At 38.3% G+C, this 58,561-nt stretch overlaps 7 protein-coding genes and 1 long non-coding RNA gene across 10 annotated transcripts; 5 read left to right on the forward strand and 3 right to left on the reverse strand.

The window, feature by feature from the left end:
- Positions 1-772: 772 nt before the first annotated feature.
- tmem72 (transmembrane protein 72) lies at positions 773-8,296 on the forward strand. Its single transcript, XM_008429733.2, has 5 exons — positions 773-853; positions 4,464-4,530; positions 5,016-5,087; positions 6,718-6,857; positions 7,630-8,296. The coding sequence occupies exons 1-5, from the start codon at positions 778-780 to the stop codon at positions 8,049-8,051; spliced, it is 777 nt and encodes a 258-aa protein (XP_008427955.1). The 5' UTR covers positions 773-777; the 3' UTR covers positions 8,052-8,296.
- A 2,342-nt stretch (positions 8,297-10,638) lies between these two features.
- rassf4a (Ras association domain family member 4a) lies at positions 10,639-35,897 on the forward strand. 2 transcript variants are annotated; one of them, XM_017308856.2, is made up of 12 exons: positions 10,639-10,868; positions 19,769-19,842; positions 21,108-21,165; positions 21,302-21,377; positions 30,056-30,162; positions 31,246-31,325; positions 32,791-32,960; positions 33,414-33,515; positions 33,591-33,642; positions 33,726-33,847; positions 35,004-35,101; positions 35,494-35,897. In XM_017308856.2, exons 1-12 carry the CDS (start codon positions 10,654-10,656, stop codon positions 35,561-35,563), a joined length of 1,224 nt encoding a protein of 407 aa, XP_017164345.2. In that variant the 5' UTR covers positions 10,639-10,653; the 3' UTR covers positions 35,564-35,897. The 2 variants fall into 2 exon arrangements, with proteins under 2 accessions (XP_017164345.2, XP_008427958.1); XM_008429736.3 differs by lacking the exon at positions 19,769-19,842 and having other exon boundaries at positions 10,747-10,868.
- Positions 18,000-19,447, reverse strand: LOC103476961 (growth-regulated alpha protein-like). The gene is made up of 4 exons (XM_008429737.3): positions 19,362-19,447; positions 19,080-19,209; positions 18,898-18,981; positions 18,000-18,541 (listed from the first exon to the last, which is right to left on the reverse strand). Exons 1-4 carry the CDS (start codon positions 19,426-19,428, stop codon positions 18,418-18,420), a joined length of 405 nt encoding a protein of 134 aa, XP_008427959.1. The 5' UTR covers positions 19,429-19,447; the 3' UTR covers positions 18,000-18,417.
- On the reverse strand, positions 27,243-28,311 carry LOC103476959 (uncharacterized). The gene is made up of 2 exons (XR_535568.3): positions 28,042-28,311; positions 27,243-27,858 (listed from the first exon to the last, which is right to left on the reverse strand). It is a non-coding gene; the product is annotated as an uncharacterized LOC103476959 (long non-coding RNA).
- Positions 35,898-37,006: 1,109 nt separating the features above from the next.
- LOC103476962 (peroxisomal N(1)-acetyl-spermine/spermidine oxidase-like) lies at positions 37,007-41,879 on the forward strand. The gene is made up of 10 exons (XM_008429738.3): positions 37,007-37,413; positions 38,190-38,366; positions 38,517-38,647; positions 38,762-38,949; positions 39,169-39,350; positions 39,645-39,814; positions 39,974-40,059; positions 40,168-40,280; positions 40,745-40,896; positions 41,023-41,879. The coding sequence occupies exons 1-10, from the start codon at positions 37,260-37,262 to the stop codon at positions 41,137-41,139; spliced, it is 1,470 nt and encodes a 489-aa protein (XP_008427960.1). The 5' UTR covers positions 37,007-37,259; the 3' UTR covers positions 41,140-41,879.
- Positions 41,880-42,532: 653 nt separating this feature from the next.
- LOC103476963 (peroxisomal N(1)-acetyl-spermine/spermidine oxidase-like) lies at positions 42,533-49,056 on the forward strand. The gene is made up of 10 exons (XM_008429739.3): positions 42,533-42,771; positions 45,350-45,526; positions 45,729-45,859; positions 46,016-46,203; positions 46,970-47,148; positions 47,290-47,459; positions 47,590-47,675; positions 47,765-47,877; positions 48,134-48,288; positions 48,863-49,056. The coding sequence occupies exons 1-10, from the start codon at positions 42,618-42,620 to the stop codon at positions 49,013-49,015; spliced, it is 1,506 nt and encodes a 501-aa protein (XP_008427961.2). The 5' UTR covers positions 42,533-42,617; the 3' UTR covers positions 49,016-49,056.
- A 148-nt stretch (positions 49,057-49,204) lies between these two features.
- Positions 49,205-54,326, forward strand: mtg1 (mitochondrial ribosome-associated GTPase 1). Of its 2 annotated transcripts, none has more exons than XM_081616131.1 (11): positions 49,205-50,446; positions 50,583-50,646; positions 51,075-51,180; positions 51,279-51,365; positions 51,451-51,507; positions 52,534-52,624; positions 52,713-52,774; positions 52,864-52,960; positions 53,041-53,122; positions 53,202-53,314; positions 54,103-54,326. In XM_081616131.1, exons 1-11 carry the CDS (start codon positions 50,344-50,346, stop codon positions 54,198-54,200), a joined length of 960 nt encoding a protein of 319 aa, XP_081472257.1. In that variant the 5' UTR covers positions 49,205-50,343; the 3' UTR covers positions 54,201-54,326. The 2 variants fall into 2 exon arrangements, with proteins under 2 accessions (XP_081472257.1, XP_081472258.1); XM_081616132.1 differs by having other exon boundaries at positions 50,364-50,493.
- A 44-nt stretch (positions 54,327-54,370) lies between these two features.
- Positions 54,371-56,592, reverse strand: sprn (shadow of prion protein). The gene is made up of 2 exons (XM_008429742.3): positions 56,282-56,592; positions 54,371-55,623 (listed from the first exon to the last, which is right to left on the reverse strand). The coding sequence occupies exon 2, from the start codon at positions 55,621-55,623 to the stop codon at positions 55,156-55,158; it is 468 nt and encodes a 155-aa protein (XP_008427964.1). The 5' UTR covers positions 56,282-56,592; the 3' UTR covers positions 54,371-55,155.
- Between the last annotated feature and the right edge of the window lie 1,969 nt (positions 56,593-58,561).

Consider the following 58,561-nt stretch of genomic DNA (forward strand, 5'->3'; position numbering starts at 1 on the left):
TGTGAATATGTCAGAGGCGGTCTGTTTGTTTCTGCGCTGCTTTAGCCCTCATCCATTATACTACTCCTAATACACGGTTTCACTGGTGCGTTAAAGAGAATTTTGTTTATGATATCTCCAAAACTGTAGAAACTGCTTTCATGTATGCTGACGCAAGTTATAGTTTGTATGCCGTCAGAGCACACTCATGCCTAAACAGAGCTGCAATCAGTGGCGCTGATGGATGCCTTTAAGATGGGCAGATTATACTGCTTGGAATTGCTTTAAAATAACCCGAGAAGAAGGGGAATAAAGGACTTCTGGTCATTTATTTCTTTTAGTTTTCAAGGCTTGACTGGAGTTGTTGTTAATGCTGTATGTGTGCATGTAGGGCAGTTTCATATTAGTTCTCTAGAGGTAATTTTTAACCAGCTTAAATGCAAAATGCGACTGGCTGATCAAATGACCCTGAGCTGAACAGTTTCACCTTGGTGCAAGAGCAGAAAGCCTTTGTGAAACTTGTGCTGCGTGCTGCTTGTGTGAGAGTGATTAGCAGTTACTGGAGCAACAGGAGCAGTGAGCCACAAACTTTCTCGAGGTGAACTTGTCCTCTCCGGGGGTCTTCGCATCCCGACACTGATGGATGACACGACTTTCGCTGTTACTGTTCACCCAACTATCAGTCAACCGTCCATGTAGAATGCGTCTTTAGAGACGAGACTCTGAGAGCACAAATAGAGGCTGAATTTGCAAAAAAAAAAAAAAAGAAAAAGGAAAAAAGAACCCACTAAAAATAATATGGGGAACTCAGGGAGCGGATGGTGGACTGTGGTGGAGTGCGCTTGCAGGATCCTGGGTGTTTCTACAGCAACAGGTAGGACTTGTGGGCCTTATTGAAAAGTGTTGCAAAAAAAGAAATGTCTAAAGAGGGATTCAGTTAAAATGTAAGGGATTTATTTACCAATTCACAGTATCCCGGTGAACTTTTGGGGATCAAAGCAGCAAAAGAAGAGCATTAAAAGTTCAGAACATGCAGCAGGGCTTTTGTTTTAACTGCTGCTAACACGAAACGATATCATAAAATTCACAGTGCTTTACAAAACTATTTATACAAATTGATTTTCTTTCTGCTTTTGAAACGTTACAAGACATTTGTCCCGGTGTGAATGTAAAGTAAAATACTGAATGTATTTTACTAGAATTTTATGTTTTGAACAAAACTGGTGCCTAATTATGAAGAGGACGGAGAAGAATAGATTGCTTTAAAAGCACTGAAAAAACTTCTAAAAACTGTGCCATGCATTTGTATGTAGGTCACCCTTTTAGTAAATAGAGTCCACCTGCGTCTAATTTAATCCCAATATAAATGCAGTTTTTCTGTGTAGATCTGAGAGGTTTGCTAGAGAACGTTAGCACTCAAACCACATCATTGAAGACTAAAGAGCACAGAAGACAAATACAGTTGTGAAGAAGTAAAATTCAAAGTTTGGTTGTGAAACAATATTTTGAAAGAGCAATGTTTAAATTATAATCTAAAAAATGAAAAATTTTTACACAACTGTCCACCTGTTGAAGAAATGGTTGTGCCACCTCAATTAATGGGTCAGACAAGGACAGCATTATTTAGAGAAGAAGCTAGGAGTTTCACAGTAAAGTATCTAAAAGATGAAAGACGGGCACAAGGTGCTCTGGTCAGACGAGATGTTTCTGTTTAAATGCAAATCGCTAAATATCGAGGAAAGCCAACTCTGCATATCTCTTCTGACCGCATCTCGTGGTGATGGAAGCACAGCGGGTTGTTATGATGCTTTTTTTAAGCAATAAAAGGAGCGCAAGTGAGGGAAGACTATTGGAAGATGAAGTGGAGTATATGCAGGCCAATCCAAGGCGCGAAGCTCCTCCTAACTTACTTCCTGCTCTGAGAGGTTAACACCTGGCCAGATCTCCATCCAGCAGGTGCTGAGATTCCTAAATCTGCTGAGTATTACCTGTTCTGGATTTGTAGAAAATCTGATTTATCGAAGAAAACTTCCTCAACTTTCTAACATTTATAAATCACATTAAATTCTTTAACACGTTGACCTTTGTGGCTACAGTGCAAGGACAATGTGAAAAGTTCAAGGTGTAAGCATATTTTTGCAAGACATTGTGCTACAATAACAGATCATATTTCAACAAAGGTCAACTGTATTCCTGACCCCAAAGGACACCACTCTGTTGATGTATAGCACACATAAAAGCACACTTGATGGCAAGCTATCATTGTTCCTCCTCCTGTGGTTTCCTCAGACACCCGATTACCCGCAGCACATTAAACCTACGTGGAAAGAGCAGCTCTCAGGTTCCTCCTTGACAAACATGGAACCCCTATTCTTAAATTCAGACAGCTGCAGACAATGAACATTAACTTGGAGACATGTGCCTCACATCATACCAGCTATAAGTCTCATATCCAGCTGGGTTATAGGGCTTAACTGAACAAGCTTTTGTACATTTACGCCCACAACAGGGTTGTGTGCATTGTTTTGGGGGTTTTTTATGTGTAAAAACACATGTATGTATGCTTATGGTGCGTGTGCCTCTGTCTGAGCGGCTGCCTGTTCACGTGTCTCCACGTCTGAGTCACCCCTTTGGCCTCTGTGTGTGTGTTCGCTGCAGACATTAATGCAGGGAGCGCATGTATGTTAATATCCAGCTGAGCGTTAATTCCCCTCTCACTCTCCAAGAACCAGAACATGTTTAAGTCACATTCCCACAGCTTCCCTCCAGCAAAGATTGCATCTCTGGATGTTGGAGTACACCAGCCAAAGAAATTGCTTCCATGTGTTAAGCAGTGATCGTTGCGTTGCCAAGCTTATCTCATAGGGAAAATACAGGTTATTATACAAAGAGGGCTTCACAGTCATTTCAAAGATGTTTTAGTCAGTAATCGAATTTGCGGGATGTCCATTTAGAGTTATGAGTGAAGTGGCCTGAAGAAAATTCACGAGTAACATTTTTTCTTTATTATAAAAAAGCAGCTAAAAAAAAGAAAGGGGTCCTGATTTTTAAAAGCAACAAAAAGTAACATGTAGTGTTTCCTCAATATAGTAATATAATTGAGTTTTTTTTTAATTAGTGTTGGGTCTGGAACAAAATCTTAGTTGCCATTGGACATTGTCAGTGTTCAGAAACAACCCCTTTGGCAAGTATCACAGCTTGTAAACGCTCCTTTAAACCAGGAAGGAATTTCTCGCCTATTCTCTGGGCTTTTTTTCCTGCTTTTTAGATGCACCAACTTTAATTCAAGATTATTTTCGTCTTTCTTGCTTATATTTTCAATAGAAATGAGACATGCACTGCATAAATAGATTTTTAAGTAGACTCAGTTTCACGCTGGGTTTTGATCAGTTAGGATTACAAGTGAATCCTTATCTGCAATTTTTTAAAATATTTTTTAAAACAGTTTGCAACGTCAGTCTGTATACACGCTTACAGAAATGTAGGCATTTTTGTATTGTTTTTGAACGAGCTGCTGCTTGGTGTTACATATGTATTTTCTTCTTATTCTACTTCAAAAGTAATTATACAGAAGTTTTGATACAGAAAACTTTCTAGAGCTCTTACACGAGTTCACCTCTTTGGCAATTCAAGAGCAATGTTCTTCTTCATTTATCTTTTCTTACAAAGTTCATTTTGAAATGTGTGATTCCAGATAGCATTGCTCTAACTTATTTGCAAGAGTGTCGAAATGGATGGTATTGTTGGCATTGCTGAGGAGCTAAACATCTCTTGATGTTTACAAATCAAGATTTTCTGAATCGGTGTGATTACAAACCACTGAATTGTCCAAGACTTTTTTCTAATCATGATTGTGTACAAGCTGGTTTGTATTTCAGACATCTGGATGTTGTTATGAGAGCACAAATCTAATTTAATGCACAGACTTTTGGCATGGTGCAGCATTCCTCTTCTAGAAAATTGGGCAAACTGGCTTAGTGACGCTGGACTTGTCGTTGACTCATTGTGAAGTCATTTGTTGACACCAGCGCTATAATTCCAAGCATGAGCAAGCTATTATCAACGTTTTGTGACAATGAGAGAATAAATGGTAATGATTACAAAAATTACTGGTACTTAACTTAATGGATGATTTTAAGTTGGCTCTGTTCGAGGGGGTTGAAATTAAAAAGTAGGCGTTAAAGCAAAGTTTAGGTTAGTTTTTATGTTATGCTACTTGTACACAAAGTAAAACAAAAAACAAAAGAGCCTCCAGAAAGACTGCGAGAAACACAGAAAAGCAGTGTGGGAAATATATGTAATAAAGCCCCAAAACAGAGAACAACATCCGCTTGTGAAAATATTAAACATATTTATCTTAGTTTGAGGTGTTATCCGAGTCCAGCAGAACCTCCGGCAAATAATGATCTTACCCTGACATCTGGTGGACAGAATCTGCTCATTACTCCGACAGTAAGCAACTCATTTATTCTTTTATTGTTCAGTGTTGTGCTCTGTGGGAGTGGAGACAGTCCAACAGGGGGAATTCAACAGCCTGGGCATCTACCTGATGTAAGTGCTTACATTTTTAAACTACCTCATGCTGGATCATTTCTACAAAACCTTATTGTGTTCTACTTTTGTACCACTTCTTTGCAACATATGAGACATCAAACAATAAAAGTGGTCTGTGGGTTTTTAAAAATGTTTCTTTTTGTTATCATCTGTCTTATAATGATGACACATGCAGGCTTGCAAAAGAAATGGGAAGGAGTCAAAAGGCTAAGCGGAGGTGCGGAGTGCAGAAGGGGGATCCGTCTTCCTCCTCCTCCTAATATTATTCTGTACCAAAGCCAAACTCCCACAAAACTGGAGGAAAATGTCTCTCCTGAGACAGAGACAGTTTATTTTGTTTTTACACAACATAAGCTGTCTCCACACAAAATATAATTTAAAAGTGTCTGCAAAAATGCAAAACCAAGCTATTTATATGCAGTTTGTAGCACATAAAAATTGTTGCATCACTGACATGTTGACATGCTTCTCCCTTTCTGCAGAACATCCTCTGTCGGCATCATGATGTTTGAGTTGGCATACTTTCTGGATTCCCTACTGTCCATGTGTATGCCGTAAGTACACAACTGCCCTAAAAATATTTGTTTGGAGCTTTTGAATAAGGAACATACATAATGATGGAGTAATGCCCAGTTAAATTTGTCCCATAAGTCAGGTTTTGGATAGGTGACAGTCTAGTAGCAAACTGGAAAACTTTTTGAATTCACTAACTTGTCAGCTTGTTTTTTTTTTTTGAACATCATTTGGTTCCCTTCTACATTAAAGTGTTTTATAAATGAATGTGTGAATGAATGAGTAATATTGACAGTAACAGCTAATAACAGCATATCTGCCTCCATTTGGAGAACTGAAACACTAAACAACCATGTTCCCTGCTCTAGGCCATTTTGGTTCTAATTTAGTGACATAAAAACCACCAGAAGCGCAAATATGTAGTTCACACTGGTTAACTTGAATGTGTTTTACATGCAAAGCAGCCATTTTCAATTAAACTCTTGGTTACTTTGAGACCCCAACTGCAGGGTGGTGGTTTGTTTGTTTAAACAGCTTTGAACATTGAAATTGTGAATTTTAAGGACAAATTGAATGCACCATAAACCACACAGCAACAAAATCTAATATGAACCTTCAGGCACTTAAAGTGACCACATTTTTACTATGTATTTTTATAGTGTTCACTTTTGATTGAGGGTTTTTATCATTTTTGTTCCCAATTAAATGCCTTAATTCTAATGTTTTGAGTTCACATCTAACACTTCTTTTTATGACCCGTCTTACAAATTATCATTTATCTCCCCTCAAAAGGACTAGTTTCACATTCTCAGTTTAACCACGACCGTTGTTGCTGCGGATTTAGACCATCTGTTTGCAAGACAAGGCTGGTCAATGCAGCTGCAAATTACTCAAAACTAACTGGATGTGGCAAATATAGCAACGTTAACAAGTGCAGAAGCAACAGGGGAAATTGCCTACTAATTAAACATAACATTTTCTCAAACTGCTTGTGTCATTTAAGGTTATATTCTTTTAGTTTGAGAAAATTTGCTACTAGGATTCGTCCCAAGAAGAAATAAGAATGTCACACTGATTCTCCAAGTAGGTGCTGTTTATTCTTACTGCATGTAAGATACTGTCTGCTAAACCGCTTCACATAATCTCAGCTGAAAGCATCCAAGCATCCCTGGCACCAGTGGCGCAAAAAGTGGGTATGCAGGGTATGCAACGCATAGGGGCGCAGCACCAGAGGGGGCGCCAAAACCCCGTCTGGAGGGGGCGGCGCGCCGATGATGTTTTCCCGTACACTAATGCGCGCCTTACGCTCCTTCACCTCGCACACATGACGAGGTAAATGTAGGGAGTTTTACCCTTCACGTATCGTTGCCTCGGGGGGGGGGGGGGCTGAGTGAGCGTCGCTCCTTCACCCTGACGTTCCGTCCCTCGGTCGGTGGGGGGGGGGGGGGGGCGCCGATCTATGTTTTTGCATCCACCTGAATAATGTGTAGTTGCGCCACTGCCTGGCACACACATGCTAGTTTAACTTGAATGTCCATGAAGAGGGCAGACTTGTCTTTCTTTACATGTTCTAATTGTCTCAGATTTTTAAGACAGAACGCTGTATGTAAAACTCCTTGTAGGCTGTACTTTCCAGCTGCTGTTCTTATGATTTCCCCTTTTAATCTGCAGCTGTCCTCCAAACTGGCAAGTGTTTGTCTTGTGGGGGAAGATGGCTCGTGTTGGAGGCTTTCATAAATTTCTCTACTACTCCATCATGTCAGTGGTCTGCTTCTTGCACCCTGTGTTGGTTTGGCACGCAATCATCCCAGGTAAAAATAGCATGAGCAGCATTAACAGCTGTAAATACTTTTGCTCTAAAACCTGACGGCTCTGTATTTAAGTAAGTGTGGGATGCCGGAATCTGATGCAGTAAGATACATTTGCACACTTTTAAAAGCGTTATTTATTTTCATCATGGAAACAAAAGTGCCTTGCAAATGCATTTACACTCCTTGAACTTTTTCCACATTTTGCTTCAACCACAAGCAACATTATCTTCTCTTGATAGTTTAGATAATAGACAAATTAAGGTGTAAATGTGAAACGAAATTTAAAAACATATTTTTTATATTTTTTTATTCAAATCTCAATAAGGTGTCCCATTGCTGATCTTTTAGGAAATGTTACATTCCAACAGATCTAAGTACAGGAATTGTTACTCAATTGTACAAACTGAGTTAGGTTGAGCCATTATGTCACATGAATACACTTCTAATTTCACCGTGGGTCTGGATGAATGTTTAATTTTTTTTGTCTTGCTGGAATTTGAAGCTCCTTCCCAGTCTCGGATGTCTTTCAGCTTCTAACAGGTTTTTTTTAGGACTGCTCTGTATTTTTGCTCCTTCCATCTAACCTTTTGAAAACTTGTCTTTTTGCATTATTAAGGAATTCTGAGCTTTATGTTGTACCAAAAAATACATTAAGGTTTGTGGTTGTAATGTGACAAAATATGGAAATGTTTAGGGGTGTGAATACTTTTTGCAAGTCACCCAATATTCTGTTGGGAACCCATAAATAAAGGCATGTAATTTTTGACTGCAGGATCAATGCTTTTGGTAACAGCCTTTTTCAACTTCATACTAAGCAAGAAAGCAAAGAGCAAGTCTCCCAAGAGTCCACCAGAGAGCAACAGTGACCAAAGCCTAACAACTGTCTGCGTAACAGAAAGATCTGGCTCCAACGGCGCGTCCTCGTTCTTCCAAGCATTGACGGGAAGAAAGGGAGGGGAAATGGCCCTCACAGACCCAGATCACTGCTTCGAGCCACAGGAGAGAGGAGAGAGCGTCCAGGCCATGCTGGAGCAGGGGCAAACAGTAGCACCTGCCCATACAGAAAGGAGGAGGAGGTGGAAAGAGATGGTCTGGTTCAGAGAAAGGGAGGAGCCTGTGGAAAGGGAGATGGAGGAGATGCATGAGTCTGAACCAGACACCACCTCAGACACTGCACCTATGATCACCGACTGAACAAGTGATACTCCTTTTTGCAAACTGCGAAGCATGCATGATGTATTCAGACTTGGTGCAATAGTGGAAAATAGCCAAACGAGCATGGTGTTGTTCTTTCCTTTTGCTCTGATCATATGGCTAAAATACTGATTGCTGTCATTCGCAATAAATGTACAAATTTGTTTGTTTTTGCCCTTCAAAAATGTCTAAAATATCACTGCAAAAGCAATAAAAAACGTAATAAAAACCATTCGTTTCTCAACAAGCATGTGGTAGCTTCTAGTCTGATTGCCTGTTTTTGCTAAGCCAGCGTTGATTGAAGAGCAGATGTTAAGGTGGACGAATGCAGTTACTGAAGCATGCATTATTCATAAGCTCATAAATTAGATCAGCTGATTTCTTCATTCAGAGGAAAAAGGAAATATGCAGAAGTGTGTCAAAGAAGGAGCAGACGTGTGTTAGTCACATTCAAGCCTCCTCATTGTGTGTATGTCATGTGTGAGCGGTGACCATGGAGACGGAGCTCTGAGAGGGGAGCCCATGTTATTATGGTGATTAGAGAAACGTAAGATAGCCTGCACAACCACTACCACAGGCCTGTGTCTCACCACAATATGGATTAATAGTAGCTCATGCTATTGTGGCTACTGTTGTGGTCTAGGGATTGTAACGTAGCGTCATAAATCATAAAATTAGCATATTTGTGTGGGGCTGGGTGATAAGAAAAAGATTTGTTTTCTTCTGGGTTTTTATCAGGGTATGAAAGATGCACGTTCCCCTTTTGTTCAAGTTGTAAATCAATAGTGCTATTCTGCCAAAGAATGCACCCCAAACCTCTTGGTCCTTTGTTCACTCAGCTGCAGGTGTGAAACATGTACGGCTGAAAACAGCAATCTCTCAGCAGAGGGAATCAATAAAAACAGAGCACCTCATTCATCAAAAAAAAAAAAAAAAGCTCTTCACAGATATATCTGGTGTCAAACACGTGAAAACACACAGAAATATCCCAAAGCTTAAACAAGTGAAACAAATCACATCCCCCTGCAGCTACTTCCCTCCGTTGCTTTGTTTGATTGCTTTGTGTCTTAACATGTGAATCGAGTCAGGCGAGATGAGACGTTCTGGTGTGTTATGGAAAAAGACAGAGAGTCTTTGTTTGGAGCATGCTGAATTCACTCACTGGCCCACATCCTGAGTTGTGTTATTGCCCTCACAAAGATTTCTGGTAAATTAGCAGCAGAGTGACCCTATAATAATCAGGCTGCATATTTTCATAAGCACTCCACCATCTTTTCCTCTTTTTTTTCTTCTTTTTTTTTTACAGAGCTGTTCTCTAAGAGGGAAGTTGGTCAGCTGTTGGGACAGCTCACTTCCTCTGTGCATGGTAAATCATAGCTCCCATTCAGACACAGGGTTAGAGAGACTTCCTTCAGCTCTTGTTTCCACCCTGACATAGTTCCCGAGATGGCAGATCCAGACTCAAAAACAGGATGGGTGAAATAAATCTTCCCAGGCTGCAGGAACTTCAGCTCTGCTGAGTAGAGAGAGAATAATAATATGCACCAGCTCAGGTTGTGTGGGGGTTTTGTTTGTTTACTTATCAGTTCAATGTGAGGGTTTTTATAAATTATAACAAAAACCTGTGCACTGGGACAAGTGGAAAGCGTATACCCTTAGAATATTCTATCTATAGAGTGTTATTGAGAAGTTAATTTATGTAAGTAAATCAATTTGAAAACTGAAACTCATACAGTACATTCATTATCTAAAGAGGAATGCACTTAAAGGTATTGATTATATTGTTTTGTTGGGGTTTTTTTCAGTTTTTTGACTAGTTTACTTATAAACAGCTTGTCAGGAAGTAGGGCAGAGAGCAAAGAAGAGAACATGCCTCTGGCCCAGCCTGCTGAGACTGTACCCTCTGCATATGGCGCAAATGCTCCTCCACTGAGCCACCTGGTGCTCCTTAATTCTATTCATTTTAATGATCTTGGCATGCTGCAAGGCTCTTAAAATTATCATTGACTGTGGAAGCTTCATACTGAATCTTTAGCAACTTGGATTCTGACCATCCTTCCTCAGGACCTTCAGACTCTGGAATCTTCCAAATAAAAATAAAAATAAAAACTTGCTCATAAAAAAAAGGATTTTGGACCTGTAAGAATAAGTTCTGTCATTTTTACTTCATAAACCATTGTCTGAAAATGTGACATACTATACATCTGTATGTGATGGGTCTTGATGTACTGAGCAATCCACGTCACAAGAAACTTCAAAACACTGTTTTCCTTCCACTTAACTTTCCCATAATATGCTCTGATACGCCACTTTGTGTAGAGACAGTTTCTTTAGCGACATATCTTCATTGAGGAGGGTGTCACTGAATAGACACCTTTTAAGTGAACAACTGTGTGAACATAACATTTCTGCATCAAACCTTTTTGATGATATGTATTTTTCTTATTTTTATTTTTAGTATTTTTTTAAGTCTAAACTCTGTTCATCCAAATTGTGTTTAATGAATCTATATAATATTTCACTTTTTGAAAAGAATAACCAAATTAAGTTCTCAGTGATATTTGACTGAGACAACGATCAGATACTGACGCTTTTTCGCTGCATGGTTTTTAGAGAGTACTGTAAACAAGGTCCCGCCCACACTGAACGGCGATTGGCTGAGGAGTGGCGATGCCTGCTTCTATTGGCTTTGTCCCTCGTCCGTTTTGTATCTCTTCTCAGAATACCGCTCCGGCAAAAAGGCTTAACACTAGAAAAGATAAGGAGAATACATCGCTGGCAGACTCACGGAAGAAGACGGGGTCGCACTCTGTTATGGTAGGAGACAGTATCATTCATTTTATTGCAGGAGGGGGTTGGGGGGGGGACTTGTACAGCAAGATGAAGAGGCGGGGAAGTTTACTGAGGTTATAAAAAAAAATTATATTACTTCGGAAGTTGGATTGCGGTAAATTTCCACATTTTGTGCTAAAATATGAATACAGAAGGGAGTGGTTTTAATGTAACTTTAGTGAGCTCCTGCTCGCTTTGCTCTCGTGTTAATTGTGCAGTGATAGCCGCAAGGCTAGAGATGACCACACCAAGTAATCTGAAGGTGCATCTCCTCACCCACATTTGTTCTGATGTGGGTTTTTATGCTCAAATCGTTATTTTTCCACAATGTTTGGATGCGATCTGGAGCTCTTTTTTTTTGGACATTTCTTGTCTTCGGGCGCTGCTGGCCACTGTAGGTGCGATAATTAGATGCGGATTTCGGGATGATCAAACCAATCACAGGCTGCAATGAGGGTTCTTTGTCCACCGGGAGAGATCACACACATTGGGACAGAGACGGATCACAGAGAAGATCCTTTTTTGTACAGCTGAGCATTACTTTATTACAGAAAGAACAATAAATGGCATGGGCAAGACTAATTCTGATTATGTTACGTTTTAGTCATAAGCTTCGATGCATTTTATTGAGATTGAATGCGACAGAGTAACACAACAGATAACTGTGAGGTTGATTGAAAAACATACTTTTTAGAAAAACAAATTTGAAGTTACTATGTATTTGTATTCATCCCCCATAAATTTAAACCATACCCCCAAGCACTTGAAACGAGAGCATCTGAGCAATTTTGAAGCTGTAGCCTACCACAAAGTCTCAATTTTGTGGACTTTAACTGGACCATCCTGACACACAAGCTTTGATCTGAGTCTATAAAACAGTGATAGAAGTGCCACCAGTTGACTTTAGACCTTAGGAAATACTAACATCAACCATTAACTTTAATTTTGAACAAATTGCCAAACAGATGACTTGTTTGTGTAAATTTATTTTTGAGTCAAATTGAAAGTAAGAAAAAGAGAAGTACAGATGAAAAAATTTAGAGAACTTACATTTAGATCTAAATGGACAGTAGATAACTAAGTACAAGAGGATGTGGCTGCTTATTTAGTTCAACAGTTAAAAGAGCATCTATCTATGATATCACATGTGAAAATCAGACAATGGATAATATTCACATGGGGAAAATAGATCAAATAAACAGAAAGTACTTCAGGCTGCAATAAAACCACAGCATGTAAAACCTTTCAGCTACAAAATACACCACAAAACGGTGCAAAGGACTACAAAAAATACATTTGCAAGTTTTTTGTTAGAAATACACATAATTAAATAAATAAACTGAATAAAAGATTTACATATATGCACTAAAATTATTCAGAAAAACAATAGCAGCTGGATCAAATCTATCTCTGCCCTGCTTAGGGAGGTCAAACCTCGACTGAAAAAGGTAGAAATTCTCCACATCATGTTTTCTGAGTCTTCTCTTAACACAGCTGGTCATTATCTATAACTGTTTGACATGCAGAGACTTTGCATTAAGATAAATTTTATCAAACATGTTCTCTGGCCACTTTATGGAGTTGCTTAAGTTTGTCGCCATCATTCAGAACCAAGACATGGACGAAAAGTATAAAACCTACTCAATAAAATATCTGTACTAATGTAATGCTGGTCTTCTCAATATGAAAGGGCGAACGTTTCTACAGGAAAGACAAACTGTGATGCCCTTTTTTGTGTGCTGCTTCACAGTTCACATCAAATTTTATTCCTGAATCAATGATTGTCCCAAACTGTCAAACTGGACACATTACACAGTTTGGCAGTTCTCCTCCTGCAGCAGTGCCAGAAAAAAAGACAACTAAATTGCAATAAAAGCTGCCTAATAAAGGCAAAAATATTCATAGTTTTTCCTATGTGAAGGCACTGTCTTGTGGCCTACCTTAAAAACCTATAGATTAATGTTAGGCTTGAAGCGAAATGTTTAGCTTCAAGTCGTATAAATACTTTTGTGAAGTCAAGCTTAGTCCATCTTCTGTGCAGACACGTGTGAAGGTTAAATAATTTATCATAATGGCGACAGACTGGATTCCTTTAAGTTATGGAAAATTGATGCATCTCTTAGTGTGTATAAATATGTATTAGAAACAGTCTGGACATCCTTTTATGGATATCCTCTTTCTGTTCTCCGGCTGGTTGATAGTGGAAAGGAACAGCTGATGTGTCCTCTGTTTGGGATTTTTACACAAAATGTCCATGGTGTATTTTGTTTTGGTAAAAAGTAAAACAGCAGTGTGACAAGTAAGAATCTCTCCTTTTTTCATGCTTTCTATGATTTAGGTGAGTTACCACCAGACTTTCCACTCATCACTTCTCAAACCCAGACAGTATTATCTGTTTCCTGATTTTTGTGGCAGCTGCTCACTGCTAATGTAAGCAGTTTTTTCTTCTGTTTTTTTTTTTTTTTGTCTCCCTTTACCAATCTGTACTCTGGCTCATACGTTTGTCTCTAGAATCATCTCTGTCATTTATTTTGAAGGAGCTTTTAATGGCCCACACTGGAACATGTAGAAATATTCAATATTAGCACTTCTATTAAAAAATAACTAGACACCATTAAATTAACAGAACTTCCTCTTACTTTTACTGTATTCCGATACCACACAGAAATTCTATGAATTAGTCACAGAGGGTTAAATAAGTCATATTCTTCCAACTGGTTTTGCCTTTTAAATCTTGAGATCAGACTTTATGCCTAGTGGATCATGTGACCAAAGGGTGTAATTCTTGCTGTAAACACTAGGTGACACCATTAGATCATCAGCGTCGCAGTGTTAACTCATTCATCCATTTTCTTTCACCCTTGTCCCTCAGTGGGGTCGGGAGGGTTGCTGGTGCCTATCTCCAGCTAACGCTCCGGGCGAGAGGTGGGGTTCACCCTGGACAGGTCGCCAGTCTGTTGCAGGGCAACACAGAGACACACAGGACACACAACTATGCACACACACTCACACCTAGGGGCGATTTGGAGAGGCCAATTAACCTAACAGTTTTTGGACTGTGGGAGGAAACCGGAGTACCCGGAGAAAACCCACGCATGCACAGGGAGAACATGCAAACTCTATGCAGAAAGACCGGGGCTGGGAATCGAACCCATAACCTTCGTGCTGCAGGGCAACAGCTCTACCAACTGCGCCACTGTGCAGCCCCAGTATTAACTCCTTAACTACAAACGCTTATGTGAGTCAGTGGTCCATGTCCAAATCCATATCTGCTCTAATCATAACAGATATTGGTTTATTAAAGTAAATGCTCACATTTAGAAACTCAACATTGGAAAAGTGTAAGATTTAAAGATTTACCACTAACCATGGTAAAATCAGTGAAACTTTCAGAAAATGTGTTACTGTTACAAAACATACTAATAGCAATGTCTGCAGCTACATTTCTAAACTTTTGAATGTTTAATTAAGAGCAGTTGAGGCCATAATCTGAAAATGAAAAGATCATTTCACCAGGCTTGGTCAGGTGCCCCTCCTAGAACAAAGAATAATAAAAAATTCACTCTCTCTCTCACAGTGACGTTCACAAAGGTCTTTAGGTAGCAGGTGCAGTTTTTCTAATGAAAGCAACAAGTAATGCGCTCAACAGCAGTCGCCTCTATGCACACTTGCTGCAATTAGAAACAATTAAGAAAGTGCTTGTTGAAACTTGTTTAGAGTTTGTTGCACAATACTAAAACAAGTTAGGAAAAGACTTGAGGAGCATTGCCTGGTCAGATGAAGACAAAGCTGAACTATTTTAGTGTCATCGCAACAACCATTTTTGGAGGAAGAATGGTGACACACATCACTCCATCAAAACAAAACAAGCCACAGTGAAGTGGGAACATCATTGTGTGGACTGTCGTACAGCATACTGACTGACTGACTTCAAATCAATAACAGAAGGATTTATGAAGAAATGTGTTAGGACACTCTGGATTGGGCTGGACAATCTTAGGAAAACATGTTAAAGACAGGGGTGTTGTGTATTTTCCAGGCACATCATATATTATAGCACAATCAAGTAACTACGTCTCCTTTAGTTGTTATAAAATATGTTGTGTATATCAAAGATAACTTAAAAGTAATTTGGCTCCTCAATTAAACACCTTGAAATTGGGTATGTCTCTTTAAGAAGCTCCTACTCTTTCTGATACTCCGCCATCATCAATAGATGCATCAGCTGAGAAGTAGTTTGAATTTTTCTCAGCAGACACGTTGTTCCACCAGGTGTTTGCTCGTGTCTGCTGCTGCTAGCCTGGAGGAGTTGTGACGGTGAGACGTTGCTCTATGAGGGGATTCTGAGTTGGAGACTGCAGCTCCACTGAGGAACTTTTAGGAAATATGTGTCACTTTGTGAGAGCAAACATCTTGGCACCTCCGAATGGCTGCCATGGGAGATTCAAGTATCACTCAGCACTCCTGGTATGTTTTCGATTAGGAAATAACATTATAAGATGAAATGGCAAGTTTAGACAATACCCCCGTTTTAACAGTGAAATTGCACAGGCACAGAGAGCCTGACTTCATGGTATTTATATAATTAGCTTCCATTTATTGCTCTCCAGGCAGTTCTTTACAATATGAATATTGCGTATAGTGATAATAACAATAAACTCTGAAACATTGTGCATTACAGTATGCACATCTATCTTTTGCTCTGGCTGCTGTTTCTTATTGTTGCCGCCCTGCAGCAGAGGGTTTTCTACCAACCGTTCCTGCATGTGGGAGCAAGTTTCTCAGTTAGAAATTTATCTTTGTCAATATTTTTTGAAAAGCTGATTGGTTGCATGTTCTCTCCTGTTTTGAACAGCGTGTATATTCTGGAAATGATGCTGAAGACCTTTTCAGCACCACACCCTGTCTCTTTGCCGCAGCTCATCAATAGGACACTTTTCTTGCTCTGAAAGGCTCACGTTGGTGGTGAGACGGTTTGTCTAAAGATTGTGTGTTATTAAAGGTTGATCACAGGCCAAGTGGCAAATACACTTATGCTCATCTTTACGATTGTGTGGGATTAAATGTTCGCAATAGTCTGTGCAGGATGTTCTCTTTCAAATGCGGATTATGAGATACGCAACATTTTAAAGTTCAAATCCAATTTTGCGTGATTTCATTTGTTTCATTGAGTTAGAAATAGAAATAGAATGCTTTTATTGTAAGATTATTCATTGCCTTGTGGAGGTGATGGTGGTGAGGGTCAGAGAGAATGGGGGATGGGCAGGACAGTGATGTTGTGGCTTATGGGAAGAAACTGTCCCAGAGTCTGTCTGTCCTGGTTCTAATGGGCCGGTAGCGCCTGCCAGGGGGCAGCAGGTCTAACAGGTGGTAGGCGGGGTGAGTCAATTGTTCTTCTCGCTTCTCCTGCAGTATCTCTATTAATGTTTGATAGGGTGAGTGGCTTCTGATGATTGTTCAGTGCAGCCCGAACAATGTGGAATGTGTTTTCAAAAGCAGCCTTGTGAGAAGAAAATGAAATTAGAAATCATAGTACCAAAAATATTTGCAGACAAAATCGTTTTCTTATAGTAGATTGTTAAGTAATTTTAATCAGAAATGCAAGTGAGTCAGTGAGAAGGTCCATCTGAAATAAGACTGGGCAACAAATAAATGTTGTCACGTAATCAAATTTGCTGTTTGTAAAGAATTAGTATGGAAAAAGTCACTAGTAACATTGTAAACAGGAAGGGAGTTTTGCTTTTCATTGGATTAAGAAGATGCTGCCCAAGAATGAAGCGTCTGTCCCAAAATCAACAGCTGCAAGATGGATGGAAACTTGGATTTGCTCTCTATACAAGCCAAATGTCGGGGGAAAGTTTTTACCATCCGATTGCGACAGCAATTGAGCTGTTTGTCCACAAAAACGAGAATATCTTTTGGAGGAGTCAAAGTAAAGCTTTCAATCCTAGGAACAGTGTACTAGCTGTCAAACATGTTCTTAATGATCCCAAAGCTGTTCTGGAGTAAATAAAGCAGGATAATATCAAGTCGCTGGAATGGCACTAACCTTAAGCTGGCAGCAGCATCCTTAAAGCATCTTTAAAAGCTGGGTGCAGGCCAGGAAACCAATGAATTAAAATCACTCTGCATGTGATCAAATTTTCTGCCAGAAGTTTGCCAGAATATTGCTTTTGGCTACAAAAACCATGCTGATCCTTTGTGACTTGCTGTGGAACATTTAGCCAACATTTGTATTTTTAGATTTTAACTTATATGTATATTTGTAACTTTCTACCGTTAATTTGCAATTTTTGCAGGTTAATGTTTAATCAGACCACCTCACTCCATAATATTTGACTTTCACTCAGTGCTCTCACTGTGGTGATTACGGAGCAGTTACGGAAAATCCCTCTTGCATTCCCTTACCCTTTAACAATGCCGATCCTGTTGTAAAATTTACTTTCGCTTTCCATATCACACCCATGTTCTGTCAGCCGTTTGGTGGGAAAGCGATCACATGATAATTTCGCAAGAGTTTATATGAAAGCCGTTTGGATTTCTTCTTATTTTCTAGGACTGGAGCGGAGCAGGTTGGAGCGTGCATCTGTTATTAAATGGTGGGCTGAAGGATAACTGTGTTATTTACACAGGCCCTTTCTTGCGGCTCTTACTGGGTGTAGCTTATGAAATACTTTTACAAGACCTCTCAGGCAGCATATTTATGAGTTAACACAACATCCAGTGGCTCCTTCAAACAGGAATGTCTGTTGTGCGCAACCAGTAATAAAAGTATAAAACATTATTACTGTACTCTGATCTGTGCTGTAAAACTCTTGCTTTACATCTTTAGATGAATCTGACAGTGCTGCTTTACTCTAATTCTACTGTGAATTGACTTAATGTAGTTCCTTTTGTTATAGCTTAAATACACATTATTGTACAGCTATTTTAAGAAAGATTAGTTTGTTTTTCTTGCAGCTGCTGACTCACATCCTGGAGTTTTTTTAACTAAAGCAGAGGCTAGGGTCTCGCTGACCCCTCACGTCCTGCTAAGGAAGGACTTATCCTCCCCTTCCTTTAATTATGATCTACTATCAAAGCTTGAGCCTAAAAAAAATCACACGATAACAGATCTGTTCTTTTATATTTATTTATAAAACAACTTAAAAAAGTTAATATATATATATAAAAATAAATACATGGAAAAATTTTCCCAGCTGATTGTAGGTACACATAAACAGTCCCTTGACTATTTTTTAATGCTTCAAAGTGAAACCTGTCACTTTGTTCGTAGAAATAAAATCAGTCTTCTTGGGGGGTTTGGGGGGGCAAAGCCCCCTGCTGCCAACTAATACAGATTTTCAGCTTAGATAAAAACTAAAGGGAGCACATTGATGAGCTTTACTATAACAGATTTAAAAAAAAAAAGTGTTTAAAACAGGCACTGTTGTACTGCAGTCACAAAAAACAGCCCCAATGCAGCAACCATCAGTCCGTACACTCTTCGCTCCACACAGTAGCTTTACGCTGTTTGCGAACTGCTGAACAATTTTTATTGTGAGGATGATGTTCTTCTGGTGTGCCTCCTTGCCTTCTGCTGGGGCTTCGGCCGGCGCCCGCCTCGCCGTCTCCTCCTTCGCAGGCACACCTTCATGTCACTGCCCAACTTCTGAGTTCTGAGAAGAAAATAAAAAGCACTTAGAAGTAATATCACACATTTAAATGGGAAGATAAACACTTAAACATGATCTGCAGAAAAGATCTACAAAGTGCTAAACCGGGCGCTCTGTATTTACAAAGACCAGCTTGACGAAAATCAAATACAGGTAGGAGTGATTTATGTGAAACAGGATCCCACATTGTTCCAGATTAGTTTCAATTCACCTCTAAGCTGAAGCATTATATGGTTCACTTACTGCATTTAAAAGCTGTCTTTCATTCTGATTTCCTTAATAAACCCTTAAAGATGCAATATTTTCAACTATTACTGCCAGGGACTCTCTGGAAATAAGTGTTTCTTTAAGATTCTCACCTTTCCCAGCATCGGATCAGCTGTTTCCCCATTGGTGCTTCGGGATTTATGCAAACATTTGAGTTGTTACTCTTCAGCGTCACTCTGAAAAGCACGTAGAAAAGTAAAATACATTTACTACAACTTTCAATATATTTTTAAGGTTGACTGATGTATGGCTGCCTGCAGCGTCAGGAACTCACATGACTGTAATGTTGCTGCAGGTGGCACTTGTAGGGTAAATCTTAAGGTCTGTTAGTTGCCCCCTGACCCGCTTTGTAGTCTCTGGACACAAACATCTTCCGGGGACGTATGTGCCGTCTGCCTCTCGCACTGCACAGACACAAAAACAAGATTAAAGGTTAATCCGCAAAGGCACAGCAAGAGTGAGAGACCTTGTTCACCCAGCTTTCTTTTCTTTTTGCAGGAGAAAGCTATAATGCACTTTGGCTTTATTAATAACTGTTTTATAAGCATGTTCTTACCTGCAGTGAGTAGACAGCAGAGGCTCAGGAGAGCGAGCTGACAGACAGCCTGAAGATTAAGCGCCATGCTGGAGACAAGACGAACGTTTGCACTGAGCTCCGTTTTGGAGTTTTATACCAGCATGCTCCTCCCCCCGACCCACTCCACTCAGGAGATGGGTTTTCCAAACTAGGAAATTCCCTCGTTTTGTTCCTCAAACTAGGATACATGGATAAAGCACAGCTTTCCTCAGGATGTGTCATGTGATATTTTTAATACATCAGTAATTAATGGACTTTGCTTATTTTCTACTGTACAACAGAAAGAAAATTAAACTCAAGTTCTCTGAGATTTTATTTATTTATGTATATTTGTTAAAATTCCAGAGAACTAAAGTCTACTTTACATTTCATTATTATTTTGGCAGCAGAGGCAGATGTTTGTCCCTGAATGTGACAAAGACATTCCTCCTCAGGCTCTCTGTAACCCCAGCAGCACAAGGTAATACTTTTTTTTTTCCCTCTGTTGGCTCCGTGTCAACAACCCCATGTGATTTCTCCTAATTCGGTCTCCCTACATGAAACCCTAAAGCAAGAGCTTCCAAAGGTTTTGTTTATAAGGAAAATTTCCATTAAAAAAAAAAGTAATATCCTTTAACTTGTTACTGTTTTGTCACTTTGTGTGGGTTGATTTTTTTTTTTTATTGATTTTTTTTTGCGATAGACCAGCACAAAGTGCTGCATTAATGTGAAGTGGAAAGGGGATATGTTATGGTTTAGTTTTCTTTTTCAATGAATAAAAATCAAACAATGTTGCCTTGCATATGTATTCATCATTCTGAGTCTATAGAAATACTTTTTGTTGCTTTTACAGCCGCAGGTGTTTTGGGGATCTCTCTGTAGCAGCTTTGTACATACAGGGTTGGAAATGTTTGCTCATTCGTTGCAATTACAGCTCAGGCAGGACAGAAACGAGAAGAAAGGTTGTCTGTGAACAGAAGTCTTGGCAAGTTTCCAACCGGAAATAGGTCTGGACTTTGACTTGGCCATTCTGACTCATGAAAATGCTTTGATCTAAACCAATCTATATTGAGGTCCGTTCAGCTGTTTCTCTGAAAAGATGAATGAATTTCCTGTGGTAGAATAAGATTCCCACAGCATAGTGCTGCCGCTACTCCGTTTCACTGATCAGAGAAGTCCCATTTTAAACTTTTCCGCGGCTTCCCTCGCCTTGCTTCTGTGTTGCTTGGTCTTCAAAATACTTTTTTTGTTTTCTAATCTTCTCTCACAAAAACTCCCAGGCCTCACAAAGCAGCTTTTATTGAGGTTAAATGGTGGATCAAACACTGAGAGTTTGCTTCTTAATTTGTTGACCTGAAGAATAAAATGGTTGCATTGGGATTTAACTGGATGAATTTCAAGGTGTCTGGATGCGAATCCGCCCCACACTTTTACTTTTTTTCTCTTTAAAGAATGTAGTAACGCATCATTTTCATTCCTATTCATAAGTGCTAGCTTGCTTTTGGTTCATAATATAAACTCCCAGAGACAAATATAAGTATTTAAGATTGTAATGTGATAAAGTATGAAAAGGTGTAGTAGGTGTGAAGACATTTATTAATAACTATATTGATTTTCTTTGCTGCCATTATAAAAGACCTGCATAAGATGACATTGTGCCTTTCTCTCTTCAAGTCTTTATTTTTAAATTGCTATTTGGGATTATGAGCAGAGACTACATAAACTGTTTTGTCTCGTTTTCTCCAGTGAGAATGTGTGAACGTCAGACCTTTGTAAAGCTCAGCGAAGAGAAGCTCATACCAAAGTAAGTGCTTAGTGAACACAGACAATAAGCCAAAGTCGCTGTGTTGATTAGACGTGATACGTTTCATTTATCGCCGGCAGTACCTGCATTGTGGGTGAATTGTTAGCACTAATCCAGCCTTTGTGTTCATATTCAGGTCTGACATCCTGTCGCTGCTGAGAACCTACAACTGCTACCATGAGGGAAAAAACTTTCAGCTGCGGACTCGCGAGGTAAGAATCGGATGCCGCGTTGCTGCTGGAAATGAAGGGAAGGACGGAGTAGCTGATGCAACCTGCTGTGCCTTATTGTGAAATGCCTCACGCACGTTGAAGCATAGCAATTTGATTGTCTGACAGATATGAAAACCAAAGAAGCATCACACTGTGACTGTGGATGTGAATGTTGAAACAAAGCCCTTCAAGATTCCTGACTTGTTTTCCAACATGGCAAGTTGGTAAGAAACCAAAAAAAAAAGCCCCTGTGTCCCTCAAAATTAAGACAGAATGAGAAGGGCAGGCTCCTCTTTCAGTAGAAAACTCATAGAGAAATAATTTCCACAGTAAGCTCTTTTTGTGTAAAGCGGTTCGGTCATTTATTTGATAATTATCCTACGGGTTTTGTGGTTTGGAGTTCCCCTTTGTGTTCACCAGCAGGTTTTCCAGCGACAGCATGCATATTTTTCAGTGTCTATACAGTACAAGGGCAGGGCAGAGTGGTCAAGATGTGTCCCTCATTTTTATTCCCAAGTCAGACCCACAACCTTACAGAAAAATAAACAGAAAAAGTAGCATTGTCACTTTCTGGGGAAATCCCACACAGCTGCACACGATGGGCAGAGGAAACCGCTGCTGCCAAAATATTTCTGTGATATCAGCCACAAAGGAAACAACAAGTTTAGCCACCTTCAAAAACTATAGCATGTATGATAAAACGTGACCAAATTTCTCCTCATTTCAAGTGAACAGAAAATGATCTGGCACAGGATGACTCAGCCCTGTAAGCCCTGCTTTGATGTCAGAAAGCAGCACCGTGTCATCTTTCAGCTATGCAGACAAAAAAAAAATGAAAGGAAAAGTGTGTTTATGTAACTTTACCCAACTGTACTGTAAGACTAATGGATACTTTCAGTTCTAAAACTTAGGTTCTTCAGAAATTTAGCCGTGAAATACTTTTTTTTTATAAAGTATTCGCTCAAGACATACTGGGGCAGATGATGAGACAGCATTTTTCATCTTCTTTTCATGAAAAACAGTTTTTACATTAAGAAAGATAACATTATGTTTTCCCAGACGGCAAAAAAAGTAAACAAATATGCTTTATATATAGATATAATACTTATGTAAATAGATAAATACAGATGCTACTTGAGCCCTAGAGACGCCTGCGTTTGTTCTGTTGTGGGTTCATGTAAGGGCCCAGAATACAGAGTGTTTCAGTGATTTTAATGTGTGTTAAGTAGCAGGTCAATAAGTAGGTAATATCAATATTTTTGTGCTGGTAGACATAACTAATGAGCATTCAAAATTCCTCTTAAAAACAAGGTGTAACTTTAAGCTAATAATCCTAATGAGAGCAGGACAATAACTTATTTGACAAAATGTTCCCCGTCAGCAGGATTTTCTGCATCTGCCAGGTTTCTATGTAAAAACATTTTTTTTTAAATAAATAAAAAAATAATTACATCCCTAAAGCTCTCCTGGCTGCAGGAGGTTGTACTTTCCAGACAAAAGGTGGGAAATCTTTTAGTTAGAGTAATGTTTGTTTGTTTTTTTTACATAGGTTTTGCTTATATTTGAATTTTTTAAGCATTTATCTTTAGTTGTACAAAAAATTAAAACTGGTCAGAAATGTGGATCATTTACAGAGTTTAAAGTTGAAAACAATGGATTATGATGCTGCATGTTGTGTGTGTGGCAGAGTTAAAAACTGTGTTTATACCAATCACAATTATAATACATTACAGTTAAAGTCAATTGATCATATATTGCAAATGTAGTTATCTACCTAAGCACCTTATCACTAATCTTAGGAAAAATCATTATTGGGTAAGTGTGAGTCATAGAGTGTCAGCAGAAGGTCAACCAGTTGCAGCTTTATGGCTGAAAAGCATAACTTTCTATAGTCATTATAGTCCTAAAAAAGATGGATAGAGATGAAACATCTCAGAATCAGTAGATCTGAGTTACATATATAACTGAAAAGAGACAGATTAAGGGCTCAAGGTAAAAAGAAAAACTTATATGAGATAAAGTTTGGACTAGACAAGCACTGTTAGTTTGAAAATTATTATTTAAATAACTCATCTTAATATGATTCATACACTAACTCTTTTTTGTATCACAGTTCCAGTATTTGTTTTATTCATGCAATCTTACTTTTTTCAGTATTTTTTGTTTGTTTGTTTTAAACAGAATATATTGGTCACAAGTTTAACTGAAGGTAATCTGTAAATATGCATGAGTCAAGTAATCAGTCATCGTTAGATTCCTGAACTTGCATCTCTTAGTTATGACTGTACAGACTTGTCCACTCTGATTCTACAGATTATGTCTATTTAGCTCTTTCAGACGGTGCTGACCTACTTGGCGTGTACAGCCCTGCTAGGAATCACAAGACAAAGAAAATCATTTCTTGTCTTTGGTGTCCAGAGATGCACGTGTTTGTGTGTTTTCAGTCAAGTCCACAGTCTGCAAAGTCGTTTTAAGCCATCCTAATTTCTGTTGACTTTGCTGTTGAGTTCTTACTGACTTACGGAAGTTTTTTTTTCTAAGATTTTCTCCAACTGTTCGTCCAGTTTTTGTGCAGTATCCAATCATATCATGGCATACTGTGCACAAAGTGCATGAAAAGTTGAAGAACTTCTAGAACGCATGTTTTTGAAAAATTCAAAAGAAAAAAATCTTATTCATGTGGTAAAATACTTGTATATGTTGTATGTTTTCCTTCTTTTCTAACTAACTTAAATACAGAAATTTGAGCAATTTGTGGCAACAGAGTGCCTAAAGCTTCAATGAAGGGTAGGTTCTCTGCTAAATTGTCTGTTGTATGTCAACACAGATGTATTCTTTGGGTTTAAGAGGCTTTTTCCTGCCTGAATGAGTCACAAGTAAACTATAGAGACTGGAATGAAAATGAGTGGAAAAAGCAATTAAAGTATAAAGAAAAACTTCCTCAGAAATCTCTTAAAACAGGCTTGCTTCTAGGGGAAAAACTGAGGAAGGAGGGATAGCTCAACCATTTGAAACACACTGAACCTAGTGTCCCTTAGGTTAGTAAATTTACTCTTTATGAGGAAAAAAGTTAATGCAAAATATCACCTGGCCATTCCAGTGTGGCAAAAATACTGGAATTACAAGACTGTAAACATCTAATTGGATTATAATTTTTATATGATTTCTATGAACAAGAGAACAAGTTTGTTATTGTTTGTTCAGAAAGTAGTGCTGACTATTTAATACTCACAAAGAAAGCATGCAAGCTACTGCATGTCTTATTTGATCAGAATTTACAAACTTTTAATTTTTAATCAACCCGTGCAGCTCATTCTAAGTTGGTAATATTGAAGAGGGAGAAAACACACTTAACCAATTTTTAATTTTAACAAAGGTCTTTATATTTTCTTTAAAAAGTTCACAGTAAAATTTGATTCTTGACTGCTTGTAGAATAGCACAGCAATGCAGGTATATTTTAAGGAATTAGTGTATCATCAAGTAGCTTAACTTATTTCAGTAGTTTAATTAAAAGAATAGATTTCTTACACATGGAGTGATATTTGTGAAGTATTTATTTCTCTTAATTTTAATGATTGTGACCAATACCTATTTAAAATATGAAAATGTTCCTCAAAAAATGTGAATATTAAGACCAACAAAAATTACATTAATACCTGTTGGCATTCTAAAAAGTATTTCCATGTACTCTAAAATATATAGTATTAGTTTGGGACTACTTTTGCATAAACTTCTGCATCAGTGCAGCATGGCATGGAGGAGATCTCTGTGGGGCTCTGTGAGGTGCTAAGGAAGTCCAAGCTGCTTTTTTCTATGAATCTTCTAATAATTTTATGGTAGACGACTGCACTAACTTTGGACTTAGTAAATGGCAGGTTACCATGCCATGTTGATGATGACGTGCCTCTTCACTCTTCCTTCAGATTCTGGGAAATGACTTCCCCAAATGAAATACACAATTTACAGAAGACATTGGGGTCTGCAGCTGTCCCTACGGCTCAATCGGACTTTTTCTGTCCACTCAACTTTCCATTAATGTGCTTAAACACAACATGCTGCTTAAGAAGCTGGTTGTTCACATTGATACATTGTTGCGACTCCACAACATAACATGTAAGTAACTAAAGATAAATTTTTTATATGCAAATTTTCAAATTTTGGAGTTTTATGACCTGTAGAGTATAAACATAAAACAAAAATCCATTTGAAATACTAAAATAAAATAAAACTTATTGGGTTCTGTTGTATGCTTTGATTTAAAAGAAAGAAAGAAAGAAAATGACATGTATGATCCCTAAAATACTTTGCTGATGTCTAGACTAGATAATTAGAGCAGATTCTGTACATTTATGTGGGGCATCTCAGCTGCAGACTCAGGGCTACTGGGGACTTAGTCACTGGATATTTTGTGGTTATAAAGGTCAAACCATTGCTCAGCAGTAGCATTCTTTGGTTATGCATGTATGTTGCCCAAAAGCCAAAGTTTGGAAACTCATTTTGGAAATTTCTAGTAAACATATAGACCACATGAATGGGCTTAGATGTAGCAAACATGCAGGGTCATTCCTCTTTGCCAAACAGAGCTGTCTGATGTAAACAAGTTGTGTGTGGAAATTAGAGGCAGATTGACACAGGAAGATTTGTAGGTTACAGTCAAGATTAGCTCATAATCAGGTCAGGTGATGTGCGTTAGTCATTTCAGAGTGGGCATGTGAGTATGACTGACTTTAAGGCTGTCATGTAAAGCAAATGAACAAAATCTCTTTGAGAAGGGAGCGAGCTCCAACTTTTCAGTGTTTCTCAGTCCTGGAGACCCTGTTTGACCAGTTAGCCCACACAGTTTCACAGTCAGGATTTATTACACATTCAGGCTTTTGACAACATTTGATTTTAATTTAATTTCACGTTCCAAAATTATTTGATTGTTGACGACGGATATGTAAGCTTAATGAAAGGAAAACTGATTCTTAATTTTTTTAATTGTAAGACAACGTTGTGCAGAATCTCTCAGATTGAAAGCTAATCACCTTAAATAATTTTAGCTGACATGAAGCAGCGTATCTTAAAGCTGTTTAAATAAATGTAGAATATGTGCTTCCTTCCTTTGTATCTTGTATTATACTGATGTTTACAACCTCTTTCTGAAAGAAGATAATTCACCGTTTCTCTGACTCACCGCTCAATAAAACACAGAACTGACTGTTTACCTTGGACTCTTACTGTAGTGGCCCAAAACCAAATTATCATGTGCGCAACCATGAAGCGCCCCCTTGTGGCTATATGGCTATATAGAATATATGGCTTTAAGTTTGAACTCCACCACTAGATGGCGGTAAAGTCGTTGCTAAAAATGTGAAAAAAAATATCAACTTAAAGCTGAAAACGTAATCATAACAATAATCGTGTACATGTAGGAGTAGAAGCAAATGTCATTAAAAAATACTAAAGACGTTTACATTTAATTGAAGTCTAGAAATCTTTCATTTTAAAACGTATCAGCATCAAATGGTTAATGTAAACATAAGAATTTTGCATTTTAGGCACTGAAATGTTGACTTTAGGTCGTAGTATACTATATTTTAATGCAATTACTTGTTAAGAACCCACAGAAAACATGTCTAGAAACACAGTTTTTTGAAAACTACAAAAATAAAATTGGGTAGAACTTATGTAAAGATTGTTTAACTTGCAGTTTTAATAGTTATGCTTTAAATAGTTTAACTATATGTACCTCAAACTATATATATATATATATATATAAATGTGTTGTTTTGTTCATTAACTCCTCTTGATAATTTTTTTATGCGGGTCAAAAAAGTCCCAGAATGATAAAAATTGCTTAAAGGAAAAAAACAGAAAGAAAGTTGTGATATTTCATCATTTTATTAGAAACCACATCTTATGTCTTAACAAAATTTTAAACTCTGTAAACACATAGACCACATAGAGTCTTTACTAAATAAAAAATATAAATATATAAGTTACATCTGCACTATTATCGATTCACACAGATGGCGGAGCAGTTCATCCTGAGGTTCCTCCGAACTTATTTCCTCGCTCCAGCAAAGTACCCACATGATGTCCGACAATAGCAGCATCTCTCTTCAAGTCCTTATTTGTCCAAAGAGCCAGTCCACTGGGTCTTTGCCCCTGCTGTCTCGTTCTCTGCTCATCCTGAGGGAAAACTCCTCTGTGCTGTGCGAGGGCAGACTGGCTGCTCTGGAAGTCCTTGGTGTGCGTGAAGACACACGGGCGGTTTTAGAGAGCTGATGCTGCCGGGGGGACCGCTGGAGTCTGACGGGGCCGTAACTCGTGCCCTCGACAGGCCGCGCAAGGGCTTGGATGCTCGACATGTAGTCGTCCAGAGAGTGGGGCCCCTGGGGTTGTTGCAAGGAGCAGGGATGGACAGGCAGGTCCTCCAGTGTCTCAGTAATTGTGGGTAGTAGAGGCAGAGACATTAGCAGCCTCTTGTTTTTCATGCTGCAGGAATAAGAAGAAAAATAAACTTGTTAGAGACTACTAAAATTGTGTTTGTTATTCTAATTTATCATTAAAAACTTCAATATTATGGTCTTCAATATTATGCTTGGCTATTTTTTTTAATTGTAAAATTTTGATAGCATCGTATAAAAACAAAGAGAAAAAAAGAAGAATCCTGCTCACCTTCAGTGTTTGAGTTTGGGCTCTTTGAATGCTGGGATAAACTGAGTGCCGTCTAATCCATGCAGCAGAGTATGAGAGGACTTGAGCATGCGTCCAGGCTTTATAGGCTGGCTGCAACACAGTGATTAACCGCCTTATCCAAAAATAGCTTCGCTGACCTTACTCACATCTGTGTGAGTCGGTGCGAGTGTGTACATTCGAGGGTGTGTCTGTGCATGCTCAGGAAACTCAGGAGTGGTGGGTTAGCAGAGTCCAGTGCTGCAGCTGTGCTCTGTGTTTACATAGCAGAAACAATGAAGCCCTGGAGTAACCGCACGCACACACACACACACACACACACACACACACACACACACACACACACACAGAAATGTTTCTGTCCAGTGTTTTGCCTGGAGGGGAGGTAACTTTCCTCATGCTGTTCAGTCTAAAATGAAGTCAAAAACAATGTTTACATGTTGAATTTAATATTTTCCACTAGGCAACTACAAATATAATATTCTTATAAAACTATGACAGACCAGTAGGAGTTTAAATGGAAAAAAATGTGTCAATCATGAGGCAAAAACAAAATGTTTCTTGTTTATTTAGAAATATGAAAGATGTGCTTTTATGTACTTGGACTTTATGTACTGACTGGTAGAGGAAACTAAAATCCTTGTACAGTGTGTTGAAAGCTTGAGGGGTAGTTTACATCAACCTTTTTTCTTTTGGGGGGGATTCTAAGTGGCATTTAATGAATAAGGAAAGTTCATAATTTTCAAATAAAACTGAGACACAGAAGGAAAATCACAGGAGAACAAGGAACAACAGGCAGCAGAAGAAACCAGCTGAAAAGGCAGAAACCTAAATGCTCCAACACTGAGTGGGGCTGATTCTTGGAATGCCTCAGTGAAACATTTAGCAGAATATTTTATATGACATGGACTGCCATATCCCTAGGGTTTTACTTGTAAAAATAAAAAAAAGTCAAGAACCCTGTCTAATTATCTTTCCATTTCGCAATTACTTTGTGTGGGTTTGTCACATTAAAGTCAAATAAAATACATGGAAGTTTGTAATGGTAATGTAACAAAAATTTGAAAGAAGTATGAGAAAGTTTGCAGTTGTAAAGTTTACCCAGTGTTTGCCTTTATTTCTGTATGTTAACTATTTAAAGTAAATGATTAAAGCAAACGCTTTATTGCATTTTGACTGAACTTTTTGAACATTTCTTGAATTATTTCTCCTGTTTGCTGTTTTCTTGATGTTTCCAGTGGTTTATTTTCTGTAGAGTAGAATTTAACCCAGAGGCAAAACAGAAACTCAGACCTTACATCACCTGACCAGGCTGACCTTAACTTATAAAAAACACATTTTTGTCTTATCCTTTTTAACTTTGGTAAGATCTCTGTGACAATCTGATTGAAACCAGTAAAGCCTATGTTGAAAGACCCATGTTGTGTTGCGGGTAATGACTTAGAAATGGTGGTTATATAACAAATATTTTCAAACTGGGGGAACAGAGAGCCTTCTTAGTCTGTAATTATAATATTCACAGCTGCGGTGTTATTTATTTCCTGTTTTTATGAAAATAACCGTAATTAGCTGCTGACCTATGCCAAACTATTCAGGTCAAAAGATTTTCATTACAATTACTATTCCTCCTACATAAGTCATAGACGTAAATTATAACAGTTTTCCCTAAAGTAAAGGTTATTCAGAACTATTTTTGTTCTCTAAAGTTATTCTCATTTATGTTAAATTAAAAGCATCACCCTGCGTCTACGTGACCTACAGCACTTGCTCTTTTCTGATGCCGCCTCAGACATCACTGTACTCCTCCACTGTGGAAAAAGGGGACAGCCCAACCTGACTGACTCTCTGCAGTTTTCAAGGCTTCCCCGTGCAGCTGAACGCGACTGTTCCAGCACGTACACCTGAAACTGAGCCGCTGTGGCCGTCGGCCAAGCAGGATTTCCTCCCTGAACATTTCTGTTGATTATTATTGTTCTGCATGGTTCTCTTTGTGCAGGAGGATGGGCAGCTCATTCTAGAGGGGCTGCTAAACATTTACTGGGGACTGCGCCGACCAATAAGACTTCAGATGTTTGATGACAACGAAAGATTTCGTCTGAACAGGTTAAGCTGTCTGATTCGTACTTCATACAGAGGCCTTGATGGGCTCAAATGAGAAGAGAAGGTCACGTGAGAGCAATACTCTTGTGAAAATCTGAAAAAAGCCATTGTTAGCACAATGAAGTGGCTAAGTTATATCAGTGTATTGCTCTTTTTCTTTTGCCTAATTGTAGCTTTTCACTTCCTTGAAAAAATAGCCTGGCAGATGAAATTGCACTGCTGTCAAACTAAAAGCTTTGATAACCATAGTCTGGTGTCAGCACTGTAGCATGAACAAGACTCATTTTGACCTTTTTGGCAAGGAAAATGTAATCTTAAAGCATCCTTTTAGTTTTGGATTTTTGACCAATATTTGAAAGCAAAATGTGGGGAAAGAAAAAGAAACGTAAAAAACACAGATGTTTGCATTGGACGACGAGTTCATCACACAGAGTTTAAATTTAGTCTGAAAAAATTGATATATTGATATATATGGAACTAAAACCAACTGCAGCTCAATAAAAGCTGCATATTGAAGAAGTGCTGCACATAACATTATAATCACCATCAAAATGAAATTTGGATTGGATTATTGATATGGAGGATGGAAAGAAGTGGTGAATAAGACTGATCTTTGTGGGACACCATAGGCTACAATATGTGAGTTGGAAGTGAAGCAAACTTCTTAGTGATCCATTTGAACACTTTACGTATTTGAATTAAAAATCTTTTCCTCAAAAAGTATAGCAAATAAACACAAGTTTAAAAAAAATCTTAGCATATAACATTTAAATTGTTGGTCTTTTCAAAAAATATTGTAATTTGATTTGAAAATATATGTGGGTGTTTAGTTGGACATAATGAAATAAGAGCAGTTTTAATATGTGTTTTAGACTCAGTGAACAGCTATATAGTTGAGGGGCTAAGAACATTTCCTTTCAGTGTTTACTCAAGAAAGCAGGCAAGTCATTTTAAGTGCTGAAAAAACATATTAAACCAATATTCATGCAATGGCTTGTCATTCACTGTTATTTGTCCACTCCAGGAAAAGCCAAGCAGTCATAAAATTAAGAGAAAATAATAAATGAACGTTCTTTTTTCTTTCAGGAATGAAATATCCACCGTGGCAAAGCAGGCATCTGCAGAGTCCAACAATAACTTACTGAACGGAGAACCTAGACCAGCTGGTGAGCGCAAACACGTGCAGTCATTCCTTCCTCCCTACCAACATAAACGCACACACACACACACACACACACACACACACACACACACACACACACACACACACACACACACACACACACGCGTGCACACACACACACACACACACACACACCGAAACCTCCTGGATTAATGCAGATTACACGTTGTGAGAGATTAAACCCTCACAGGTGCTTTATTCAGCAGGTCTTTGTGGAAAGCTTGTCTCACGTGTTATAGTTTCCTCATATACCAGCTACACCAGATCAGATCAGCAAAGCTATAAATAAACAAAATTACACTCCTTATGTCCATCACGTTGGCTTTTGAGGCCTGTTTGGTCAGTTGCTCCAATCTGCTGCGACAGATAAGCAACAACGCAAACTTTCGTTTTGCGTATTTTATTTATAAGTGTTGACACAGTGTTGCATTTTAAAAACAAAGTTCTTGAATTGTGACACCTTTAACAAATTTTATTTAGTCCTCATGTAAAATGCAACTCGACTCTGCAATAGCACGTCTAAGAAGCTTAGTGGATCACAAAAATACAGTAACCGAGGAATGTAGTAGTGTTTATAGTAGCATCAAGCTGATTGTCTAAGAATGAAAATTTAAGGGGTTTTGTCATTCAGAATCTAGTGGTACATATTTAGTTGTATACACAAGCTTGTTTTGATTTCATTTTGTGTCCCAACAGAAAATGTGTGGAAGAAAGTCCTATTTAAAGCACACCGCATACCCAGCATTCATAGATTCCAATAACATAAACAGATGGAGATATTTTTGCTTTGGCAGTTTTGGAAGTCAGTAGAGAATGTTTTTCTATTGCTGCAACACTTTTTCTCAAACAACCTTAATCGCAAACCATTTCTATATATTGGTACTGAATTAGTAGTGTTTGTTGAACCTGTTTTAACAGGGTATCGCTCATGACTAAAGCAGCTAAAACAGTCTGTAATTTAGGGTTAAAATTCTTGGCCGCTTGCTGTTAATCTTCCAAGCACGCTAGCAAGTTTAACTTTGACATTAGTGCTGTCTTTTACGCTTACGAAAGCTGGAAACAAACTCTTGCTCCAAAGCAGAAACTTTCTCAACACAAACCTCGTGACCATTTCTAACTTAAGTTGATACAGTTAAGTCCCAGCGTGGTTCATATTTCTGACAGATTTAGTCTCAAAAGGATTTAATTCAGTCCATACGTTTGTCTCTGGAAACTGGAAATGAGACAGGGAATAAAACAAAGCAAAGGGACTATCTTTCCTACAAAAAATTTTAATGTTGTTTGTGTTTAACCATTATTGAATATTTTAAGTCTAAATCATTTCACTTGCTAATATTTATTTGAGAAATCCCCTTTCCTTTTTCATACAGTGTCATGCAGAGTGCGGAGGGGACGCAGGAACAGCATTTTATTAAAAATGTGTAAGCATAATTTATTTCTTGCTATAGACGGTGATATTGGGGGCCAAGAGGAAGAGGACTCCCCCCAGCTGCTGAGGACCAGGAGTGATGCTTCCTTCATGCGAGTTCAGAGGAGGTCAAACACACACACTGCCGGAGACCTGCAGCGCCTGCGCGCACACAGGTTCTCCATCAACGGCCACTTCTACAACCACAAGGTGCAGCAAACGGAACAATCAGCTATGTGGTCGCTTTAACAAATCCCCCTGTTGAGATATCCCCAGGTGCAGAGGGGCGGTGGTTTCCTTTGACTGTACTTCTGCTGAGTTTCACAATGGCCTGCTGTGGGCTGATTTCATTATGTGCCACAGAAAACAAACTTAAGGCAAAGTTACCCGCATTAGTTTCTGCCTGATTCAGCATGAGTTGATGTTGATGTTGAACAGAGTCCAGCTGCAGATGAAAGGATTTCCTTTCTCCCGTCTCTTTCCTGGCCAAAATGTCCGACGCGTTCATGTTCAGGAACACGCACTCAACTTTTCAGGCCAAAATGTCCGACGCGTTCATGTTCAGGAACACGCACTCAACTTTTCAAGTGTACGAGAGGTTCTGTACTAAAACAAAATGTGCGTTACACAAACATACTGATTTATCTGTTCTTCTTCATTTAGACGTCTGTTTTCACTCCAGCTTATGGTTCGGTCACGAATGTTCGCGTAAACAGCTCAATGACAACTGGACAAGTCCTCAACCTGCTGCTACACAAGTTTAGGGTGAGCACAAGATGCTGGCTTCAGTTTTTTTCTGATAAGCTAAACTTGAAATAATGAGTATTTGTTTTATTTAAGGTTGAAAACAACTCTGAAGACTTTGTCCTTTACATGGTACACGAGTCTGGGGGTAAGTTTGCGATGGTTTTGTAGCTATATAGGTATTTCTTTATGTTTACAAGCAGCTTATTTTCTTTTGTGCCGATCTGGTAGAAAGGACACGACTGAAGAATGACGAACACCCTCTGGTCACTCGCGTGCTCTACGGGCCGTGTGAGAAAATCTCCAAAATCTTTATCACAGAAGCCGACCTGGGAGAGGAAGTGACATACGATGTGAGTCTTAGTCTCGCTCACCATGTGGCTTTGTTTTCTGAAACTGTTCAACATAAGTGATGCTTTTTATAATGTTTTGATAGTTCTCAATGGGCCAATGAAGGATAGTTGGGCTAAATTTAGGAAGCTGATATATCATATCCTGTTTTGGGACAAATTCAACAATAGACTAAGATGACTGAATATCTATTGTGATGCTGCTTGATATATTTAGTGCGTTCCAAATCTTTCTTATCCTTAAACTTTTCCATATTTTGCCAAGATAAAACCTCAAGCCTCCATGTTTTTATTCTCATTTCATCTAACAGACAAACACAAAGTAGCTTATAATTATTAAACAGAAGAAAGTGATATTTTTTTTCGTATTTTTAAATGCCTAAATTAAATACAGTATTCATACGGCAGACTTAGAAAATAGAGAAAACTTATGTGCAATTTAATGGGAAATGTTTTATAAATCAACATAAATTTGCACATAATTGTGAAGTGGTAGAAAAAGAATTCATGATTTCCAAGGTCTTTTCTTAAACAATACCCCCAGAAAAACATCCCTCAAGTCCTAAAATTCAATGTAAAAAGTCAATGTGAAAAGTCACATAATTAGTAAACAGTCACAAACAAATCCATATGAAACCTCTATAGTTTACCTAATGCCACAGCAAACACATGAAAGAGGTTTCTTTCAAATATTTCGCCTACTTGCCAAATATGATGTGTTGTGGAAAAAAACTGCGCACCATTCCCAGTGTGAAACATGTTGCATCATGCTGTCAGGATGTGTTCTTCCAGCAGGGACAAGAGCAGGAAACCTGGTCAAAGTAGATTGGAAAATAGAGGCGGAAAAAAACTGGGAAATAGTGGAAGAAAAACTGTTAGAGGCTACAAAATACTGGGATTGAGGTTCAGTATTTAGTAGGACAATGACAGGACAAAAATAATGCATGGCGCTAAATAGAGGGCGATGCTCAAAAACAAAGATTTGTTTGAGAGTGCAAAAGAAATGAAACTGTAATGGAGATTTACATTTTCTCAGGACAACTCTAAGCATACAGTGAAAGAAATGTACAAACAAAAGCTTTAGATCATTGCATTTTCATGTGCTAAAATGAATTACATTTTTTCTTTGCTTTTTTTCTTTTTTTCTTTCCCCTTATAGGTTGCTCAGTACATCAAATTTGAAATTCCGGTTTTAGACAGCTTTGTAGAGAAACTCAAAGAGGAAGAGGAACGTGAAATAGTTAAACTGACAAAGAAGTAAGTAAATAGTTACTCAGCAGGAAAAAAATAAAACTCTCCACTCCAAGTATTACGTTTCATTATGCGAAGCTAATGAAACTTTAGCATTTTGAAATTGTTTTCTGCAGAAGAGAATCTTTCCTGTAACATATGCAGTTAGCATTTTAAATGCTGCATAGAAACGAAAAGCTCTTATTGACAGAGGTTAGTTTATTGCATGACAAAATAACTTCTTAATATTTCAGATCAGACTTAATGTTTAATGTGGCCAGCAATGTGACACATTATGAAGAGACTTTTAGCTTTTCTCCAACTATACCCTCAAATTTTAATAATGTATTAAACCTATTTCATGAATCCATTAATATGTCTTTGTATGTGACATTATTTGTGCTTTTTCTCTCCTGCAGGTACAGCGCTCTGAGATCTATGATATTGCATCAGCTCGAAGGCAGAGGTCACAGCAGTGACCGAGTATGACTGTTTCTGTTTGCATGACCTAATGTAATTGGGTCTGTGGGTGGGTGGGTGTGTGTATACAAGGATTGGGCGATACACTAATGACTGTTGATTTACTATGGGGCCATTTCCCAATACTGTAAAGAATGTAAAGTTGAACAAGTGCTTTTATTGAAAACTACACTTGTCATTTTGTCTGATCTAGTTTGTATCATTTTTTCTTGATGCATTATCACACCTTGTTTATGTAATTTTAATATTGCCACATTTTTGGATAGAATTCCTTCTGCACATATTTATACCCTGTTTTTGTAATGATTAAAATTGTAATAAATCGTCCAAGTTGTTGTGCTGATCCCTGGATCGCTACTGGCACCAATAATCACAGCAAGTTTCAAACCAAAAGAATGTATGAACAAAGACCAAACCCTTTTTTTATTATTTCCCTGACTCCCACTAAGAGATTAGCATTGTTTTTCTGAGTAACCTTTGCTTGCCAGCTAGTTCCCATGGGATGTATATGTGTGTCTATCAACATTACACAATGGAAGTATTCTGAGAGGAGGCCAGTTCCTTTTTCCCACAGTTTCACATGTGGAAATGTTATTTATTATTCAGTGATGTCACAATCAGGTGACTTTTGTTGAAACTAGATTATTGTTATGCTGACATTAACGCAGTTTTACTGAATCGCTCGTGAAAAAAAATAAAGATGCCCTCTAGCTAAAACTTTACAAAATATCGGAACAAGGTGAAAGAAATGAGACAAAAAAGTAATTCATTTGAAAACATGCAAATAAAAAGCAGAAGAACTTTGGGCTTGGTTTGGATATAAGTTTTTTCTTCCCATTTAGCATTTTCTTTTCCTCTCCACTGTTGCCCTCTGCTTGTTCGGGATGGGAGATGAAGTGTAAGAACTGGCATAATCTAGTGACTTCTTTAGAGAAATAAGTTGAATTGCAGTGAAGTGGTATTTCTCCCTATAATGTAAAACCTGTGAATTACTCACAAAATTAATTTCAAAAATTGAAAATGATTAATCTTTAAAGTATTTGACATATCACTTATAACATTCTGCTTTTTTAGTTAGTGTCCACTAGATGTCAGTATAACTCAATGAACCTAACAGGATCAGACAAAACAGTGCTTTGACGTTTCAGTCTTTTAGCTGCTAATTTGTTAGCACAAGTTAATGATAATGATCTAATTTATATCAAATTATGTTATTGATGTTTTCTGTAAATACATGAAGATAGAGCCTATTTGAAATAATTGCATTTACAATAAGAGTTTTTTTTTCTTCTTCTTCTTTTTCTTCTTCATCTTCTGCCAGAGAAATAATATTACAAAAACAAACACAAAAAAAACCCCAGTAATTCTGGGTTCCATTATAGCATAATTGTTCTCAATCTCCAGGATTTGGGGATTCAAGAAGTCACGTGTGGTGCGTGTCTTCTTGATACGTGTGGAATGCATTCATAGTGTTTTTCTATTGAAAACAGGGACGGTTTTGTGGATGAACAACCAGTTGAGCCTCAGGTCAACAAAGGCGCAGCTCAGGTGTGTTCTTCATCTCCTCCCTTCTGAATCACTTTCCAAGAAAGCCGAATCACTTTCCAAGAAAGCCGTCGGTCTTTGCGAACAGGGAAGCGGAAGTGTGGAAGGCGAATAAAAGGAGAAAACTCTGCAGAAGTTCATCTGACGCACTGAACCAGACATGGCTGAGAATGTGGACGCAAAAATAGTGATAATAGGCTGCGGGATAGCGGGGATCGCAGCGGCTCACAGGCTGGTTAAATCTGGGTTCACTAATGTCCGGATACTTGAAGCGACTGGAAGAAGCGGAGGACGAGTTAAAACTGGCAGACTGGGTAAGAAACCAAACTCAAGACCTTTCCTTATGTCTGCAATTTGGTTTCTAGGAGACTTGCAAACAGTAAAACCAGATAACCTATTAGAAATAAAAAAAAATTTAAAGATTTTTTTAGATTTTGTACGTTTAACTAAGAAAAAGTAGACTAGCCTATTTGTAATTTTTGAGTAGTCTCGTTCTATCCTCTGACATTATTAATTATTATTATTACGTAATTAGTAAATGTTGTAAACAACAATTACTCTAATTACATAATAATAATACGAATTATAATCATATACATACGATTATAATTCATTTTTCACTTAGGGAATAATCCTTTTGAATCTATCCATCCATCCATTTTCTTTACACCCTTGTCCCTCAGTGGGGTCGGGAGAGATGCTGGTGCCTATCTCCAGCTAACGTTCCGGGCGAGAGGCAGGGTTCACCCTGGACAGGTCACCAGTCTGTCACAGGGCAACACAGAGACACACAACCATGCACACACACACATCTAGGGGCAATTTGGAGAGGCCAATTAACCTGACAGTCATGTTTTTTTTGACTGTGGGAGGAAACCGGAGTACCCGGAGAAAACCCAAGCATGCACAGGGAGAACATGTAAACTCCATGCAGAAAGACCGGGGCGGGGAATCAAACCCAGAACCTTCTTGCTGCAAGGCAACAGCTCTACCAACTGCACCACTGTGCAGCCTCCTTTTGAATAATTTGAAACAACATTGTTTAAGACTTTAAGTTGAATCCATTTGCATCTTTTGTGTTCCCCCACAGGTAATACCATGATAGAAATTGGCGCAGCTTTTATCCACGGTCCATCTGAAGAGAACCCAGTGTTTTGTTTGGCCCGTGACTATAACCTCCTGGATCCTAAAGCCCTCACGCCAGAGAATCAAGCCGTGGACGTTGGTGAAAGTCCTCCTCTGGTTCCCAACTGGTTTACCAGTTCAGGTGAAAGGATTAGCAAACACGTTGCATTCCAAATCAAATTAAAATTGAAAGAAAAAAAATATATATATTTCATTCAGGAAGAAAAATCATTATATATATATATATATATATATATATATATATATATATATATATATATTTATTATTCAGGTCAGAAGGTGAATCCTGACGACATGGATCCTGCGCTGGACTTGATTGATGTAGTCTTGGAAAATACTCCACAGTCCAAGAGTCACAAACAACGATCCTGGCCGAGTGTTGGAGATTTTGTGAGATCTGAGGTACATTTTCATTCAGGAAGAAAAATCAAGAAATATCTAATTTTTTTCACCAAAGCAAGAAAAAAAGAGATATGTAGGTGCTCAGATGTTTTTTTTCTTTTGCCCTTTATGCAGGTTCGAAGGCGAACAGCAAAGAGGTGGAAAGATAAAGATAAACACACCAGGCAGCTGCTGCTGGGTGCCATCAGTACTATGCTGAAGGAGGAATGTTGTTCAAGTGCTACTCACTCACTGGAGGACTTAGATCTGGTTGGATTTTCTATGTACCTGAGTATAAAAGGAGTGGACTGCACATTCCCAAGGTTTGCACACATGTTAAACCAGAAATAGCTGTCACCAGAGTGAGGGAGGGACTGTCGCTGAATTTACACTCCAGGATGTTTTGCTGAAATGTAGAAATAAAATATAGCTAACAAAACTCAGTGCAATCTCCAAATATCTACAGCTCAAACAGTTTTTATGTTGTTTCTACCGACCCATAAAGTAGTCTGACTTACCATATTTATGCTCTTGTCTGACAGTGGTTCTCAGGGCTTAATCAGCAACTTGATGTCAGAGCTCCCCGCCGACTTGGTGTCGTACAGTCGGCCTGTACGCTGCGTTCACTGGGGCTCCAGTGAGAGTGAAGTGAACGCTGTGACGGTGGAGTGTGAGGACGGGGAAAAGATTAATGCTGATCATGTCATCGTCACCGTGTCTCTAGGTGGGCTTTTAGGCTATTTTGATCTTTGCGGCTTAAAGGCTTTATCTGCAAGGACATTTTTGGGTGCTTTTTACCTAAAAAAGCACCTAAAAATCCAGCTGAATGAAAATGTGATGCTGCAAATGAGTGTTGCTACAACACATAAATGACAAATAGAGGAAGTGAGTTTTACATAGACAGCCTCTTGTAGTTTGCAGATTTTAAATGTTTTGACTATTAAGCTGATTTTTTTTCCCACCATAAAGCTCATAAAAACATGAATTTATTTATTGTTTTTGATTTGCTTTCACCCAGGATACCTGAAGAAACACCACTCTACACTGTTCTCCCCTCCTCTTCCTGCCCAGAAGCTGACGTCCATTGAGAAAATAGGATTTGGAACATGTGACAAAATCCATGTTGAGTTTGAATCCCGCTGGTGGGATGCTGACTGTGAGATCATTTATCTGCTGTGGGATGATGAGGTTTGTAAAACGGCTCTTCGCAATAGTAGAGGTTTTTCTAAAGAGCCTAAATCAAGATGAATTCTGCAGCATAAAAAGTTCTTACTGATTATTCTGACACTTCTGAACCAAAAATCAGGTCTTAAGTCAATCCTGTTGATATTTTTTTTTCTTTTGCAGGAGGATATTTCAGACCATGTGTCAGATATAAGCAAAAACTGGGTTAGGAAGATCTCATCATTTAATGTGTTGGAATCCTCTGAAAGGTCAGCAACATCACAGTGTTTTTCTCAAAAAGATTTTGATTGAAATTTAACAAGCTAGCACACGAAGCAGTGAAAAATCTAACTTCATGTCGACTGTGAACCCCGAAGGGGAAGCCATGTTCTCTGCGGTTGGATTTCTGGACATGAGGCGGAGCACATGGAAACGCTTCCTGAGCAGGAAGTTAGGCGTTCGATTACAGAGCTCATCCATAGATTCACAGGTGATCCTTACATCAGAAAAGAATAAGAATAGATGTTGTTTTCATAACAAGAATTTAACAAACTTTTTTCTGTAAAGCAACTTAGACAGTCTAATTATGATTACCCTGTAGATTTATGCATACATGGTATCCTCAAATAATTAGAAATGACTTTTTTTATAGAGCTATGATCAATTGTTTTCTGTAACTGTACTATTTTGATAGACATTAATATTTACAGGGTAAACCATTTGCACCCATGAGTATAATGACAGCTAGTCATGACTGAGCCAAAGCTGACTTTCAAGTATTTCACGATACTCAAAAATAATAAGGGAGTTCATTATTTATTTGAAAAGCATGTATTTTTCCCACACTCTCCTATTTTATGTTTTTTCATAGAGATCAGTGTCAGTATTTTTTTATCAAAAGTACAAATCTATATTTGTAAATAGTCTGTTTTTACCATATTTGCCTGTGTTTAGGAGACCTTACCATCACACCTAAGAGAATTGAGTGTACCCGGTGGTTTCATGATCCCTGGACGTTGGGATCCTACTGCCACCCAGCAATCGGTTGCTCAGCGCAGAATTTTAAGAACATGATGGAGCCCTTGCCAACGAGAGGAAAGCAGCAGGTTCACAAATTACATTTTTTTTATTTAGACACAAGCTTATATTTGTCTTGACTGTGCATACACACACACAAAAAAAGATAATCTGTAAAGCCTTTGTTATTTATGGCCTTTATGGTTATGCTTCAGCCCCTGCAGGTGATGTTTGCCGGAGAGGCCACTCATCCGTGCTACTACTCAACCCTCCATGGAGCACTTCTTTCTGGCTGGAGGGAAGCCGACAGACTCATCTCTCACTACTCTTAATCCAGTCCCCTTTCATCCAGACCAGAAAAGTTAAAAATTAAACCCTCCTCAGCGTGAAAATATAATTGCTGTCCTTCTAATCAGGTGACACCAGCTATGGAACATCTTTATGGTTGAACAAAGAATGTGTAAGCTGTTTCTCAGAACACATTAAACTCCTGAGTCGTCATAAATGTATGCTTTTATAAGTGACCGTTAAGATAGCTGGAAACTCTGGCGCAAGGTACACAAACTGTAGATACAGAAAGGGGATCAGCAGAGGCAAAGTCAAAAACAGGCAGTTAATTAACCTGAAATATATGCAGCAAGTAATAAATACTCTAATTGTGGATTCAGTGGATGAATTTGGGGTTTGTGGGTCAAATGATATGAGACTATTGTAGTTATTTTTTAGTTTCTGTACCCATTTTTCTCTGGCAGGGAAAGAGTACAATGTATCCGAGGTGGAAGGTAAAAAAAAAAAAAAAAATAGATAGAGCTCCAGATAGGTTTTCACTGTGTCCAAGTTTGCAAACACCAAGGTTGGACTTGAGAGAAGAGCCTGACGTCATCCATGCTTGCTACGGGGAAAACAACAAGCGACATCACAATCTGGACGTGGTTGAACATAAAAAGAACCCAAATGTTTTCTTCATACCTACATCTAATGTTATGGGAAAATTGACAAAATTGGGGTCATTGTTAATGCCATGCTTTTGGAACCATTCAGTTAAATAAATTTGCAGACTGACTAACCTGGATATACTATCTGAGCAGTTTATGTAATTCTGTCATAGCATCATTTTTGGGAATGCTTCAAAGAGCAAATGTAATGTAGGTGTTATTGTACATGCATACCTACATAAAGTCACAGTAAAACAAATCATTAGTTGAGCTGAATTCATTAAAACACATAAAAATAAAAAGCTAATTATTAATATAGAAAGTTAAAAGCAGAAAGTTAGTATTGTTTTTTGTTTACCTTTGCAGATTTTATGCATATATGTCATAAATATAAATTGTAGTTAGATAAATATTTTAAACCTATTAATTAAAAATAAGATTTTTACTTTTATACTGTATATGGTATATTCATATTAAGTATTAGAATATAATTGAAAATGTATTTATTTCAGTAACCCAATTCACTAAGTTAAGAGTACTTATATGCAGGCTAATGTTTTCAAGCATTATTGAAGATAAGGATTTTTCACATACAAGAAAAAAGGAAAAAGATTATTCGTAAAAAATTTTATTAGCTTGTATAAGCTAATAAAACATTCACTTATTAGTGTAAGAGTATATATATATATATATATATATATATATATATATATATATATATATATATATATATATTATGAGTATAATTTATTTACTTACGGAAGAATTTTAAAAAGCTTTTATTTTGAAATTCTGGACCAGAAGATATTTCCGTCGCCAGTCCTGCCATGAGGAAATAGCAGGAGAACATTGTCCAGAGCAAGTGTGCTGCAGCTATGGCTGGAAACAAGAACATAAACATTGTTATCGTAGGCAGCGGGATAGCGGGGATCGCTGCGGCTCACAGGCTGGTTACTTCTGGGTTCACTAATGTCCACATACTTGAAGCAACTGAAAGAAGTGGAGGACGAGTTAAAACTGGCAGATTTGGTGAGTCTGGTGGGCGCAGAAACAACTTTCTAACTGATCAACCACATCCTAATTATTACACTATTTGATTCTGACGATTCCTTTTAAATCAGATGAACATCTTTCAGTAGGGAAATTTAAATGTCTTAACCATAGAGGCAGGTTAGGAGTCTTTGTCAAACTCTGGCGGCTGGAAGTAGCCTGCCATGCAGATGTTAAATTTAAAACCACAGGTTGGAGTCATTGGTACAAATATGCTTAGATGTTTTAATGATCCACTCAGGTTCAAAATTGAGATGTCGCGACATACTTTTGCAACAGTTGTTTTTTTTTTGTTTTTTGTTTAATGAACAAAGTACACGCAAGGTGCAATACATCGGGGATCGATTCGGTTTTACAAAACCAGTAGCACACAAGTTACCATGGCAATTTATCCTGCGCAACTAGCCTGCTCCAGAGCAGGCTAACAGCCAGGCTTAGTTAACCCTGGCGCCTTATCTGTTTAGTCAGCGGACACGTTGATCAGAAACCAATGTGTTATGTCAGTGATTCTTTTTTATTATTTATTTAATTTTTTTATATGCCTGTGTTGGCCTTTATTACCCTTCATTTAAGTCTTACTGATTCATCTTGGCGTTCAGTCAAGTCCCTGTATTATTTGAACATGGTAGCCTATGCAATTATTATCCATGAGAGCATTGCTGCTGTTCAGCTGTGTTTCTGGGGCCTTTTGTTGAACTAGGTTTGACAGGAAAGTCTTTAATAGACAATTACATAAATGGCTGATAAAGCAAAGGAGATGTAATCAAGTCAAGCCATATAAGTTGTAGAATACGCCCACAAATGAAGGCCTGCACTTCACTGGTACTGCAACACAACGTTAACTCAAAATACGCTTAGAACTTAAAATAACTTTAGTTTTGGCATAAAGATAAACAAATGCACAGTTTATGTCACACAGTATACCTATTTACATCATAAACAGACATTGTCCCTCTATCAGCTGTTGATAGGGGCATATGAAATGTATCTTGTTGCGTATAACGAGATACATTGCTGTTCTCCCTTCAAAATAAAAGCATCTGAAGTCAAACAAGAAATTAACCATAGCTAGCATGTGTCCTGTGTAGGTGATAAAACCAAATAAAGACGATTTAGGAGAGATCTTCTAAGTTATTAGAATTGTATAGTTTAGGCTAACTGGCGACCCGTCCAGGGTGTACCCCGCCTCTCGCCTGTTGACAGCTGGAGAAAGGCATCAGCACCCCTCCCGAACCCAATGGGATAAGAGTGTAGGAAAATGGATGGATGGATGGATGGATGGATGGATGGATGGATGGATGGATGGATGGATGGATGACCCGCGGTTGTTTCCTATTGTATCTGGAGTGTTTGCTTTCTTGAGTATAAAAGTGCTTCAATTCCCCATAATCATCCATCAGAAATGTTGCTTGTTTGGTGTGAGATATGGCACACACATTTCATCCACAGCATCAGTAAATCTGTGATTGACCTCATGGTCTCTTGAAGAAATTTGTGGACAAGTATTTACCTAAATTTCTTAAGCCTGGCTTGAATAGTTACAGGCATAGCCCTGAGCCTGGTTTGGCTATAGTGAAACATATTCATCCCATGTTTAACACCGAACCCACCTGCATTGTTTAAATAATAGGCGTGGCAGGCACACCTCTTATTTAAGGCGTGCCTGCCACACCTTAAATAACAGGCGTGGGTTCGGACGGACTGCATTATCTGAGATTATTATTTTTTGGTTCTGTTTTGTTGCTGTGTGGAGGTGAGACAACGATGTGTGGAGAAGTGGAAAGTGAGAAATCAATGATTGATTTCTCACTTAGAAATCAATCATTTCTAAGTGAGAAATCAATCAATCATTTCTAAGTGAGAAATGATTGATTAATTCATTTCTCACTTAGTTGGCTATTATTCCAGCTCTAGTGAAGACGTTCTGTGCATTTGAATGCCTGAGTCAGATCTGAAAGAGGGCAAGTTAGCCAACATAAAAGTGATTCAGATCCACCTGCTTCCTGTTTTTTCTGTTTCCTCGTGTCCCGTACTGTTTATCTGTAAAACATGAAGATCGTTCCTAGTTTTGATAAGCCATAACCTTTGCATTTACATCACTGTGCTGTGCTTGGCACTGAAAAAGACAGAAATCTTATCTATAACCCTTGTTACTGCTTTGTGGAAGGAGGTCAAGCGTTTTAATCTAACACTTAGAACTTGAAACACAGTGGTCTGCCCAGAAGAATTTACATAGCAGCTGTGCAAACATTTCAGAAATGAAAACGAGCATACAACTAATTAAAACATAATTACTAAAATGTGTGCTAAAGCTTACTGTCGCAAAGAGGAGAGTGTAGTTTAGGTGTTATTTATGAAATTATGAGTAGAAAAATAATATTTTCTGTTATGGAAAAACAAAAAAAAATATGGTCAAAGCAAGCAACAGTATGATTTATCTGATCAGTCTAATATATTCAGGACAAATTTAACTGGTATAACTCTTTTTGTTGAAGTAAAGTTACAGGGAAGAAAATATTCCCGTTTTGTAATGATTGTTGAAATGTGTCCTGTGTAGGTGATAAAGTCATTGAGATTGGGGCCAACTGGATCCATGGACCCTCTGAGGAAAACCCAGTATTTTGTCTGGCTCGTCATTATGGGCTCTTGGACCCAGAGGCTCTGACCCCAGAAAACCAGGCCTACGACCTGGGAGGAGAAACACCCTGGGTTACCAACATCTTCAGCAGTTCAGGTAGTCGACACTCTGAGTCTCACACAGCTCACTTATTAGATCTGTTATGTTAGTTTGAAAAATGAAACAAACCTATCTCTAAATCAAAAAAGTATGTGTTTTTATCACTGTATGAAAAAGCAGATCCATGATTATATACTGTGGCTATGCATGTAATCAACTGGAGAATTGTATATTTCTTTGCTTTCTGTCATGTGTGCAGGTCGGAAGCTGAGCGAGAAGGACATCTACCCGGCTCTGGAGATGTTTACCATGCTGCTGAATGAAAGTTCAGAGTTTCAGAATCAACAGGGAGAACCCTATGCCAGTGTGGGAGACTTCATACGCTCAGAGGTTTGTTTCTTACATCATCAACCAAAAACTAATGTTAGCTGTTCATCTATGAAATTCGCTTTTCCGAGATCGGTTTCCAACCACCGTGACGGACTGCATTATCTGAGATGATTTTTTTTTGTGTTTTTTTTTGTTTTGTTTTGTTGCTGTGTGGAGGTGAGACAACGATGTGTGGAGAAGTGGAAAGATATTGACTCAGCCAACAGATCCCTTCAGCTGTGTGTGATCAGCGGCATGCTGAAAAGAGAATGCTGTGTTAATGGGTCACACAGCTTAGATGAGGTTGGTCTGGGGGCCTTCGGCCAATACAAGACCTTTCCTGGATTGGACTGTACATTCCCAGGGTATGTACTTTGACTTTGTGTAGTTGTGGTGGAACAATCTCACATACAGTGCTGTCCACATTTGTTTTCCTTTCTCTTAGAAATAATAATAATAAAAAAAATTATTACTTCTGGAAGTGGCATAGTCTCACAGAGGAAAATTTGTACAAAGTTCCCATGGTTTTTATTTTAAAAAAAGCCCACAGCATCTCAAGTCCTTTAACTAATAGCAGAAATGATGTGCTTCTCAACATTTGTTTTGACCCAAACCCACCCAAGTGTTTGCTGAAAAGCTCGTTCTTGGTCTTTTCTGACTGAAGTGCATAACTCCACTTAAAATTAGAATAGCGTTTAATGAACTCCACATGTTTATATATGTAATGGTAAAACAGAAAGGCTTATCCTTTGCATTCCTCCCTGTGTCTGGTGGTCATACTAAAGACTTGCCAACCTTAAACTACCACTTTTTTGCTACAGTTCTCCAATACTGAGCTTCTGGCTCCTTGGAAAGATGTTTCCTGTTCTTTATTCCATGCTATTTTTAACTTTTTAGCTTCACAGGGTATAATTAGGGTAGAATTAAAGGTATTGCTCCGGCCCCATCTATTTATGCTCCTTCTTTACCAGTCAGGCCTACAACGTTGGCCAGCACTGCTGGGCTTTCAGCAAAAGTCAATTTAATAATTTATGTAATTTTATTGCTTATTAATCAGAAACATGTTGATTCAGGACTGAATTTATACATTCTGCTTTTATTTTTTTTATTTGTCTTCCTTTTTTTGTATAGTGGCTATGAAGGTCTGATTGCAAACTTGATGTCAGAGCTCCCTGATGACATAGTAAGGTACAATCGACCTGTGCAGAGTGTCTTCTGGAGTAACACCGACAAACAAAGCTCAGTAATAGTGGAGTGTGAGGACGGGGAAAGGATGAACGCAGATCATGTCATCGTAACGGTGCCTTTAGGTAATTTCTCTCAAGCATATTTGTCCTAAAAACATTTATTATTGTATTCTCTGCAGTCCCACGCAGATCAGTTTACCAGTCCTAACTGGAAATAAACCACTGAATACGCTAAAAAAATGCCTTAAACGTCTGTTTTGTCAGGATACTTGAAGAGACACCATACAAGTCTGTTCCGCCCTCCTCTCCCTCTTCACAAGCTGCACTCCATCCAGAGGCTCGGCTTTGGAACCAACAACAAAATATTTGTGGAGTTCGACGAGCCGTGGTGGGATGCTGACTGTGATGTCATTCAGCTGGTGTGGGAGGATGAGGTGAGACAAAAAAAAAATCTGCAACAGTTGTCCTGCAGACATTTTATTCGTCAGAGGGATTACATGTCAATTAAAACTTTAGCTCATGACTTAACGTTCCATGTTTGTTTTCTCTTCTGCTTTGAATCAGGACACGTTGGTGGATCAGGTCTCAGATTTGAAGAGCTCCTGGATAAAGAAGCTATTTGGCTTCACTGTGCTCAAACCCGCTGAAAGGTCTTCAGATACAAGCATCTCTGACACTGTCCAGCTTATGCTGAATTTCATGTTTGGTAATGCATGTGTTTTCTTGCTATGTCCTTCAGGTATGGTCATCTTATCTGTGGGTGGATCGCAGGACATGAATCTGAGTACATGGAGACGCTGCCTGAGGAGGAGGTCACACATGTTGTCACACAACTTGTCCGCAGATTCACAGGTGAGTTTTGAAGAATAAAGAATGCTAAGAGGGACCTCATTTGAAACTGAGTTGTTTTTTTTATTATTATATTTTAGCTCCTATTAGTGAGTCTTTCTTTATTCTTTCTGTTGTGTGATGAAAAAAGTCTTCCAAACATTTCCTGTATGGCGTCACGTGGATGCCGTCTTAGCAAAACCGCTCAGTGTTATGTCACTATTTACAGTTTCAGTTATCAGGACCCTTCAGTATGTTTGGATCTAATGTTTGTCTTCAGGGAATCCTTCCATCACTCCACGGAGGATCCTGCGCTCCCAGTGGTTCCAGGACCCCTGGACAAACGGATCTTACAGCTACTTGGCAACGGGCTGCTCACAGCAGGATCTGGAGAACATGATGGAGCCTCTGCCATCCAATGCATCGAAAGCCCGAGTATGTGCATGTAGATTGAAGACATAGACAGTTGCATATCATCCATTCATCCTTCCATCCGTCCAGTCGTCTTTTTTTTCTGCAGGTTCACCAAGAAAAGCCTCACCAATGTAGAAATATGCCAAATAAGTTAATCATGATCATTTCTATTTAAAAATTGGCACACAAAAAAAGGACCTGAGAGAAAAAGAAGAAGTAGTTGAAATAAAAACAAAGTATCGTTTGGCCTGTTCAACGTCCAGACCTTAATTGATCAGAGGCAGGTCTTTAGGAGAGATTTGCATAAATCCAATTTCTATCAAATGACACAGTGTTTCACAGAGGACAGAATTAAAACATCTCAACAACAGTCCAGCACACTGATGAGGCAAACATGACCTTAATTTATTATTATCATGTCAATAAAGTGATAATACAGTCTAAGATGTCAATTACATGCCTGTGCTCTTGTCCACCTAAGGTCGATCAAGTGTTTTTATATTATGTTCTCACAGATAGAATCTTTACAGTGTTTTAACTAGACTGTCTGATTATATTTTTGAGTCTTTTTTCTAACTTTTAAAATTCTTTCCAGCCCCTGCAGGTGTTGTTTGCTGGAGAAGCCACTCATCTCTACTACTTTTCCACCGTCCACGGAGCGCTTCTCACTGGCTGGAGAGAAGCTGACAGGCTCATCTCCCACTACTGCTCCACTATTTCCTCCAGGCGCCGAATATCAAAGCTTTAAAAGCTTTGACATTGCTGAAATAAAAAGATTTTGCAAATGTATGCAATGTAAGGCTTACTTCTATGAAAAAGTGTTATATGTAAATTACAAAACATGGTGTTTTGTAGATAATTTAGACTCTAATTTATTTAAAATTGGTTACTTAAAATTTGGAAAAGCTTGAATGAGCTAATGGCTTGTATGGTAGAAAATGTATCAATCCAAAGCTTTAAAGATGCCACTTACATACAGGTGCATCTCAGTAAATTTTTATATATTGAAAAGTTAATGTTTTTCAGTAACTCAGTTCACTAAGTGAAACACAATATATTACTTAATTGTCTACCAACTAATGTTTTCAAGTAGTTCTGATGATTTTCCACTTAATGAAAGGACAACATTTGAGATTATAATAATTAATCGGACCAATAAAAACATCTTCAATGCACAAATGTGGGTTTTATGAAAAGTGTGACTACTATCTGCTTAAAGGTTGTTGTTTTTTTAAGTTTTAATCTGAGAAATTAGCTTCATGGGAACACATATTCCAATTAACTGAAATGTTCTGGCACACTTATAGCCATATGGACCTTTTTGTAAATTTTTAATAAGAGTACATGTGCCATATTAATTATGAACTACTTTTTAAAAAAAAATGCATATTAATTTCTAAATAATTTTCTTGTCACTGTATCAATCAAATTGCTATTTATGAATTGATTAACTGTGAATAAATTTGACATTTGTCATTATTTTATGTGAAGTATTGTATGGCTTAAAAGCTGAAGTTGCCAAATCCATACTGTAAAAACAGTTTGATTATTTCTGTCATGTGTATTGTCATTATTATTAAAATCAGTGTGATTTATTTAGCATATCAATAATCTTACCCTTCCAAAGAAAATATGAATTTCTAACACATCTGACTTGTCCATATTAATTTTTTTTTTATTCTTTCAACTCTATTCTGCCTTTTTTGGGATCCCCTGGGAAAGATCTCATTTGACATAATTGTGTAATTATTTTTTTTTTGTTTACTTGTTTTGAAAAGGCATAAGTAGAGACATTTCCTCACGTTTGTTAAATGTAGGAAAACAAATAATGTTTAGATCATAAATGTTTCCTATTCTGCCTTTTTTTCCACTCAAGAAGTTCCGTGGTTGTCAGCCTGTAGAGGGCGGTATTGCTTCCTTGAAGCGCTGCGGAACGTAGTTGCATGGAAAATATTCGAGTCGGTATGTAAACAGTGTAGCACATTGGACATTGAAAGTGTTTTTCTTAATAGAGAAATTTATGTATAACAAGTGGCTAGTCTAACCTACATAAGTTAGCTTAGACTATCTGTGGTGATGAAACTGTGCCAGACTCTCAGAAATGTCGACAGATTCAGGACAGTGTTTGACTTTGGAGGCCGGGAGGTGGCTCACTGGTTCCCAGGACACATGGCGAAAGGTGACACACTCATCTACAGTTATCTCCAGGCTGATACAAATAGCATGGTAGTTGTTTAAATGTCCTTTGTTAAGTAAATATTTATTTATTTTTTGCTCGAGCAGTTATTTGTTGTAAAACGGTGTGATGGTTGCAGGGTTGAAGCAGATGAAAGCCAACCTCAAGAATGTGGACTGCATCCTAGAAATCCATGATGCCAGAATATCCTTTTAAAACATCTCATTCTGAATTAGGCTTTTACTTTGATTTAAATAAGTCCACATTATGTCTTTGAGCCATTAGTGATATCAGACATCCTCCAGTTTTTGTATGATTGATTGAACAGAACTCTATAAAATACTCAAAAGTTTGGGGTATTGTTTCAGAACCTAACCTTGGGTTGAACATTCGGTGTTCATGGAGGGATTCATAGAGCTTTGGGTTATAGTGATTGCATTTCATGCACACGTTTATCATTAAGACATTGAGGAATATTTGTTAATTCCTGAGTCAAAGTTTGTGATATACCTCTGGATTTCTACTATGTGTAAATGTCTTTTGTTGTTGTTTTTTGTTTGTTTTTACGGTCTGTCATTGGTTTGGTCATAGGTTTACTTGAACATGTACCTATTTTTCTTAATAATGACCAAATCCCCTTGTCTGGAAGAAACCCCATATTTCAGGACTCACTGAACGTAAGGCCACATCTCCTTGTTCTGAACAAGATGGACCTCGCTGATCTATCCAACAAGCAGGTGAAAGGACTGACTTACATTTAGAAAAGTATATATTTTTAAACCACTAACAAGATCTCTAACAAGATCTTTATATTGTATTCACATTCAAACTGCAGAAAATCTTGAAGAAACTAGAAAATGATGGAGTGAGGAATGTGCTCTTTACGGACTGTTTAAAGCAAAGAGATGACAACGTCAAAAAGGTAAAGATGAACTTGAGTGTAAACAAGTAGCTTGCTGAAGTTGAATATAATTAGTGTAATTCTTTCCCTTTTTATTTTTCTGTAGTTGGTGCCACTGGTGATGGAATTAATTAAGACCGGTGACCGTTTTAACAGAGAGGAGGTTGGCATACTCCATTAATACATGTTTTCATTTGAGTTCCAATTTGATGCACAACACTTTATTTCCACAGTTCAGTACAGATATTTCAGCCGTTATCACTCTTTACCAAATACAATGCTGTGCAAAAGTACTTACATCTGATGGAAGATTTTCTCTGCTTCGTAGCAGCCACTAACTGCAGTCTATTTTTGTCACATTTTTTTAAATGAGATATAACTTCACTAAGCAATGCAAAATTGTGAAGCAGAAGGAGAAGGAACATGGTTTTCAAAAATGAAGATCTGAAAGCCCCCTATACTCCCGATACCCTCAAAGTAAAATCCGCTGCAACTAATTAGTCCTGCATTCCACAAATCTGGTCTGTGTGGAAGAGAGGCAAGAAGAATGCTGTCGTTGAAGGAAAACTGTAAAAGTCTCGTTTGCAATCTGACACAAGCCGTGTATGGAACGTGGCTTTGTATCGCATTTATTTGTTAGAGTGGCCCAATCAATAGACCAAATTCAATTGAGAATCTATGGCACAACTTAAAAATTGATGTTGGTGAGCACTCTCTCACCAACCTGAGTGAGCTTGAGCTGTTTTACAAAGAAGAGTGTTTATGGTTGGGGAGGCTAAATCCAAACTCACAAGTTTAGATCTTTTTTTTTTCTTGTACAAAGTTTTGAAAAAAAACAACATATTTTCCTTCCACTTCACATTTATACACTACTTTGTGATGATTTCTCATGTACAAAATAAGTTTTTATTTCAGGCAAAATGTGGGAAAGTTTGAGAGGTATGAATACATATGCAAGGCACAATAAACTCTGACTCTGTTTTTCTCTAGTGCCAAGTTCATGTATATTGTGACAGCAATTCTCTCACAGAATGCATAAATAAATGCAAATCTAAGCAGTAGCAGCATGATTTCATAAATTTTACATTATATCAACATAATTTGACAATAGTGTATATAATTTTGCCTGTTTTTTTTCAGTTACTAACCATTCAAGTCATCTTTCACTCTCTTCATGCAATGTTTTCAGAATAGAAATTACTGTCTCATGGTGATCGGAGTGCCCAATGTGGGGAAGTCATCACTTATTAATGCACTGAGAAGAACAAATGTTAAAAAAGGTAAGAAAAATAATTAACATCTTATAAGATTAAATTATATTTTTGGCTTCTTGGCAGTGAATGTTTGGGATTTTTATGTAAATTTCAGGCCGTGCATCGCGAGTGGGTGGGGAGCCAGGGATAACTAAAGCCGTCCTGACTAAAATACAGGTGTGAGTGGAAAACGTGTCTCATTCTGTGACTTTATTGTCTTTGTGCACTGATAGCCGTGCAATGTTTAAACAAGTCCTGGTTCTCAGGTTTCTGAGAGACCGTTGATGTACCTGCTGGACACACCCGGCGTGTTACCCCCTAAGATCGAGAGCGTGGAGACGGGCATGAAGTTGGCTTTATGTGGTGAGCTGAACACAGTTCACATGATTTAGGTTCAACTAGAGAGTCGGTATTCCAAACAAATGTTTTATCTTCTACCTCAGGAACTATCCTGGACCATTTGGTGGGTGAAGATGTTATTGCAGACTACCTGCTCTTTTCTTTGAACCGACTCGGGAAGTTTGGGTATGAATTTGAATTTCTCGAGTGTTGTCTTTATGTCATGCCTGCCGTATTCCTCACTGTTTGGGTGTTTTGTGTGCAGATATGTAGAGAAATATGACCTCCAAGAGCCAAGTGACGACATCCAGCACGTCCTCAAACGTATCGCTGTGAAACTCGGAAAGACTCAGCGAGTCAAAGCCATCACTGGAGTAGGTGAGGAAGAGCAAGTCCTTACACTTTCACGCGGCACATCCAGTTGTTATTTAATATATATTCAGTTGTGGAAGTTGTTTGCTTTCATGCTGAGTCTAATATTGAAATAATGTTGTTGTCTGCACAGTAAAGATGAAGCCAGGGCCAACAGCTTTCTAACTTTAAAGCTTTAAGATAATAAAATCTACTGATCAGCATCAATAGAGTACAAAGCTAACATTTGAGTCTCTGTAGCTTTACGCCGCAGGTTTTCTACCGGCTACATGTTTGGGGACTGAACATGGAAAAATATTGATTTTGTGTCGGGTGAACTATTTCGGTCTTGTTTTGGATCATTAATATGCTGATAGACTTAGTAATGACCCCCTTTTTTTGTTTGTTTGGTTTTTTTGCCATCTGCTAGATTTCCCTTTGCAGTAGTTCATTATGCCATTCCACAGCGTTAAGTAAGTGAAACAGGCCCACAGCATCACAGATTCTCCACTGTGCTTAACAGTTGCCTTCTTGTACGTTTTCATGTAGTTGTTCCTCGTTTTATACTAAAGAATGAGTGTTTAGTTCTAACAAAGCTTAGCTTTAGACTCATCTGACCAAAACAAATGGTACCAATTAAAGTCCCAGTATTGTTTCTACATTTAAATTAAAAAATAAACAGTATTTTACAAGGGAACATTAATTTCCCACTAAATAAAATGATTTTCCAGAGTGATGTGCTACTTTCCACACATTTTTCCATTTAAAAAAATGCTATTTTATGACTTCATATAATATTTTTTTGTCTGCTTTAGGAAACATCACTGTCACCATCCCAAACTACACAGCAGCAGCTTACAATTTCATCAGAGCATTCAGGAAAGGAGAGCTGGGACAAGTACTCCTGGACTGACCAGAGACATTTTTAGATGTATTCACCTCTTAAATGTCAACAAAAGAGGACTGCTTATGCCTCCTCTGATGTTTTGCAGAGATCAACCTCTAAATACTATTTGTAAATAAAAGTATTTAACTTAAATATCCTGGAAAGTTCACTTTGTAAGACAGAAGGCAGGAGGTTAATATGGTTAAAACAGTTTGCTTATTTATTAGCAGAGAGACAGTGATTACAAACCGTTTATTTAATATGTACACAACAGTTGCAGAGTATAATTGAGTGCACTTATAGCTATGGAACAGTCTGTTGCTCCTGAGAGAGACCCTTTGGGAGGATGAACACAAGAAGAAAACAAGATAAAGGAGTAAATATAAAGAGCAAGACTTCTGCTTGGTGTTTGTGACAAATCTCAAAATTCAAGATGCTATTAAAGAACACAGAAAAAGGAAATTGGGGAAAATGCTTATCTGGGACATAAGATAATAAGAACATGAACCAAAACTTTGTAGTTAAATTATGTTTGTGCAGAAAAGCAATAAATATTAAAAGTCCAAAAGTTTGATCTGAGCACGAGAAAAGTTTAGCAGCTTTAATTTCAGACAGAATTACATTGGTTCCAACTGCTGTTCATGTGGCAACAATTATTGGATCAAAGTCTGTTTATATGACCCATAAATCTGTTGATGAGGTGCAGAGAGGTTTGCAATAAAAATTTACATTTGTAAAAATATTGGCAGTATAGTTACAACTGTATGAAAACAGTTGAATTTGGCTCTGTGTTTTTCAGAAATAACATTTTGCATGGTTCATATGTTTATAAGGTAAACAGTGAGAGGGAATACTATGCTGGTAATGTTGTTTCCACTAGTATAAAATGACTGTAAATAAATACAGCACAATAATGTATTTGTGACCGAGTCCTAATCTGGGCTTAAGATCAGAAATTTATCCTAAAATGATGGACGTGTATCTACTGTATAAAGTCCAACGCGAGTCCATACTTTGCGGAAAATGTTGCAATAATAGCACTGACAACATTAGAGAGAAAGGATCCGTTCTGAGTTGAGCTCGACATTAGTGCATCAAAGTAATTGGTCCTGTTGTAGTAATCCAGCTCCTCCTCCGAGCTGTCCGTGTTGCTGCGGCGGTAGGCGGACGCGTACCATTTGTCCGCCGATAAGGCCACCGCGGCTCCGGCCGCCGCAGCGCTCGCCACCCTCACCGGGGACGACCGGCCAGCGACCCTGAACCGAGAGCGCGTGCCGCCGTAGGCTCCGCCTCCCCGGTAGGTCCCCGCTGTGGAGCTGCGCGCGGGGGATCCGCGAGAGGAGCCCCGAGAGCCTCCGCGACCTCCTTTGCAGAGCGCAGGCTCGCACAGGAAAGCGGAGAGCAGCAGGCAGGTCCAGCATGTTGCAACCAGCTGCTTCATTCCTGACATCTATGCAAGAAGAAGAAATAAAGGCCACAGGAGTGATATAACCGAACTTTTTTTTTTTTAATGTTGTGTGGCACAGATGAAAAACACGCCTCGTTGAGCGTGAGCATCACCTCCAGCCCATCGTGATATTTGCGCTGCACTGAGCTCAGGGTGGATCAGTGATGATGGGATCTGAGGTGTTGTGATGTGCTCAGTGCTGCTGAACAGATTCTCAGCAAAGACAGGTGTCCATGTTGCACAACATGCTCGTAAGAGAATCATGTGAAACGAAATAAAATCGTTATTTTTGTTCGAACACCAAAATTGCTGGTGCATAAAAGCAGTGGGCAATAATGGATAAAACACTGACAGCGTCTCTGATAATAGGCCCTAATTTAAAAAGGCTTGACTGCGTTTTAGTACATAAATGTCTAATCATAATCAGAAAGTGTGCAAGTAATGTTGAAAAATAAACGTTTGTTTATAATGAAATGCAACCAAGCGAATAGAGGCATTTCTTTGCATTGTTACATTGTTACTATTCATTTGCATATGATGCTCAGCCCGTCTCGTAAATTAGCCTAGATAATCCTCTGCCGCCTGAACGATTCGCTTTTAAAAGTAATGCAGCCTCACTCAGGGGAATTTTGCATATAGCAACATATAGATTCATGCTTACCTTATCGCTGTTATCCTTGCTGATGTGGCCCACGGAGGAAGATACAGCGGATTGTCGCGGATGGAGGCGCGTTTGCCCAGACGATGCCGAGAACGCGCAGCGCGCTCTTTAAGGCGCGTCAGATTATTTAAAAAAGGTTTTATATGTACCTTTCATTTATTAATTTCATAACCAGTCGTAGGGCTCTTTATTTCTTTATAATTTTGTTCATAATTATTTTTTTTTACCAAGCTAAAAATTACTGAATAATCAGGCTCTAGAGCAGTGGGCTCCAAAAGCTGTGTGAAGCTGACACCCCACCCACGTCAAAAAATCCAGCAAATAGTCTGAATGGTTAGTGCTCCGTTTGTGCAGGTTTGTGCCGTTAAAATTTTCGTTTGTGCAGTTTTGGTTTCTGAGATATTAAACGTTATTTTATAGATCATCTAGAGTTCACCATCCCCCCATTTCGCTCCAAAACAAACCAAAGTGTGCTAGTTCGTTAGTGCTCCGTTTGTGCAGGTTTGTGCCGTTAAAATTTTTGTTTGTGCAGTTTTGGTTTCTGAGATAGTAAAAGTTATAATTTTGGCCGATGACGTCACCGTCACCCTATCATGTTCCAAATCAAACCTAAGTGTGGGCTACTTCTTTTAATTCTTCAGATTTTCAGCTGTTGTACAATGTGTACATTTTGTTTTGAACTTCAATAAAGACTTGGAACAAGAAAAAATGTGTCTCATTTCAAGAAATGTTTTAAGATAGCAATGTTTTTTCACGAACGTAGCGTTCTCTCCACAATAATTGAATCCTGCTAATAAAGGACATGCAGCCTGACCCTAACATAATGTGTATAACCTGTTCAACTGTGCTTTGATTTCGGAGGTGGTCTGAAGAATTATATTCACATTGTTGATGTACTGTCTGCTGATTATGCAGCAAACGTGTAAAAAAATTACATGAGCCTATAACGGCCAATTTGCTAGTTGCTTGAGCAAAGTTTTTGCAGAGTAAAACGGAAATGTGTCATTATTTCAAAGTTCATCCAAGTAATGTACTTAATATTTAGTAAATATATTTTCAATGCAACGACTTTCATTTCATCCAATTTCTTACATTAAATGTGTATGGGCTTCAAGGATTCTACGAATATTTTTTTTTTTAAATTCAAGACTATTTTAAGTGTGCAGACACTGCTAGAATACAATTTGTGGCTTCTTTGAAATCATGTAGGCAATAATTATTTTAAGCAATGCTAATCAAAGCCTTTTTAGTTTTTAACTAGATGCCTCGACAACCAGGAGTAGACAGAGAGTCTCTTTTCGCAGTTCTCTGCAACTCAAAAGAGGCCAGTCTAGAAAACGGCCATATAGCAACTCCAGCTGCCGCTGTCTGGCCGATGACGTCGGCCAGACAGATAAGTCAGCAGTTGGGAAATAAAATGTCTGCAAAAAGTCTGTACACATTTGTAAAGCTGAACAGACACAACATCTGGTCATGCTTGGAAGTTAATCAAGGAAGTGATCCTGAAAGCCCTGTGGACACAGAGTTTGACTCAGACACTGCTTCTCCTGGTCAATGTTCAGATTTTCAGCTCAACGTTCCATTTGAAGAATGGATTACATTTATACCACAAAAAGTTGAATATAATGACAAGTTTTCATCATCTGGTAAAAGGAATTACACAATTTTAAAACCTGGCACATGGAGTCATATAATTAATGATCTGGTTTGGAAAAAGTTGAAAAGCACTTGTACATTTGTATTCCAAAGAGCAAACGTTTATCCAACTGTCACTAGTAAGTACATTGACATCACAGGTTTCTGTAGAGTGTCAAAGTTGTGTTAAAATGACATGTGACAGAGAGCCAAAGGTCAACAGCCCAATGGTGCTCCAGTGTTCCATTGAAGGCGCCGACATCTCCCTGCACACTGGCCAGTCCAAAAGATTCATGTCAGGAACCCTTAGTGCACAGATTTCAGAAGAGTTGTGTGAGGGCAGGATGGAACCATGTGTATGGAGGTCGGCAAAGGCATCAGAGTTGATGGATATTGGAGATCCCGAGCCAAGTCACCTTCCAAACCTGGCAACCTTACGAAAAGCCAAGCAGGAGAGAAAAGATTTGGAGTTAGGTGACAAAGACCCTGTTCTATCTTTGCAGTTATTAAAGTATAGCACACCCAACAGTGGCAGTATAAGAGATATTGGTCTGGATAAATTCTTTTGTCACTATTGGAGTCAAACTCAGATACATGTTTATAAGGCACTGACCAAAAAATGTCCCTCAGTAGTTTGCTTTGATG

The sequence above is a fragment of the Poecilia reticulata genome, chromosome 15, assembly GCF_904066995.2.
Source record: "Poecilia reticulata chromosome 15, P_reticulata-male-v2, whole genome shotgun sequence".
NCBI lineage: Eukaryota > Metazoa > Chordata > Actinopteri > Cyprinodontiformes > Poeciliidae > Poecilia > Poecilia reticulata.

Excerpts from the sequence above, each read along its gene's own strand:
- LOC103476962 (XM_008429738.3), top strand. The coding sequence starts at position 37,260 with ATGGCTGAGAATGTGGACGCAAAAATAGTGATAATAGGCTGCGGGATA. Across the intron at positions 38,648-38,761 it reads GAGATTTTGTGAGATCTGAG|GTTCGAAGGCGAACAGCAAA; the intron begins GTACATTTTCAT and ends CCCTTTATGCAG. Across the intron at positions 40,281-40,744 it reads GCTCATCCATAGATTCACAG|GAGACCTTACCATCACACCT; the intron begins GTGATCCTTACA and ends GCCTGTGTTTAG.
- tmem72 (XM_008429733.2), top strand. The coding sequence starts at position 778 with ATGGGGAACTCAGGGAGCGGATGGTGGACTGTGGTGGAGTGCGCTTGC. Across the intron at positions 854-4,463 it reads GGGTGTTTCTACAGCAACAG|TGTTGTGCTCTGTGGGAGTG; the intron begins GTAGGACTTGTG and ends TTTATTGTTCAG. Across the intron at positions 4,531-5,015 it reads AGCCTGGGCATCTACCTGAT|AACATCCTCTGTCGGCATCA; the intron begins GTAAGTGCTTAC and ends CCCTTTCTGCAG.
- rassf4a (XM_017308856.2), top strand. The coding sequence starts at position 10,654 with ATGGTTTTTAGAGAGTACTGTAAACAAGGTCCCGCCCACACTGAACGG. Across the intron at positions 31,326-32,790 it reads CGGAGAACCTAGACCAGCTG|ACGGTGATATTGGGGGCCAA; the intron begins GTGAGCGCAAAC and ends TTCTTGCTATAG. Across the intron at positions 32,961-33,413 it reads GCCACTTCTACAACCACAAG|ACGTCTGTTTTCACTCCAGC; the intron begins GTGCAGCAAACG and ends TTCTTCATTTAG.
- LOC103476963 (XM_008429739.3), top strand. The coding sequence starts at position 42,618 with ATGGCTGGAAACAAGAACATAAACATTGTTATCGTAGGCAGCGGGATA. Across the intron at positions 45,527-45,728 it reads CAACATCTTCAGCAGTTCAG|GTCGGAAGCTGAGCGAGAAG; the intron begins GTAGTCGACACT and ends TCATGTGTGCAG. Across the intron at positions 47,460-47,589 it reads AGCTGGTGTGGGAGGATGAG|GACACGTTGGTGGATCAGGT; the intron begins GTGAGACAAAAA and ends GCTTTGAATCAG.
- LOC103476961 (XM_008429737.3), bottom strand. The coding sequence starts at position 19,428 with ATGGCGCTTAATCTTCAGGCTGTCTGTCAGCTCGCTCTCCTGAGCCTC. Across the intron at positions 19,210-19,361 it reads CTGCTGTCTACTCACTGCAG|TGCGAGAGGCAGACGGCACA; the intron begins GTAAGAACATGC and ends GTGTCTGTGCAG. Across the intron at positions 18,982-19,079 it reads TGCAGCAACATTACAGTCAT|AGTGACGCTGAAGAGTAACA; the intron begins GTGAGTTCCTGA and ends CGTGCTTTTCAG.
- sprn (XM_008429742.3), bottom strand. The coding sequence starts at position 55,623 with ATGTCAGGAATGAAGCAGCTGGTTGCAACATGCTGGACCTGCCTGCTG.
- mtg1 (XM_081616131.1), top strand. The coding sequence starts at position 50,344 with ATGAAACTGTGCCAGACTCTCAGAAATGTCGACAGATTCAGGACAGTG. Across the intron at positions 50,647-51,074 it reads CTAGAAATCCATGATGCCAG|AATCCCCTTGTCTGGAAGAA; the intron begins AATATCCTTTTA and ends TAATAATGACCA. Across the intron at positions 52,961-53,040 it reads CATGAAGTTGGCTTTATGTG|GAACTATCCTGGACCATTTG; the intron begins GTGAGCTGAACA and ends CTTCTACCTCAG.